Genomic DNA, 61,910 nt, shown 5'->3' on the forward strand with positions numbered 1-61,910 from the left:
ATGGCAACCACTGGCCACGTGTGGCCTCGGAGCCCCAAGTGTGAACAGAGATGTGCTGTAAGACTTAGTACCCAAAGTGTGTAAGTGATCTCATTTTATATATATATATATATTTTTTTTTAATTGATTGTGTGTTAAAATTGTAAACCAATAAAGGGAGTTCTATGGTAAATAACCTCACCAGGTGATCTGAGCGTAAATTCCTAACTCTGCCAGTCATGGTGTGTAGTCACACCCCAGGCCTACAGCTGCTTTACTGAGAGGCTTATCTTTGCCTTAAGCAAGCTGCGCCTGTTATTAACACACCTTTGAAATGCCCCCTTTCTGACCCCTCAAGACAGCAGGTGATCTCAACTACTCTGTAACCCCATTCCCAAATTGCTTCCTCCAACCTCCATGTAACCTTCCTCATATTCCTTCCTTGATTTCAAATGCCTGAAAGATGCCAAACTGTTAGTCTCTAGACCATCTGAGATCTTCCTCTCTGGAATATGTCATCAGTTTGGCTCACATACCAAAAAATGTCTCTACAAGTTTGAACGTTTCTCACATAGACAAAGTGATAATATTTTGGATAAATTGACTTAAATAAAAATATAACAAAAATTAAGTTCACCTGGTTTTTACTCTTTAAAATGTGGCTCCTAAAAAAATCTAAAGTTATGTAAATGGCTTGCTGTGATACTGCAGTTTATAGTAAGAAATATTTATATATATTTGGTCTTTGTCGACTGTTCCTGGCACATAGCTGCCGAAATCCTTATAGGTTTTTGTTTAAAAGCCACAGGAGCACCTTTTGTTACAATATTTACTTTTGTCCTCAGTTCCTGGAATAGCTCCAGAGCTATGCCGATAAAGTGCAAGTAGTGTCTTTTGTTATTTGTTTCAAGTCCCTCTCAACCACATCTGAGATGATGTTAAGGAGTAACTCTTAGAAAGCTTCTGATAGGAGCTGGTTACCATGGAACCAATGATGTGATTAGAGGGTTGGAACTTTCACCCTCTCCTCTCCACTCCCTCAGCCTCCTGGGAGTGGACAGGAGCTGGACATTGACTTGGTGACTAATGGCCAATAAATAATTTAATCAGTCATGCCTCAGAAATGAAGCCACCATAAAAATCCTTGAATCTCGGGGTTCCGAGAACTTCCGGGTTGGTGACTACTTGGAGGGGCAGGGAGGGTGGTGAACTTGGAGCTAGCAGGAAACTCCTCGCCCCTTCCCACGCAGCTCGCCCTATGCATCTGTTCCATTTGGTCATTCCTAAGAACCCGAGGAAGGGATCATGGGAATATGACTTATAACTGGTCAGTGTGGGGGAGGAAACAAAATTTTTCCCCCTACCACTTTAAGTTCCTCTGGCTGGACTAATAATCAAATTAACATGAGACAGATTTACAGGAGAAAATGACCACATTTATTACTTATATACATACGTGGGTTCCACGAGACTATGAGACCTCAGTGCCGTGGATGGAGACCAGGGCTCTTGGCAGTCACAAACAAAGAATTGGACTGACCACACAGATATTGTAAAGCAAAGCAAGTGAGAATTTTGTTAACAAAAGTACAGTTCCCAAGGCATAGGAGTGGGCCATCTCTGGCCAGGGAATGGCTCTCTTCTATTGAACAGTTATAGGCGTTATAGGGTTTTACTTAAACTTTCACACAATCCTTGCACAATTCCCCACAATCCTTGATTGCCCACTCAGGAAGGAACCCACCATGATAATTATTATCAGGTGTCACAAGGTGATTCTGGGAAATCAGGTTGCTGACAGCCACAGTGTCTCAGGATCTTCTATTCCATCTCCTGCTCGTCTGGACAGATGCGAGTTAAGGCTCATATGCCATCGTGAGCTGAGAGGGGTGAGGGTTGTGATTTGGGACCTCAATGTGCAGGAAGGCAATTCATGTGGAAATAGACAAATCAATGCTTAAGAGTTTTGGGGGAAGGGCAAAGATTCTTTCTGAGCCTTTGTGGCTTAAAAATAATGAGCTTAATTCTCAAATTTAAATGTCTCTTCCTCATTGAGGTCTTCCCTACTGCTCATTTTAAAACTGTTCTCCACAAACTTATACCTGACTCAGTCATAGAAGTCTTACTATATCCTTTGTCATTCCCACAAGGAATTGTCAATAGTTATTTCCTGTATCTCGTAGAATATAACCTGAGAGACAGACCTGCCTCCTTTCCCACTCTAGGCAAATAGTAATCCCCCTGCAAAACTAAGTTTAATCAGTATCCCAAAAGGCATATTTTTTGGTGGCAAACTTTGCTTGCCCTCATAGGCCAGCAGCCTGCATTTGTGACGAGTGTTGGAAGGGGGAGGGGCAGTCTCATGGGACTGAGCCCCTCGCATGTTGGCTCTCTCTATTGCTGTCTCCTGGTGGATAGTGTCCGAATTGAGTCACATTTGCAGGACACCCCTTTGGTGTCTGCTGAGAACTGGAGAATTGTTGAGGGTGGGGAAAATCCCACACATCTGGTGATCAGAAGTTTCATAAGTGGGGTATTGCGTGAAGTGTAAAGAGAAAGGATAGTTCTCCTGGACAGCGCTGCTCTGTAACCGTGGGACAGTCTCGCCACAAATACCTCAGGAAGCAAACCGGTCCCCACTGGATCTACCAGCTTATCAGTTCCTGGTGAGGCCGGTCAGAAGAACACCGCCCTGCCACACTGCCCTGAGTGAGCCAGCAGCCCGGTGTCCTGAGAGTCAGACTCTGGACCGTGAGGCACTGCTTTGGGGTGTGGCCAGGCCTCTGGGACGTGATTCACCCCAGGCCTGTCACATCAGGCTGCCTTGTATGCCTCCCTAAGGTCATGGTCAGTTCTGCGTTGGCAGGCACCAAATGCCACTTCCTTTCCCTTCTTTGGCAATCTTGCCCAAGACAGTTGGAGGCCTGGAGGTCCTCCTTCCTAAACATTTGTCATGTCTGTTCTCTTTGAGCTGTCACTGGACGACTACAGGAGCCACAGAATCAGCTCCCAGCCTTCTAATCTGGTCCTCTGCCCTGCACCCTGGGTCTCGTCTCCTCTTCAAGCTGTCAGGCCCTCCAGGACAAGATTGTCCCAATCTGGCCGAGGGCGTTACTGGGGAGGGGTGCAGAGCAGGGGGTGGTGTGCATTTGCAGACTTATCTCTTCGAAGTTACCTATTTCAAATATTTTGATAGACTTTTGCATGGTGGGCTAGAGTTGCATTTGTAATCAGAAAAAGATAAGTTAAAACATCCCTGACACACACACACACACACACACACACACACACACACCTCTTACAGATTGGGTTGGCCAAAAAGTTTGCTTAGTTTTTTTCTGTACAATGGCTCTAGTAGTGCTTAGTTGTCTTTAATGTCATTTGAGACAATTTTGTTAGATTGTATTGTGACAGCTGTCATACCAGTGTCACAGCCTTAAAAACTTCTCAAAATTGGCGAAATGTGGGGCAGCCATTTTAACATTGAAGATGGAAGAAAATACGCAACATTTTTGGCGCATTCTGCTGTATTATTTCAAGAAAGGCAAAAACGCAACTGAAACACAAGAAAAAGATTTGTGCCCTGGCTGGTATAGCTCAGTGGATTGAGTGCAGGCTGCGAATCAAAGGGTCACCAGTTTGATTCGTAGTCAGGGCACAGGCCTGGGTAGCAGGCCAGGTCCCCACTGGGGGCAACGTGAGAGGCAACCACACATTGATATTTCTCTCTCTCTTTCTCCCTCCTTCCCCTCTCTCTAAAAATAAATAAATGAAATCTTAAAAAAAAAAAAAAAAGATTTGTGCAGTGTATGGAGAAGGTGCTGTGGCTGATCCAATGTGTCAAAAGTGGTTTGTGAGGTTTCTTGGTACTATTTTGGCCAAATAATTCTCTGCTGTGGGGCCATCTGACGCATGGGAAGGTGTTCAGCCGCAGCCCTGGCCTCTACCATCTCTAGAAGCCACTAGCCAGAGACAGCCAACATATATAAAATATCCAAATCAATACAGTTATTAGTGAAAGTGAAAAATGTTTTTTATTTTGCAGAAAAAAACTAAACAGACTTTTTGGCCAACATATATATATTTATATTTATCTATCTATCTATATACATACACACACAGATCAGCTCAGAAGGGACACCCAAGAAACATTAGGAGTGATTGCTTTGGGGAGAACTGGGCAGATTGGTGATAGATGAGAAAGGGATTCAGATGTGTGCTGTTTGAATTTACCACGGGCTGACTTAAAAAACAAAACCTTAACTTTAGCAGGCATATGCAAAATCCCCAAATGACTCCAACTAAACAGTTGAAGTCCAACTCCTAGATCAAGTCTAAGTCCTCTAGGCCTGGGAAAATGGGCTTGGACAATCTGACCCCTCCTGCCCCACCCACACTGGCCAGCCTGCATTCTCCGACCCCACCCGTCCAGGCCTGGCTGGCTCGCCCTGAAGAGTCCCCGTCTGCCTAATGGAACCTCTTCCCTGTCCAAGGCCTGATTCAACAACATCTGCTGTCGGGCTTCAGTCTCGGCACTACTCAGATCTCGGCCCGGGCAGTTCCTTACTGGAGAGAGGCATTGTGGGATGTTTAGAAGCATCCCTGGCCTCTACTAACTAGTGCCCAGTGTGACAACCAAAAATGCCTCCGGACATTGCCAAATGTCCCTCTGGGAGGCAGAGTCACCTTTAGTTGAGAAGTATTACATTAACACAAGCCACTAGTTAGTCCGTCCTGCTCCCCAGAGTGGTTCTGACAGCCGCATGGCACGGGGGGTCCAGGGTGAACTGCATTTGGTTCTTCCTGCCACTGCTAACTACAGGGCACCTGGGGACAGGGGCCAGGTTGCTGCTGAAATCATACTCAAATCCCTGTCGCTACCACTTACCTGTGACATTAGGCCAATTTCTTGGCCTCTCTGAGCCTACATTTCTTCATCTATAAAAAGAAAATAACATCTCTACCCACAGAGCACTGTGTGCTGAGTGCCTGATAGACAGAATGGCCGGCCCACAGCAAGGGGCGGATTGAGGCTAGCTTTTGTTATAATAAATGCCCTGAGTCAGTCGGTGTGATGAGGAGTCTGTCCAGGGTACAGAGGGGCCGCCAGAAGTTTGGAAGTTCTCTCTTCTCCGATGTGCATGTTTGCAGGAAGGGTAGTCGGCGAAGGCTTCAGAGAGGAGGTGACCCCTGATGCAGAGGCTGACAGATAAAGAAGCGTGCCCCCTGCAGCCAGGACGTTGCCCGCACATCAGGGTTTACGGAACAGACAAATGACACCAAGATCACGGGCCTGGTTTGTGAAACACAGACCCCGAGTCTCCTCACAGCCTTTCTTGCCAGCCACGGGATCTTGAGCCCTCTCCCCGCAGACACGTACCCCCTGACACGCCCACGCTCACCCACCCAAGGATCTCCCACTCCGTGGTTTGAATGACTTTTAATACAAACTCTCCTGTTTCCGTCTGTCCCGCTTTCCAGAGACATCTGGGACGGGGTGATGCAGCCAGTGTGAGGACATATCACCCCCGTCCCCCCCAGCAAGGATCCAGTAGGGGATGACATCCATGCCTCTCCTGTCTTCCGGAGGCTGGCTGAGTCACCGTCTCCAGGGGACAATGTTTTGCTTGATGATGGGAGCCAGGAAAGGAGGGGCTTCAGCCGTCCCACGGTCAGGGTGGGAACTTGAACCTGACTCCGGTCTCTGTGTCTATCCTGAGGCCTGGGAGAAGCTCTGGGGCGTGGCTCCGGGCCCCTAGTCTCTCCAGGCAGCTGCATAAAGTCCGTTCTACTCAAGTGTCATGGATGGAAGAACCAGAGGTTGGGGCACCGGGTATTTCAGGAAGACAAGTGGAAAAGGATTTTCAGGAAGACAAGTGAGCTGGCACAACACAGGGAAAGTGAACCCGCAGCCTCTCCCGGGGCTGGGTCCAGAGCACCAGGCCAGCCCCAGCCAAGGAGGCGTCCTCGCCCCTGGCCTGCAGCCCAGTCTCTCCGACGATGGCTCCGGAAGCAACAGGAGGTCAGGAACCTGGAGGCTGGACCAGATTCCCTGGGACCCTGAGGCCCCAGAGGCTGCTGGGCAGTGGTTGTTGGCAGAGAGGAAAAGGCCCGAGGTGGCTGGACCTGGCCAATTAGGGGTCGACGAAGGACACGGAGATGTAGCGGGTGCCCTTGGTGGTGGGGAGCCCCTCGTGGTAGTGCGTGAGTCTCCCGGGATGCATGAGGGCCCAGCCCTTCCGTGGGGCCCGGATGGAGCAATTGTAGCGCAGGAACCGACAGCCCCCGCCCTGGGAGACAGGAAGTGTCAGTTCCCCAACAGGAAGTGTCAGCTCCCCATCAGGAAGCTAGGCCCTTCACCTGCCACCCCCATTCTCCCATCTGAGCCCCCCACAGCTAAGTAGCCCTCCGCACAGCCTGCCTGGTACACCTTGTGGAGTGACAGCCATCAGCTGCCTAAGGAAGTCACTCAGAGTGATCAAGAGTCAGGAAGCCCTGGGCAAATGTTCGGCCACAGCCTTTACTAACTTGTGACCAACTGAGCCTCGGTTTCCCTCCTGGAAAATGGGTGTTAAATTGCACGGGGTGGTGAGAATTCAGTAAGGTAATTCAAGTAAGAGCCTAGGGCCGGTTTCTCAGCCTCATCTCTGTGCACGTTTTGAGCCAGATAATTCCTTTTTCTTCATTGTGGTAAAATGCACACAACACAAACTCTCCGAACGTGACTACCTGTGAGTGGCAGCTCAGTGGTCTCAGTACATCACACCGTTTGTTACACAGGGTCACCCCTAAGGGCCGGACTGCTCTTTCCCGTGGGGGCTGTCTGGACGTCCCGGCCTCGACCCACTAAATGCCAGCAGCACCCCCAGAGTCATGACAATCCAAAATGTCTTCAGATATTCCCAGTGTCCCCTGGTATATTGTCAACTCTCAAAAAACATAGGTATTTTAATGGGTGTCCTTCACGGTGACTAACCCAGGACTGAGCCCAAAAAAAACTCCTTTAAAAGAGCAGCTTTCGAGAGACTTCCGCCAAGATGGAGGCATAGGTGGATAAGCCCTGCCTTCTCACACAACCAAGTTTAGAGACAACTAAATATTAGCAACAGAAAACACAGCCAGAACACAGAAAATTGAACTTTTCGGAAGTCTGTTAACAACAAATTCTTCAGCCTGACCAGTAAGGGGCGAAACCAGCAGCTGGTGGAGCAGGGTTGCACAGGAAAACTCGGTCAGACGGACTCAGGCGCGGAATCCAGGCGCAGGGTTGGACCTAGTGAGCGACCGAGCGAGCGACCGAGCGAGCAACCGCGGGGAAACAGCGAGGGAGCAGGGCTGCGGGTTGACTGTGGTCGCGCATTTGTGCGCGGATACACAAGCGAGGGAGTGGGCGATTGGACCGGGACCCAGCTGGTCCCCGTGGCAAGCAGCAAGAAAGGCGCTGCCATTTCCCTGCTCTGACCCCACCTCCACATACAGCGTCACAACCCAGCGACCTGGTAGTCCAAGGCTCCGCTCCTCACACTTAAAGGGCGAGAACAGACCAAAAATGGCTCAAGAAGATCTCAAAGCCCCAGAGCCTATAAATCTAAGTGATGAAGAAATAGCAAAACTCTCAGACGCACAGTTTAAAACACTGGTCATCAGGATCCTCACAGAACTGGTTGATTATAGCCACAAATTAGACAAATATATGAAGGCGAAACTAATTGAAATGAATGGAATTGCACAGGAAACCAATAGCAATGAAAAGGAAACTGGGACTCAAATCAATGGAGTGGACCAGAAGAAAGCAAATAATGGCCCAACAGAAAACAGTGAAGAAGCAAGAATTCAAAGAAATTAGGAGAGGCTTAGGAACCTTCAGGACATCTTTAAACACTCCAACATCCGAATTATAGGGGTACCAGAAGGGGGAAAGGCACAGCCACCAGTGGAAAACTTATTTGAACAAATAATAAAGGAGAATTTCCCCAATCTGGCAAAGGAAATAGACTGCCAGGAAATCCAGGAAGCTCAGAGAGTCCCAAAGAAGTTGGACCCAAGAAGAAACACACCAAGGCACATCATCATTACATTAGTCAAGATTAAAACGAAGGAGAGAATCCTAGAAGCAGCAAGAGCTAAGGGGACAGTCACCTACAAAGGAGTCCCCATCAGACTGTCAGCAGATTTCTCAAAAGAGACCTTACAGGCAAGAAGGGGCTGGAAAGAGGTATTCCAAGTTATGAAATCCAAAGACCTACAACCAAGATTGCTCTATCCAGCAAAACTTCCATTTAGAATGGAAGGACAGATAAAGTGCTTCTCAGATAAGATCAAATTCAAGGAGTTCATCATCACCAAGCCCTTATTATATGAAATGTTAAAGGGACTTATCTAAGAAAAAGAAGTTAAAGAAACCTGAAGAATGAAAGGACAACAAACTCACAGTTATTAACAACCACACCTGAAACAAAAGCAAACTAGAAGGACAGCTAGATCAGGAGTGGAAACATAGAAATGAAAATCTCAAGGAGGGTTAGCAACAGGGGAGTGGGAGGAGGAGAAGGGGGAGAAGGTACAGAAAATAAGTAGCATAGACAGTAGATAGAAAATAGATGGGGGGGCAAGAATAGCATGGGAAATATAGAATCTAAAGAACTTGAGACACATGGACATAAACTAAAGGGGGGGTAATGGTGGGGATGGGGGGTAGGGTGGAGGGGAATGAAGGGGGGAATAGAACAACTGTAACAGCATAATCAATAAAAAAATTTAAAAAAAGAGCAGCTTTCAAAGTGAATGAATGAATGGGTGGGTAGATGGATAGATGGATGGATGAATGAATGAATGGGTGGGTGGGTGGGTGGGTGCATGGATGGATGGATGGGTGGACGGATGGATGGATGCGTGGATGGATGGATAGATGGGTGGATGGGTGGGTGGATGGATGGGTGGTTGGATGGATGGATGGGTGGATGGATGGATGGGTAGATGGATGGGTAAATGGGTGGATGGGTAAATGGGTGGATGGATGGATGGATGGATGGATGGATGGATGGATGGATGGATGGGTAGATGGGTGGATGGGTGGACGGGTGAGTGGATGGATGGATGGATAGATGGATGGATGGATGGATAGATGGGTGGATGGGTGGACAGGTGAGTGGATGGATGGATGGGTAGATGGATGGATGGATGGATGGATGGGTAGATAGATGGATGGATGGATGGATGGATGGATGGATGGATGGATAGATGGGTGGATGGGTAGATGGATGGATGGATGGATGGATGGATGGATGGATGGATGGATGGATAGATGGGTGGATGGGTAGATGGGTGGATGGGTGGATGGATGGATGGATGGGTAGATGGGTGGATGGGTAGATGGGTGGATGGATGGATGGATGGATGGATGGATGGGTAGATGGATGGATAGATGGATGGATGGGTAGATGGATGGATGGATGGATGGATGGATGGATGGATGGATTGGTAGATGGATGGGTAGATGGGTGGATGGGTAGATGGATGTATGGGTGGATGGATGGATAAGTGGGTGGGTGGATGGATGGGTGGGTGGGTGGGTGGATGAGTGGGTAGACATGGCTCCACAGCTGATCACACCTAGAGGCCTCCCCTGGGGCCATGAGGCCCCCAGAACTGCTCCCACCTCCCTCTCATGTGGTCCTGGTTTCCCCAGATTTCCCCTCCAGCCCCCTGCCTGCGCCCCACAGTGAGGAACCCCGGGTTTAGTCATGCACAAAGCAGCCCCCTTCCACGGGCGTCACAGACCCCAACACACTGCTGCTACAGCTGCCCTTCCATGAGCACTCGCCGTGGGGGCACTCGAGCACCTACCCAGATGAGCTCACTTCGACCTCACTGCTCTGTGGGGAGCACTCTAAGTTTTCCCGCCTAAGGTATGAGGAAGCCGAGACGCCAAGAGATTGCCTGAGGCCCCAGAGCGAGGGGAGGCAGCACCAGGTGCAGGCCACAGGCTCCAGGCCCCCTGGGCCCTTGCTCTGTCGTGTCCACAGCCCTCTCCCTCCTGCTCCCCGGGCCAGGGGGCCCCTGCTCACCTCATAATCCACCCCGACCCTGTTCAGGGCGATGTTGATAGTGAAGGTGGACGCATCGTGGTGTGGCACCAGTGAGGGCTGCTCATCGGGCTTGTAGCGGACAACGAAGGCCAGGTCGAACTGGGCCTGTGCCGGGGAAGTGACACAGGGGACCGGCGTTAGAGGCAGCAAAGGCCAGGAAAGGCGGGGGTGTGCGGAAGGGTCCCCCATCCACTCCGAGGGAAGGTCGGCCCCCTAAGGGCAGGTCTGTCTAACGCTGGGTTCTCCAGTGCCTGGCACAGAAAAGATCCTCAATAAAAATGTCGGGGCGCGGGGATTAGCCTGGAGAGCATTATGCTAAGTGAAATAAGCCAGTCAGAGAAAGACAAGTACCACAGGGATTCACTCATATGTGGAATCTAATGGACAAACTAAGTAGCAAGGAAAGAGGGACAGACACAGAGAGCAGGCTGACAGCTCTGGGGGGTGGGGTAGGTTGGGGGTGGAGGGATCAAACAAAAAGGACCCATGGACAGGGACACCAGTGGGGTGATTGTGGGGGTGGGGTGGGGGGAGGTAAAAGAGGGTACAAAGAGGGCAAATGGTAATGGAACAAATACAATAAGCAATGGGAGGAAAGAAAGGACAGAAGGGAGAGAGGGAGAGAAGAGAGGGGAGGGAGGAAGGGAGGAGGAAGCAGGAAGGGTGGAATGAATGAATCTAGGCTGGTGGGCAGGGCGCAGGCACGCCCAAAGGCCCAACGCAGGCATCTGGACAAAACCACGGGAAGAGGGAGGTCGATGAGTGATGAGGGTATAAAGGCCAAAGCGGCCCCACCAGTGACGGGGCTGAAGGCCAGCCGCGGAAAGGAAAGGGCATGCTGGCCGGCTGACTGGGGGCTTGTCCATCTGGTGAGCTGGCACAGGAGTCACCGAGGTGGGGGTAAAGGACACAGAGGAAGGACTCAGATGGTCACTGGGGATGTTACAGGCTACAGGCAGAGTGGCCCCACCTCCCCTGGTCCCGACACCTGATGGGAGGAGACTTCGCACCTGCCAGCCTGGAGACCAAATATGGAGGCCTCTGCCCAAGCAGGGACTGCTCCTCTCCCCTCCCCAGACACTCTGCCCCCTACCCTGGTCCTGGCCGCCCCCAGGCCTGCCCACCCTGGTGTAGTAGCCGGGGTAGAGCTTCTCCGTCACGGGCGCGATGTATTCCACCAGGAACTTGTGCCACTCCCGCTCAAAGTTGATCTGGTTCATGTGGATGTCAATGGTGGGCACGTTTTCATAGCCACCCTGGATGCGGCTGTCCTGGAAGTGACCCAGGCAGGGTGGTCAGCAGACTTCTAAGATGGCCCCTGACTCCCAAAGCCTGTCTAATCCCATCCCTTTGACCTTGAACCTGATGGGATAAGGTCAGGTTATAAGGACAAAAGAGAAGGGGTTTTGCAGGCGTGATTAAGGTCACTAGTAAATTGACTTGGGTTTAATCCAAAGGGATCCTATCCCAGGAGAGCCCTTTAAAGGAGGATCTGGAAGGCAGAGAAGCTTCCTGCTGGCTGGAAGAAGCCAGTCAGCACGAGTGCTACCACTGCAAGGGATGAATTCTGCCGAGGGAGCCTGGCCCAGGACCAGAGTGACACATGAGCACCAGCCCCAGCCGACACCTAGATGGCAGCCCCGTGAGACCCTGGGCACGGGCCCCAGCTAACCCACACCCAGACTCCCGCCCCGCAGAACCCTGGGCAAAATAAATGGTGCTGTTTTAAGCCGTTTAAACTTGGTGGTGATTTGTTACACTGCATGGAAAACCAACACAGAGAGGGCCACAGGTCCCGGGCCAGCCTGGTGGCCGGGGCACAGGGATTAACCAGACCCCGGAACGCATGGGCTGCGCCCATTACCGGGTTCTGGAGGTTCGCACAGCCTCCACAGCACGTGGACGAGGCAGGCAACCAGAGCCACAGATCAGTCAGCCGCCAGGTCAAGGCCGGCCAGTCTCGGAGACACGCTGGCCCAGGGTTACCGAACTGCCCAAGGTGAGAGCAGGTCTGGGGGCCCTCCTTCAGCAGAATGCCACTTGGTCTGCTGTCTGAGAAGCCCTTCCTAATTCTTCCTGGTCCACACCCACTCATTCCTCCCCCGTCCCACACCAGGTCTGGGGGGGACTCACTCCCTCTAATAACAAACCGGGAACTGGAAGCCTAGCGCCTCAAGATTAAGGCAACTCAAGACACCCAGTGGCCCTGGCAGCTGGGGACCAGCACCCCATCGTTTTTCTCAAGACCCCTACTCCTAAGTGCCTGCAGGCACCCCCACCAGCACCCCCATCAACAGAGTCCCAGAGAGGTTGGCTAGCGTGCCAGGAGAAGAGTCCAGAGGGCAGGCACAGATGGAGGGGTGCCTCCTGCCCTGCGCCTAGGAGCCCCACCTTGTTGTCCCCCAAAGACCACTGGCCGTAGTGCTCCATCTCCTCCACCAGCTCGTCACAGGCCGCCTCCGTGAAGATGGGGAACCAGTAGACGTCCGGACATGGCTGGGGAGGGCAGGGCTCCGTCACAGGGGTCCAGGGTGTTACCGCCTCAGCCTCCCCCGATCCCATGGCCCTCTGCAGCGCAGAGCTGGCCAAGGTCGCAGAGCTGCCAGTGTGGGCACCGAGGCAGCAAAGGCCCGCCAGCTTGGGGGAAGTAGAGGAACACCCCCTTCTCACTCCTGGCCCACTGGCCGTGGTCCACAGTTGAGACCACATTTGGGGTGTTATCCTTCCCCTTTCTGCCTGGGTCCCCAGCTGGCAAGTGGCAGCAGGAAGAAGGGTTACCCCGCCCCCGCTGCCCGTTCCCTTGGCCGGGCACTGCCAGAGCAATGAAACGTGCCTCCCTCCTCCCCCAGCGCAGCCTGTTCGTTCCCCTGTCCTCCACCCCCCACCGCCCCCCACAGGTATAAATCCCATAGCTCTCTTCTGGGGTGCCGCCCAGTCCTCACCATCTCCACCAGCTTCCCCGCCAGCACCTTGGTGTAGTTCTCATGGATGTACTTCTCCTTCCAGTCCTGTGGGGAGGGGCAGCGGGCTGGCGTCCTGGGGCCTGGCCTGGGCCAGCAGACTCGCCCCTCACCCAGCCCCACGGGATGCTCCAAGAGGGCGTTCCTCCCCCCAGGCCGCACATGTTGGAAGAGAACATGTGCCTGCCTGCGGGAGCCGTGCTGCGCCTGTGCCCACTGGGTGTGTGTGTGTCGTGCGAGAGCACAGGTGTGCCCACAGCAGCTGGCGTTGCATGTGTATGACACATGTGCCTGTGTGTGCAGGTCTCTGTGAAGGTGTAGGCATGTGCCCACGTCAACCACGAGCTCACAATGTCCAGGAACACTGTCACAACTTTCTCCTCCTCTGAGCATCACAACACCCTCAGGGCCAAGGCAGGCAGGGACAATACACCCATTTTAGAGCTCAGATTACTGAGGCCCCAAAGGCTGGGTGGCTCAACTAAGTCACAGCTGATGGGCCTCTGACTCTTCATTCCTTGTCCACTAGATGGCGCTGCCTCTCAAACTGCCCTTTTCTCCCCACCCTAGCCCGACAGATCCCCTGTGGTGGAGGGAGGCAGGTGGCCCACAGGGTCCCAGCATGGTCAGGCTCTGAGAGGGAGTGACTCAGGCTACACCCATGGGGTCGCTTCTGCTCCTGCCCCTTGCCACCCACCCAGGGCCTCACCTCAGGGTTGTTGAACACCTCCCAGAGGTCATTGTGGAGGTGAGTGGTCTGGTAGTTGTCCAAGGACAGCAGGTGGCCGAAGGTGTGCCGGTTGCTTAGGAACATGAACACATCCTGGAGAGAGGAGATGGGGATGAAGGAGACCCGACCCTCCCCTGCACTCCCCAGGGTGGGCCTGCCTGCAGCTCCCTCCGCCCCCCAGCTTCGAGTTCATAAGATCTGGAGCCCAGTACGAGAGTAAGGGTCGCCCCATGTCCCCAACACCTGGCCCAGCCCTGACCCTGGGGATGCAATCAGGGAAGGCTTCCTGGAGGACGGAACAGGAATGAAAGAGTGAATGTGCACAAGAAGAGGGTGGAGTTCTGATCCTGAAGTTTGGGGCGCAGGGGTAAACATCAACAAGCTGTCACATTAAAAAAATAGCTACAGCCTTGACTCCCAGACTCAATTGGTTAGAGCATAGTCCTGATACAATAAGGTTGTGGGTTCCATCCCCAGTCAGGGCACATACAAAAATCAACCAATGAATGCATCAAGAAGTGGAACAAAAAACTGATCTCTCTCTGTCTCTCTCTCTCTCTCTCTCCCTTCTTCTCCTTTCATCCCTCTCTAAAATCAATTTAAAAAAATTTTAATAGCCACAAAAAAAAATACTGGGTGGGACACAAGAATAGGGTGAGGGTGTCTCCTGGGCACGTTACTTGGAGCACGTTTAGGCAGAAAGTTTCATTTTCTTTAGGCGCTGCCAAAAATGTATGTAAAACAGGTGGTATGAAACCGGGTCTGCCAAAACGACCCCACGGACCCCGAGGTCCAGCCCACGTGCCAGTGCCCCAGGTGCCCCCACCTTGGAGCAGCCCTGCTGGAGCCTCAGGAGCTCCAGGGCCTACGGTGACGAGGCGGCCCACCTCCCCGTCCACAGGGCCTCCTCCGATGGCCCGCCCAAGGCTGACCTGCTGCCGGACATTGGCGCAGAAGGCCATGTCAGGGTCCAGCTTGCTGTGGTGGAACAGGTCTGTCTGCTGCAGCTCGGCCCGCAGGGCACTGCCCTTGATCAGGTAGATGTTTGAGATGTAGGGCACGTTCCAGATGCCACTGAGGGAGAGAGAAAAAGACCAAAGGGGCCGTAGGCCGGTGGTGAGGGTCATAGACTAAGGGTAAGGGACCAAGGGAAGGGCCCAGGAGAATTGTCGGGAAGTCCCTCTCTGTGTCTGACTGCAGTCTTCCTTGCTTCAGGTACAACAGGAATTTGAGAGCAATAAGGGGATGGCGGCGCTGCAAGGCCAAGAAGAAGACAGATGAGGGTGCCCCCCCCCCAGTCCCACAGGTACTCACACGCGCCGCCCCTGAACAATGTCCACATAGTCCTCTGAGCGAGCGTAGTAGCCGTCTGCACTCAGTGCCCCCCAGAAGTTCGACCACAGCCTCCCATGGCGGGTCATCAAGGGGGCAATGACATTCCTAAGAAAGGGAACATCTCAGAGGGGTCCCTCTGCCCACTGGGAATTTGGGACAGAAGGGTGGGGAGGGTGTTTCAACCAGCAAGCACCTCCCTGGGGTAGGGCCTGGAGTGGGGTTTGGCCTGTCTGTACCTGCTCCCTCCCACGGGAACAGAGGGTGGGAGGGGGTGGCTTAGGGCTTGTCGCAGGGAGGGGGAACATCCTGGACCAAGATGAGGTTGCCAGGCTGGAGCAAGCCCAGTAGGTGAGGCCAAGGCAGGGGAGGAGGCGAAAGGCAGGGGAAGGCGCCCAGCCTGGGCCCAGGTCTATCACAAGTAGTGCTGGGCCAGGATTCCTGCTGGGCCCACCTGCCCACCTGCTGCAGCCCACCCACAGCCTCACTTGTTCTGCTCAATCAGCAGTCGCAGGATTTTGGGCTCGGTCAAGGCCACAGCAGCATCCACGCTGAAGTAGTAGGTGCAGCCACGGTCCTGTCGGCATAAGTCCCTATGGGCAGGGGGATGCGGGGTCAGTGGGTTGGGGCTCCAGTGCCAGCCTCCCACCCAGGATCGTGGAACTACACTGTCCACCCCCACCCACACGTGGTCATCAGGTACCAGCCAAGGGCCTTTAGAGAGGTCAGGCCGGCCCTGGTGTAGGTTGGGACCAGCTGCCTCAAAAGTTCCTCCCAATTACGAGACCCAAACCCTGATGCAGATCCCAGACTCTCAAGATGCAGGCCCAGAGTTTAACAACTGGTATCAAGTGCCCTGAGAACCCGGTACTGGGGGCAGCACGGCCCACAGACAGGATCCTGCACTGCCCAGGGCCAGGGGCAAACTGGCTCTGCTTCCTGGAGCGCAGTTTGGTAACTTGTACCAAAGCCTTAAATTTTTCTGTTCTTTTTGTTCATCTGCTCCAGGCCTCAGGAACCTACGGGCTGTGGTCCAAAGCGAGCCCCTGCCTAGTTTCGTGGCTCAGGAGCTAAGAGTGTTTTTTACATTTGGAACCGGTTGGGGAAAAGAATCCAAATAAGTTGCATGAAAATCATATGAAGTCAAACTTCAGTGTCCATAAATAAAACGTGGTTGGAAGCCAGCCCCGCTCGCTGACACCCCACCAGCAGAGCCAAGAGGCTGCAGCTGGGCCTGCGAAGCCCATTCACACAGATTCACTATCTAGTCCTTTATGGGAAGTCTGTCGGCCTTGGATCTGGATGGCCTAATCCTCCCATAGTCAACACAAACGACTTGTTTGTTTGTTTGTTTGAATAATAAAGGGGGAGGGGTACATGGGGGATAAATGGTAACGGGAAAATATAATAAAGATTTTAAATTAAAAAGATAATAAAAGCTAAAAATGAGAGACTGTTTCTCTAGCTGTCAGCATCTATTGACTTCCAGCCCTGCATTCCTCTCTCTCTCTCTGATTTGCTTCCCAAACTCTAGGGGCGCTGCTCAGGGGGGAGACTATTTCCCATCTGACAGACGGCAACAGAGGCCCAGAGGGGGCAGACTGCACAGTCCCCTGAACTCCTGTCCCCAGTCCGGTGCTCTGACCCCATCCACCGACAGCAGAGGTAACCACGTGTCCCAAGCCCCCAACTCACGCGCCCATGTTCCTGGCGTCCGCATTCGCCACCCGCACCTCGGGGCCCACCAGTTTCACAGACTGGTACTCGCCACTGTGCTCCGCCAGGAACTGCTCCACCTGAGTCTTGTGGTGTTGTTCCTGGGGCAGGGGAAGCTGGAGTGAAGATGAGGACCCAGGTCCCACCCAGGGACCGCAGCACCTTCTGCTACTGCAGGCTGGTCGGCTTCATTCCCTGGCCACCTGCTTCCCTGAACGCCACACCTCTGCCCGTGCCAGCCCTCCTGCCCGGAGTGCCCTTCCCTGGCCATCCTCTGGCCATCCTCCCCTGACCAGGCCAGGCCCACAGTCCTCTTATGAGCCTCTGTCACCAGGAGGGCACCCTCAACCCACAGACCCCACTTCCTGAGTCACTGATTCTGCCAGCATGGGGTGGCCACAGGGATCTGCTTTGTTACAAAACACTCCAAGTGACGTTCGGACCTTGCTTTGAAAAACAAAGCCCAGATCTGGGGCCCCTCCCATGGTAAGCAGAGAGAGCAGGATCTTCAGAACCAAACCCAGGATTTAGAATGAAGCCCCCCCTGACCCTGCTACAATAGCTGTGTGGCCTTGGACAAGTCACTTCACCTGTCTTGGCTTAAATTTCCTCTTTTGTAAAAAGGGACGGCGAGCCCTGACTGGTGTGGCTCAGTCAGTTGGGTGTTGTCCTCCAAAGCAAAATCTCGTGGGTTCGATTCCCTGTCAGGGCACATGCCTGGGTTGCAAGTTTGGTCCCCAGTCAAGTTGCATGCGACAGGCAACCAACCAATTGATGTTTCTCTCCATCTCCATCTCCCTCCCTTCCCCTTGCCCTAAATATAAATAAATAAAATTATTTTTCTAAAAAAAGGGAAGGGCGATCATGCCTTCCTCATAGGGTTCTTGTCAGAGGTCGACAAGACAGACGGAGCACATAGTAGGTCCTCACATACTGCCTGTGACACTTCTCTTTTTCCACCCAAAGTCACAAGTCATAGGTGTGCTGCTCGGTGTCCCCAGGGAAGCTGGGAGCCTCCCAAGGGCAGCGCCTGCATCCTTCGCCCGCATGTGGTACCACTGGATCGGTGTCTGGGACACGGGCAGAGAGCTGAGCCCGCTGTGGGGCCCCAGGTCCCTGAGGGTGGGGTTGCAAACTGTCAGGGCTGAGAGGTCTCAGAACAGGGTGACCCTAGATGGGGCAGCTGAGAAGCCTTTAAGGAAGACAAGGAGCCTTGAGAGCAGGCAGGACTTGAAGAGTGTATTGGGGCTTCCAGTTAGGGACACTGGGAGAAGCGAAGACTGAGAGGTGGGACCTTGTCTGGTGAAGAACAGGCAGGAAAGCAGGGGACCGGCAATTCTGATTCCACGCCTGCTCCGCACAACGCAGCAGGCCTCCGGCCCCTCCCGATCCCCCAGAAGATGGTCAGGGAGTGAAAACCAACTTGACTGTCATCAGATCAAATTAGGAAGGACTGACTGGGACCGGGAGGGAGGCAGTGGTAATGACAACAGCTACGTGCACCTACTACGTGCTGCCGATGCACCAGGCACTCTTCCAAGTGCTTCACATGTCAACTCAGCTAACCCCTGCAGGAATTCCGTGTGGTCGCCACGATTATTATCCCTGTCTAATAAATGAGAAAACTAAAGCCCAGAGAGGTTGAATAATAGCCCAAGGTCACACAGCCACTATAAGCAATGGTGTTGGGATTCAAACTGGGCCAGCCTGACTCCAGAGCCAACCCAGTAATTCAGGAATATAGCCCATTGCCCACTTCCACTTGGCCTAGATAAGCCTGCTTCAGTCAGTTCCTCAGAGGTCTCAGGCCACCTTGTGGACCCAAGACACACGGCAACCCCACCAAGCACCTGCCACTCACATGGTTGTGAATGAAAAGCCGCATCCGCCTCCGGGGGTAGTGGAGACGCAGGAGCCGCTGGAAGAACAGGGACAGGAACGGCGTGGGCTGTTCGATGAACACGCCGACCAGGACTACGGGAAGAGCTTCATCCTGCACGGGAAGGCGGCAGCAGAGTCCAGCAACGTCCACCCACTGTGCCGTCACTGAGCCCCTAGGGTGGCCCATGGGACCCAGGGCCACAGGCATGGGGACCTAGCAGGAGAGGGGCCTGGCCAGGGAGCTCCAAGCAGGACGTGCAGGTGGGCAGAGGCAGGGGCTGGCAGGGAGGCAGGAGGGTGCTTCTGCTGGGGACCGGAAGCAGCGTGAGCCCTGACTCGGAGCAAGGACGCTGATGGCAAGCTGTTGGGAGAGCCTGGCCAGCGTGGGGTTTAAAGTGGGCCATTAATGAGGAATAACTTCATGGGATGGGGAAGGGGGTCCCAGGACATCCTGAACAGTCAGGCACAGAAAGCTGGAACTCAGGCATCCAGGGGTTAGCTGGAGCCAAGTGTAGTCTGAGAAGACTTCCAGGAGGAGGTGTCTGGGGGAGGCAGAGGATGGAACCCCAGACAGGGAGGTGATTCCTTTACCTTCCACCAAGGACGAGAGTCTCTTCCAGAATCACCCATTGCCCCCCCCAACCTCTGACAGCCGTACCCCAATGCCCTTGAGGCTCCGCAGGCCCTCGTCACACACGACACAGCCCGTCTCAAAGGTCCAGAAGCGCGGAATGTAGTTGCCCAGGTAGTTCAGCTGCAGCTGTGGGGACGATGGGGCTGAGAGGAGCCGGGCCATCCCGCCCACCCGCAACCACTGGGGCACCCTCCGGGGCCCCTGGCGGGCCTGTGGGGGCAGGACTGTGACTCTACTTTGGGTGGGCCTTGGAGAGCATGTTCATTCCCCCAGAGGTCACCAGGGCTGAGGGGACAGAGGGCGGGCTTGCTGCTGGCCCTCTTTCACCCTTGGATCAGCCGAGAGCTGGCACAATGCAGATTCCCAGGCCCTGCTCCTCTGAGATTCCCACGGAGCAGCTTCAGGCGGGGTCAGGGAATCTGCCTTTTTAACACACTCCCCTGCCTCTCCCTTCCATGTGGTTCTGATTTGGGTGGTTGAGGACCTCACTCAGAGGAATGTGGTGTGAAGCAGGGGCCAGTCGCCCAAGGGCCAGTTCCCCAGGGGCCGGTCTGTAGCTCCAGGAGCTTGAGGACCGGTCTGTCCTGTTAATGACTCAGGAGGCCTCATCCTCTGGGTCAAACATTCACTAAATGACAGAGTGAGGATGACCTGGGGCAGCCAAGCCTAGGCTGGGTGGGGACAGTGGCCTCCTTCGTGTCCTGTGGTCCAGCAGATGGACAGGGCATTACCGACCACCACAGTGGGAAAGAAGGCTCCAGGCTGAACTCGTATTCAAGGTCAGTGCCCTGGCCCCAAGGAGAAGCTGACCCCTTCCCACTCTCCCCAGGGCTGGGGCCCCTCCCTACCTTGGTGGGCCCATTGCCATGAATCAGGACCGGGAGCGTGTCGTAGACCAGGTTCCGAGCTCGAACGTGGCCCATTTCAAACTTTAGCACAACCTCATCTGGGGGCGAGAAATCACAGTGCCATATAGGGTCAGACATGGGAGCCAAGCTCTGGGGCTCGCAAGCTGGGCTTGAATCCCAGCTCTCCTCCAGTGAGCAGGGTATGCCTCGGGCTGGTCACTTCCCCTCTTCCAACCTCAGTGTCCTCATCTGTGAAATGGGGGTAACAGTGGGAGGGCTCCACGTCCGTCAGGCAGCCGCCTAGCACCACGCCTGACAGGGTGAGCACAGAATCCACAGTGACCCTTATCCCAGCTCCAGACCCAGCCTGGAGGAGCCCTACCGCCAGGGTCTGGGCAGTGACGCTCTGACGGGCCTGCAGAGCAGCACTGAGTATGTGCCAGCTGCACAGGAGGGCCTGGGAGGGACGGGGGACAGATCCTGTCCTGGCAGAGACAGCCCCTAAGCCCCATGCGAGGACCCTGTTGGTCTGCACTAAGACAGGAAGCCAGCTTGTTTGACAAGTATAAAACACAGCTCAGCCTTTTCCAGGGCCTGAGGGGAGAGGGAGGGCTCTGTGGTGGGCGATCATGTGAGGGGAGCCCCTCTGGGCAAGCTCCTGGCCCGCCCAAGGGTGATCTGGATCCAGATTTTTTTTAAATTTATTTATTTTTAGAGAGAGGAGAAGGGAGGGAGAGAAACATCAGTGTGTGGTTGCCTCTTGCCTGCCCCTCATTGGGGACCTGGCCTGCAACCCAAGCTTGTGCCCTGACTGGGAATCAAACCAGCGACCCTTTGGTTTGCAGGCCGGGGCTCAGTTCCTTGAGCCACACCAGCCAGGGCTGGATCCAGTTTCTTAACTTGGGTTCATGGACTCCGAGAAACCTTAGCCGAAGGGTGTGATGTTCCCACACTCTCCTGAGAGAGGAGCCACAGCTTTCCTCAGATTCTCAGAGGGACCCATGTATTCCACGTAGAAAACCCCAATCAGTGACCTGGCCCAACTTCTCTTTACTAAAGATGGGGAAACTGAGGCCTGAGGTTTAAGTGCATGTGTCTTGCCTGAAGTCACCAGCAAGCTAGTGGCAAAGCAACATCATCACCAACCACAGACTTGGGCTCAGTCCGAGGGCGTGAGTGGGTTTCAAGGAGCAACCAGCCTCCACTTCCCAACTCCCCGCCCTACCTAGGAAGCCTTCAGCTGGGAGGAGGGAAGGAGAAAAGCAGGCTCACTGTAAGGACCGGGGATCTGGGGCAGGACCAGTGCCCGCTTGTGCACTGCCCAGCTCCCACCAGGCTGAGAGGCCGCCCCGCTGCCCGGGTGTTGAGAGGGCTCTGTGAGCTGATCTCATGACTCTACTTTCTCCACCCGCAGAGACAAACAGCTCTGCCCCAGGATACCGAGGTGGTTTCTGGGGGCCTGGGGACCGGGCGGGTGGCAGGTGACCCCCTAACACAACAGACAGAGAGGAACCAAGGTTTCTTCCCCTTTGGGCTCAGGCCCTGCCTAGAATCCTCAGCTCCTTCTCACCAGCCCTCTCTCCATCCCCTGCTGTGGGGGCGGCTCACCCAAGGCTCCATCCAGGTTCTGGAAGATGCGGCAGCGGTGGTCCAGGGTGATATTGATCCGCTCCTGCAGGAAAGAAGGCAGCAGGCTGCAGCAGGGACGGGCCACGATGAGCAGTCTACTCTCCCCACTCTGCCCCTTCCTCTCCCCACGTCTGCTTTGCCCGGTCACATCAGGTTACCTGGAAGCCCTGGGAAGGCCAGCCAGTGGCCAAGACCCTGGGATCCAGTGGCCTAATGAGTCCATTTCCAGAGAAGCAGGGGCTCTCAGAACAGGAAGGAATACAAGGAAACAACTGGTCCCACTGCAGCCACCACCACAATAACAACACACACTCGATCGGCACCACACTGTGTGCCAATCACTACTCTAGGTGTTGTATATACATTAATTTAATCCGCACACCCCCCCCCAGGAGAAAATTCCATCTGCATTGCATTGTGCAGATTTCTAAAACAAAGCACAGAGAGGTTGGGTAACTTGTCCAAGATCACACAGCTAGGAAGTAGCTAAGTTGGCATTTGAACCCAGGTAGCCTGGCCCTGAAGTCCCTGTTCACGGGAACAGTGCTGCCCGCTCCACTCAACCAGGCAGAGCAAGGGGCACTCTAGGCTCCGCCCTCATGCCCTGCAGAGCGGCTCCACTTGTACTGTTTAGTCCCTGCGCTTCTGCAGTGATGTCACTGGAGGCAAAAGAGGAGGAAGGACTGAGTTAACAAAGACAAAATTCATAGTTTCCACTGCACAGGCCTAGCTGCTTCAATTTGTCATTTTGTGGATGATAAAAACTGAGGCCCAGGGGACTTCCACCAAGATGGAGGAGTAGGTGGAAACACTGTGCCTTCTCGCACAACCAATTTTAAAGACAACAAAATTTTAATAACAAGAAACTCAGCCAAAACACAAAAAATTGAACTATACGGAAGTCCAACAACAACAAACCGTTCAGCCAGAGTCAGCGGCGGAGTGGGTCGGGCAGGAAAACGGCCAGACCCACCCAGATTTTCAGGCGGCGGTTGGCGGATCCCAGGTGTGGGGTTGCGACAGGCAGACCCAGTGAGGGCGCAAGGCGGCTGGCTGACCACAGTCACACATTCATGTGCAGATAAACCAGGCAAAGGAGTGAGCAGTGAAACAGACCTCGCAGGCCCCAGTGGCAGGAAGCAGCAGAGGGGACCGCTATTGACCCTCTCTGACCCCGCCCCCACATACAGCACCACAAACCAGCGACCTGGGTAGCCCCGCCCTGGTGAACACTTAAGGCTCTGCTCCTCATACTTAACGGGTGCAAACAGACCAAAATATTATGGCTCAAGAAGAACTCAAAGCCCCAGAGCCAATAATTCTAAGTGACCAAGAAATAGCCAACCTATCAGATGCACAGTTCAAAACACTGTTGATCAGGATGCTCACAGAATTGGTTGATTTTAGTCACAAATTAGAGGAACATATAAAGACTAACCTAATTGAAATGAATGGAAATACACAGGAAACCAATAGTGATGGAAAGGAAACTGGGACTCAAATCAAAGAAGTGGACTAGAAGGAGGAAAAAAATGACCAAACAGAAAAATATGAAGAAACAAGAATTCAAAAAAATGAGGAGAGGCTTAGGAACCTTCAGGACATCTTTAAACGCTCCAACATCCGAAATATAGGGGTACTAGAAGGGGAAGAGGAACAGCCACAAGTGGAAAACTTATTTGAACAAATAATAAAGGAGAACTTCTCCAATCTGGCAAAGGAAATAGACTTCCAGGAAATCCAGGAAGCTCAGAGAGTCCCAAAGAAGTTGGACCCAAGAAGGAACACACCAAGGCACATCATCATTACATTAGCCAAGATTAAAATGAAGGAGAGAATCCTAGAAGCAGCAAGAGCTAAGGGGACAGTCACCTACAAAGGAGTGCCCATCAAACTGTCAGTGGATTTCTTTTTTTTTAAATTTTTAAAAATATATTTTAATAATTATGCCATTACAGTTGTTCTATTTCCTCCTTCATTCCCCTCCACCCTGCACACCCCCTCCTCCACCATCCCCCCTTTAGTTTATGACATTAGTGTAGTCTCAAGTTCTTTAGATTCTATATTTCCCATACTATTCTTGCCCTCCCCCCTATTTTCTACCTACCGTCTATGCTACTTATTTTCTGTACCTTCTCCCCCCTTCTCCTTCTCCCACTCCCCTGTTGCTAACCCTCCATGAGATCTTCATTTCTATGTTTCCACTCCTGATCTAGCTGTCCTCTTAGTTTGCTTTTGTTTTAGGTGTGGTTGTTAATAACTGTGAGTTTGCTGTCCTTTCACTGTTCATCTTTTTTATCTTCTTTTTCTTAGATAAGTCCCTTTAACATTTCATATAATAAGGGCTTGGTGATGATGAACTCCTCAAATTTGATCTTATCTGAGAAACACTTTATCTGCCCTTCCATTCTAAATGAAAAGTTTTGCTGGATAGATCTTGGTTGTAGGTCTTTGGACTTAATGACTTGGAATATTTCTTTCCAGCCCCTTCTTGCCTGTAAGGTGTCTTTTGAGAAATCCACTGACAGTCTGATGGGCACTCCTTTGTAGGTGACTGTCCCCTTATCTCTTGCTGCTTCTAGGATTCTCTCCTTCATTTTAATCTTGGCTAATGTAATGATGATGTGCCTTGGTGTGTTTCTTCTTGGGTCCAACTTCTTTGGGACTCTCTGAGCTTCCTGGATTTCCTGGAAGTCTATTTCCTTTGCCAGATTGGAGAAGTTCTCCTTTATTATTTGTTCAAATAAGTTTTCCACTTGTGGCTGTTCCTCTTCCCCTTCTAATACCCCTATATTTCGGATGTTGGAGCGTTTAAAGATGTCCTGAAGGTTCCTAAGCCTCTCCTCATTTTTTTTGAATTCTTGTTTCTTCATATTTTCTGTTTGGTCATTTTTTTCCTCCTTCTAGTCCACTTCTTTGATTTGAGTCCCAGTTTCCTTTCCATCACTATTGGTTCCCTTCATTTCAATTAGGTTAGCCTTTATATGTTCCTCTAATTTGTGACTAAAATCAACCAATTCTGTGATCATCCTGATCAACAGTGTTTTGAACTGTGCATATGAAAGTTTGGCTATTTCTTCATTGCTTAGATTTATTGGCTCTGGGGTTCTGAGTTGTTCTTGAGCCATGTTTTGATCTGTTCGTGCCTGTTACGTATGAGGAGTGGAGCCTTAGTTGTTCACCAGGGCGGGGCCACCCAGGTCGCTGGTTTGTGAGGCTGTATGTGGGGGGCGGGGTCAGAGAGGGACAATGGCGGTTCCATCTGCCGCTTCCTGCCACTGGGGCCTTCGAGGTCTGTCTTTGCTCACTCCTTTGCCTGGTTTATCTGCACACTAATGTGTGACTGCGATCAGCCCTCAGTGGGTCCACCCGCTTCTCCACACCTGGGATCCACCCACGGCTGCAGGCACACCTGGGTTGCGCGATGGTGGATCTTTCCTGCCCGACCCCACTCTGCTGGTGGCTCTGCCCCTCTTACCGGTTTGGCTGAAGGGTTCGTTGTTGTCAGACTTCCATGTAGTTCAACTTTCTGTGGTTTGGCTGTGTTTTTGTTGCTAAAACTTTGTTGTTTTTAAACTTAGTTGTACGAGAAGGCGCAGTGCTTCCACCTACGCCTCCGTCTTGGTGGAAGTACTGTCAGCTGATTTCTCAAAAGACACCTTACAGGCAAGAAGGGAGTGGAAAGAAGTATTCCAAGTCATGAAATCCAAAGATCTACATCCAAGATTGCTCTATCCAGCAAAGCTTTCATTTAGAATGGAAGGGCAGATAAAGTGCTTCTCAGATAAGATCAAATTCAAGGAGTTCATCATCACCAAGCCCTTATTATATGAAATGTTAAAGGGACTTATCTAAGAAAAAGAAGATAAAAAATATGAACAATGAAAGGACAGCAAACTCACAGTTATTAACAACCACACCTAAAACAAAAGCAAACTAAGAGAACAACTAGATCAGGAGCGGAACCATAGAAATGAAGATTTCATGGAGGGTTAGCAACAGGGGAGTGGGAGAAGGAGAAGGGGGGAGAAGGTACAGAGAATAAGTAGCATAGACAGTAGGTAGAAAACAGACAGGGGGGAGGGCAAGAATAGTATGGGAAATATAGAATTTAAAGAACTTGAAACATGTGGTCATAAAGTAAAGGAGGGAATGGTGGGGGAGGGGTGTGCGGGGTGGAGGGGGATGAAGGTGGGCAAATAGAACAACTATAATGGCATAATCAATTTTAAAAAAGACTTTAAAAAAAACTGAGGCCCAGAGAGGGAAAGGGACTTACCCTAGGTCACACAGCACAGCATAGATGGGGACTTGGGGGGTGGGGCAAGCAAGGCAGAATCCCGGAATCCTGACCCTGCAGAGTTTCCCGTCTCCCAGGAGGATACTGGCCGGATCTGGGGCTGCCCTGGCCTGGTTCTGCTCCCCCCACTCCCCTTGGTGACCCCAGCTTCCAGACAGGCTTACCAAGCTCTCATCAGCCCCCCAGGAACCACCCGGGCAGAGTGGGGAAGGGGTGGCTCAGTCTGTCATTCCTTCCATCACCATCACCACTACCTGACAGGAGGTTGCCAATTCCTGTTTCCCTCCTTGAGGGTCCATGAGGGCAGAGACCCTGACTGTCTTGTTCACTGCCGCATCCCTGCCCTGCACCTGTCGGTGTGTCTGCTAGATAAATCAGTGAATCGACGAATGGGTAACTGGGGAGGTCAAGGCCAACCCAGGGGTTCAGGCCCTGGAGGGGCTACTCCCAGTGCAGCCTGGCCCATGGGACCCAGGATTCCCCAGCCCCACCCACTGACTTACCCTCTTCTCCGGGTCCAAGAAGATCTTGGTGTAAAAGAGCTGGTCACTGTCACTGTCCTGGCCCTCCCACTCGGCCACCAGCTTGCTGAGGTTGGGGGCGTAACCGATGAAGCCTGGGGGTTGCATGGGGACACACAGAAATAGACACTTCCAGCCTCTGAGCTTGGGGCCTCATCCCAGCCTCCCCTCTCCTCCATCTGCTCCTTCACCCACAAGCTCTGCTTCCTCTCAGAAGTCCTCCTAGATTGAGGAGAGGTGATGACCCTAGGCTGGAATCAGCCTGCCAGTTAGTGTCATTTGGTGACAAGCTCCCCCTGAGCCCAGAGAGACAGAAGGATCTCTGGTGGCCACTAAACTGCACCAGCTCAGGTGCTGAGCACCACACAGGTGGTGAATGAATGGATTAGGCCAGAAGCTCCCAGAGGGCAGAGCTGGTGGGCGCAGGCTAGAGCCTTTTTTCTACAGTTACCTGGGAAACTTGGCCCAGAGAAGGGCAGAGGCTGGGCCAAGGTCACACAGCACATGGGGGCTTAGAGGGAAAAACCCACCCAGGTCCCTGGCTGTGGGGCAGACAGATGAGAGAAATGGGAGAAGGTGGGCAGCCGGGGAGGGCCCTGCCCCAGGGGACACCAGTACCCCAGGACCAGGGCCAGGCCATTTGGACAGTGCTAACTCTCTTGGCTAGGGGAGAAAAGGGGCTGCCAGCGGTGAATCACCTTTCCATGGCTGGACAGAGAAATCCAGAATAAAATACAGATTTTTATTCTCTGTGCCGAGGAAAGGCATTGAGTAATGAGCATGGATTTGCCTCTGCCTGCTGGGTGGGAAATGGATTGGAAGGGAGTGAGGGGGAGGCTGGCAGAGCAGTCTGGAGACTACTACTGATGGCCAGGAGCCCCGTGAGGCAGTAGCGGTGGGCGTGGGCCTCACAAGGCAGATTTAAGAGATCTTCTGAGGCACGAGTGTTGGGACGCAGCAAAGGACTGAGCTGGCGAGGGGCAGGGAGGAATCGGGGTAACTCCAGGTTTCGCCTTGTGCAGAACGACAGTGGGTGGAGAGAGGTGCAAGTTTAAGGGTTAAAGAATCAGGAATTCTGCTCAGGTCATCCTGCATTTAGGACCTGAGAGATGTCCCCGTGGACAGCAAGCAAGTGAGGAGCCTCATGAAGGCTGTGGGCAGAGCTCTCAGGGGCCACCCAGCCCCCCATGAGTGGAGCCCTCCAGAGCCCACCCAGCCCTGCCATGCTCCTCACCTCCAGAGCCCAGGAACCTCTTGCCATCATCGGACACCATAGGGTACTTGGCCTCCAGCCTGCGGTCTGGGTAGATGAGCTCCTGGGCGGAGAAGACCACCTGGCTCCTAGCCTGCCGGAATTTCTTCAGGAGCTCCCGGGGCCCCGATGCAAACACCACGTCGTAGCTGCAGCCAGAGCCAGAAGTCGAGGTGTGCTGAGTGGCCCAGCAGACCTGGATAGAGGCATCCACAAGCCCCCTCCTCCCACAGTCTGGGAAATGAACCTGCTCTGCTGTCCCTGACCCTGCCTTCCATATTTCCACCCTGACCCCGGATAGAGAAATGGTCCCCACAACCTGTGCCTTTCTCACACTCAGGGCATGGCTTCTCACACGTGGGCAGGTCCCCCACCCACCTTTTCACCAAAAGTGGGAATAGGCTACACCAGAGGGTCTTTCCTGGGGTGCATGGACCCCTACAGCTGTAGGCAACCTTAGCTAGAGTGATGCCCCCTCATCCTAGATGTCCTGGGAAGACCTCAATTTAAAATATTTTTCTATCTCTCTGCTGAAGGACCCTGCACAGGAAGCCCCCAGCCACTGACCTGTCTGTGAAGAGAATGACCAGGTTCTCCTTGTCTGCATGCTTCTCCAGAGCTTTCTTAAGCAGCCGAACCTTTAGCCCTCCACCAGCAGATGTCTCCTTCTCTCTAGGCCAGTCTTCCCCCAGGCCCAGTGCCTGCAGAGATTGGCTCCTTAAAGATGGTCATGTGACCCTGCCTGGCCAATCCAAGTGACCCATCACTCCCCACCCCCATAGCCAAAGTTTAAGCATGACATATTCCTGGAACTATTCTGTTACAATTAAAAGCAGAGCCTATCAGAGTCTTCCCTGGGATTATTCTGTTAAAATTAAGGAATGCGTATCTTTTCTGCTGGAAAGCAGAAAAGCTAGGGAATAAGCATGTAGCTGGTGGTCATCTTGCCCATACTTAGAGGGTGCGTATCTATAAATGAAAACAAACATGGCCTAGAGACGAAGAGACAACGACTTCACCACGCATGAACCCCTGGATCAAGCTATGCCTGAAGCAATCCCCTGCTTCAAATCTCATTCATGTGAGCTAACACACTTCCTTTCTGGCTTAATGCCTGCCCCTAGATTGCGAGTTGTGTAGGCAGTGATGCGGTTTTGTCTTGTCCATCATTCCTGGTACCCGACACAAGGAGGCACTCAGCACACAGCTAAATGGAAGAACGTCTCTCTGTGGGCTCAGCACCACGGGCCACACACAGAGGACACACACCTGTGACACCGATGGGCTGGGCATTAATTAGCCTGTGTTTTTCCAGAGTGGTGTTTGTACAGGTGAGGTCTCCACACTGTGGTTGTCCCCAGATCACCTGGGGGGAGTTGCAGGAATGCCGATGCCCTCTCAGCTAGCCACTCCCCACCAGGTGAGCCTGTGAGCACTAACACTGTGCACCACCACACACCTCTCCAGTCTCACCTCCCCACGCTCTCCATCTCCAGCCCCTCCTGGGCTCGACTTGTGTTCTTCCCTCTCTTGCTTTGCCTAACTCATCTCCATCTCTCAAGCTTCCAGAAGCTTCCCTCTGGCCCCAAGTCAGTTGCGGGGGGGGGGGGGGGTGGACACCCAGCTCCTGGGCTGTCTCTCCACCATTCAGTTGTCTCTGCCTCCCCTGGAGAGCCTGTTACCTGGATCTTGTAGTTGAAGAACTGGGCTGACCGCTTGAAGCGTCGGAACCCCTCTGTCTCCTTCGTGGCCACCGTGAGGACTAAGAGATTGTCTAGGGACAGAGAAGGGGGTGGTGGGTGGAAATGGATGAGGAGGACAGGTGAGCAGGAGCGGGGTCACGGCTCTTGTCAAATCCCACAGAACATGCCGCCATGTCCACTATAGACAAGAGCTCAGGGTGCAGGTAGAACGGGAAGTGGCTAAGATCACTCAGTCGGTTAGTGACAGAGCTGGGATGTCACCTTGGTCTCCCAATTCTCTTGCAGGGCTCCACTGACCTGGTAACTGACTAATGGGACAGAAAGCATACAGAGCAGAGGTGTCACATCTTGAATTGTGGGACTAGGTCTTTCTGGCATTAAGGGGCTCTTGGGCAGGCACAGGGGCGGAGGGAAGGACTCACCCTGAATGCTGAATGCCAGGAGGACCCCCCTGGCCCACCTGAGACATTAGCCCAGAGACAGCCATCACCATCCACAGCTGCACCCAGGGCAGACAGTGCTAATCAATCCCAACAGACTTTCTTGCTGAGCCTCACCCAGCCTTGGAGTCGCCCAACACCGTGAGAACCAAGGAGAGACGGGCCCAGAGTGGAAACCGACCTGGAATCCTGAGCAAGGACCAGAGTAGCTGTATTACCTTTTTAACAAGGGACCTCTCCCGGGGTCTGTAGTGCGGCTTCACCTCTACAGAGGAACCTATTGGACGGAACTCCTAGAAAGCATTTCAGGCATTCCCTAGGGAAGCCTCTCCCAGACCACACACTGAGGTCACACTCTCTAAGTAGCAAAGGCTCTGTAGCTGGCCTGCCTGGTCAGAATACTAGCTCTGCTCCTTACCAGCTCTATGACGTTGGGCAAGTCCCCAACCTTTCTAGCTTCAGTTTCTCCCTTGTAAAAAAGGGATAATAGCAGTGCCCCCTCCCCCCTGCAAGGGCTGCTGGACTACTTCCATGAGATCAGGCCTGTAAAATCCTTGTTGGGATGCTGGCACAGGCTAAGAGCTATTATTGGTAACAATTAATTAGAAGCAAATGCCTTGCTCTGGCATTCAAGGCCCTTGCTGATCAGCCCCATAATGGACTCATTCTCTGCACTGAGTGGGTCCTTCCTCCAGCCAGGGCTCCCTCTGTCTGCCCCTTCTCTAACCTTCCTCCAGGTCCCAGGAACAGTGACAGTGGTATACCTCTTCCCTGCCACCACCTCTGTGGTCTTCTCAGACTTCTCCTGGCCTCTCTCCTGCCCTGAGGGGCAGGACCCCACTTCGCAGCACTCATCCCTGTTCCTCTGGGTGAGCCTGGGGCCCAGGACTGAACGCCTTTCCGGGTGAACAGCCCCACCAGGTGGTGTGGCCGGGACAGCACAGGCAGGTTGAGCACCACCCCACTCCCACCCTAGGAAGTCAGGAGGAACTGCAGCCAAAAGAACAAAGGGGTCCAGCCTGGCGAAGCGGCTGACGGGAGGAGGGACAGGCAGCGGCCTGCGAGCAGGGGGCGGGCCCAAGCGGCCCAGCAGGGATTGGCAGGAATCCGCTGGGGGCGGGCCCAGGGACCCCGGGCAGGAGGGTGCGGGATTCACTGGGCAGGTGTGCAGAGGGGAGGCCTCACCACCTGACCCTGGGGTCCAGAAGAGGGGGGCGCTTCTCACCTTTGGGGAAAGGCTCCCCCTAACTCCTGCCAGGTTGGTTAAGTGCCCCTGTCCCCACCTGGTGACAAGAGCCGGAGCCACCAGCTCTGAAGCCCTCTTGTCTGAGGCCCTCTTGTCGTCCACAGGGGCTAATGGGGACAGGAAGAGTGTCACATTTCATGGATGGAAAAAGCCAGCCTGTGTGTCTGTGTGAGGTTCTGGATCCTCCATTAGATCAGGGGCTCTCCCGAGGTCAGGCAGTGAGGGAGGGAAGGGAGCATGGGAGGTGTGTCTTCAGGCTCTTTCAGGTTTCTACTTCCAGATAATAATATCCATGACGGCTAACCTTTACTGAACACTTTCTGCTCTCCCGACTCCCTTACACTTATTAACTCCACCCCCGCCTTTACAAGGAGGAGCCCAGAGGTGGGCGGGGCCCTGGCGCTCAGAAAGCCAGCCCTCCACAGAGACTCCCTGTGGGTCACCCCCGACCCAGCCTGCAGAGAGTTGAAAAAGACCTTACCACTTGACGGGAGCTGGGGCCAGGGCCCACGTGAGGCCTGACCCCCAGGGCCTCAACCCGCCTGACCTACTCCCTGCCCAAAGTCCAACTGTGGTTTCCTCGGTGAACCATCCTAATCCAAGGAGAGCAGAGATAAGCAGGACAGCAGACGGAGCAGCAACAGACAGATCACTGGGCAAATAACGTCCTCTCTGCACCTGTCCCCTCCCTGGGGAACGAGGGCAATAACTACTGTAACGTGCCTTCCTCCAGGGGCTCCTGTGAGGGATAACGAGCTAATGTCCATAAAGTATTCAGCGCAGCACCTGGCAGAGACGATCTACCCATTCTTGTCACAGGAGGCTCCCCTCAGAAAGGGGACTGTGTGAGGGCAGGGACCACCCTGGGCTCAGGGGTGGGGAGGTGCCCTTCCTGGGAGAGAGAATGATGTGGAGAGGCTGAGCCAGGGGGTTGAGAAGGCTGAGAACTCAAGCTGGGTTCACTGCGCTCCAGCTGACATCCCTGTGTCCCAAACGGTGCCAGCCCAGACCAGGGCTGGATGGTAGGCACGTGGCCTTGACTCTCAAGGCATGACACACCCAGTCTGCTCTCTGGAGAGACGGGGATGAATGAAGCTCCTCCCCCAGCTTCCTTTCTCACCAGGCCTTGACCGGAAGCCATAAACTGGGTCAGGCAGAATGGGCGGCCACGAGGACCCCTGTGCTCGGGAGCCAGCCTTGCCTCTCCAGACTTAGCAGCCTTGGGTCTCAGACTCTCCCCTCCCGGCTCATCCACGTCCAGCTGGGCCTGCCTGACTCCAGGGACAGTCCCGTCTCCTGCAGTGTTAACAGCATGACCCGGAGCCCCCACCCAAGCCCAGCCGACATCCCTGGAGCCTCGGATCTCAGCAGCTCCAGGCTCCGGTCCTTCCCTCTCCACACAAAGGCCTGCAGGGAACGTCGTGCGCCCTGGGAGGGAGCTAGGAGCCTCTGCCGAAGGGAGAAAGGGCCAGTGGGTGTCTGGATGCTCCCTGCCCCTAACTCTACTGTGTTGAAGGCCTTTTCTGTCTCCCACATTGGTCTCGGGGTTCCCCCAGAACAGGGTAGTATCTCCTCCCTCAGGTACAAGCCTCTCTGGAAATAAAAGGTTGTGTCTCCCCCATCACGTGGGCATCCACTGGGGTGAGGAGCTCTGCATCCCCTCAGATTGGGAGCCCCCTAAGAGTGACAACTGCCCTCTTCCTCTCCATGTGCTGAATCCATGTTTGGATGAGGGTGCACAACAGTATCTCCCCCCAGCACTGCATGGCGAATGCCCTGCCCCACCCCAGAGGGACACCCAGTGCGGTCCCCACGCCTGCCCCAGGGGAACCCTCCTCTGCAGCCACCCCGGCCCAGCCATCTGCGCTGGACTGGGTGTCCCAGACACCAGGGACAAGCTGGAGTCGCTGGCACTGCTGGGGCACCCTTTGCCTGACACCAATCAGTGGGCAGCTTGGACAACACCTGCAGGAAACACTGCCGCCCCGCTCTGTCCTCGTGGCCGGCAGGCTGCGGGGCTCACCTCAGCTGGGTCTGCAGGAGCTGCGCAGGCTCTCCCAGGCAGTGTCTCCAGACCACGGCCCCTCCCCCACCCAGAGGAAAGGTTCAGAGAACGGGCAGGGGTGTCTGAGTTCCAGTTAGTGACTTGACTTTCAATCAGCTGTGGCAACCCGAGACCAGGTGTTTAACCTTCTGGAGCCTCAGTCTCCCCATCTGCAAAGTGGGCTAATGATCCCTTATCAAAACAGTCTGAAGGGAGCAAGGGAAGCACAGAACCTCAACTTGGGAGCTGCTGGAAGTTAGCTCCATGCCTGGGGACCCGCTGTCCCTTCTTCATCAATGAATGCTTACCAGCTACTAGGTGTCCTACCTGGATGATCTCAGCGACACCCTGAATCCTGCACACTCTGTATGGGCTGCCTGTCTCTACTTTGCCCCTTCCATCACCTGCTGAGGGTATGGTCAGGGCTGAGGGTCAAGGCACCTAAATCCTTGTCACTGGTTTGGTCCCCTCCCTGACTTGCCTCTCCAGGCTTTGTTGTGGGGGACTGGAATTTCTGTCATGGGATGACGGTACGGGGTGGAGGGAGGTCTGGTAAACAGCGGAGGCCCAGGGAAAATAAAGGCTATTCCAGGGTTCCTGGCTCCCGGCCAGTGAGAGGGCCCAGGCCACAGGCCCTTTGCACATGCTACCAGCCCAGTTCTGTGCTCAGCACCTCCCTCACTGGATTTTTTAAAATATTTTATTTACTTTTAAAGATTTTATTTATTTAATTTTAGAGAGAGAGGGAGGGAGCAAGAAAGAAACATCAAAGTGTGAGAGAAACATTGAATGGCTGCCTCTTGCAGGCCCCCAACTGGGAACCTAGCCCATGCAACCCAAGCATGTGCCCTGACCAAGAATTGAACCGGTGACCTTTGATTCCTAGGCTGGTGCTCAACCCTCAGAGCCACACCATCCAGGAAAGCTGGCAGCTCTGGGCCAGAAAATGCCTTTAAGGGCAAACAGCTCTGCAGTGCGACCCACTCCTTCCACACCCCACGGCAATTCAGCTCTCCCATCCCCATGATCTGTTGGCTGGAGGTGGTCTCTGGAACCAGAAGCACCTGGGCGTTAAACCCTGGTTCCAAGGCCCGCGAGCTGTGTGACCAGGGGCAAGTGAATCCACTGTGGAGCCTCAGTTTGCCTATTGGGAAAATGAGGATCACAGGAGGACAGACACCTGAGGGCTGCCATCAGGTTTAACTGATGCCTGGCCCGTAAATGCTCCCCAAGTGGTAGCCACTGTCATTATTATCAGTGCTATTATTTGTCCCTCTGGGTGCTGAACAGACTTGGGCTGTCTCTTTCCTCCTAGATGTGGTAACCACAACCTCCTAGAGGGGAAGTGATTTGTCCAAGTCATCAGCAAATCAGTGGACAAGTGGCCGGAACCCAGACACCCCCAGAAGCCCAGGCCTCCTGTAGAGACAGGTCCTTACCGAGGCAACCCTGAAATCAGCCCTCCCACCCCGGATTCAACCGCTTGTCCCCTGGGCCGCGCTCTCACCCTCCGGCTTGGCGTCCTCCTTCGCTTTGGCCAGAAGCAACCAGCCCAGAGGGACCAGGAGCAGCAGGGGCCTCATCGCCAGGGTCTGGGGACGTCCGGCCGGCCCCGCAGCACTAGCAGGATAGAAACTTCGCGACGAGGCCGTCGGTCCCGCTGCCACGCACTGGACCCGCCCCGGGGGCGGTGTCGCGCCGCCCCGCACCCCTCCCTGCCGCCCGCCCCGGGGGAAGGATTTTCCTGCAGACTTGCCAGAACAGAGGCCTCTTTAGTTGGAGCAGTTCCTCTGGCGCGTCCCCGCGGCTCCCGGGTCCTGCCGCCGACCTGACCTCCTCGCTCCCTTCCCAAGGGGGCTGCACTACGACCGGGAAAAGGAGGGAGAACGGGGCGAGGCAACGATTTCTCTACCCCAGATTCTGCGCCAAGGCTTGATGGTATCAATAACTGTGAGCCCCAGTTTCGTCGCCTGAAGTGGGGATTACAATGGCATCTGTTCATCGGGTCTTGCACAGGTTAAGGAGTGTTACCTGTAGCTCACTTAGAGCAAGCAGCGCGGCGATAAGCCATCAGTGAGACTCGGCTCTTAGGATTTCCTTAGTCCTCTGGTAAACCCGTGGGCGTGTGGGTCTGAGCCCTGAGTTGGTGGCGGGGGCTGCGGGGAATGTGTTCAGAGGCATCCACGGCCCTGCCGAGATTCTGCTGGCAGCTGGAACCCTGGAGAAAGCTTATCACCACCCCGCAAAAAAGGAATCAAGCAATGTGCCTTTTTGTCCCTGGGAGGCAGCGCTGATGAATGAATGGTTGGGAGGAAGGGAGGGAGGAGGGAATTATTTAGGCCCCTTCACAGATGGGGTCTTCTCAAAGCCCAGCAAACCACTCGGGGTCTCTAGAACAAGGGTTCCTGGCGCAGATGTCTGCCAGGAGCTTCCATCTCTCGGAAGAGTCACTCAGATCCAGGGGCCTCTTCGAAGCAGACTGGCCTCCAGAGGAGCGCGTGGTAGACAGGGCACCCCTTTAGGGGAACAGAGCGCGTAGAGGAGAGGAATGTCATTGTCAATAGCCACACAAAGCAGGCCACAGGTAGGCGCTGGGATTAGAGAAATCAATGGTACCCGAGACGGCTCCCCCAAGGGAAACCCACTTCTGAGATGACACATAGTGGAAGAAGCTATGTGTACATCGGACCCCTCAGTAAAAATATGCTTTTATAAAGACAATGTTAAAACGACAGCCAAATGTTTACAGTGATTACACACACACACACACACACACACACACAAAATTATATTATTGCCAGGTAGGGGTTTTTTCATTGTTTTTATGATTTTTTTTTACAATAAGTATATATACTGTTTGTCCAAACCAATGCATGTTACTTTTAGAAGATAGTTCCAATCTCTGAGAACCAGAGAAAACATCTCATGGTACTGAGATTTACTCGTACAGATGGTGCAAGCGAGGCCCAGAGGGACCCAGCAACAAGCCCGAGGTGCAAGGCAAGTAAAGGGAAGAGGCTTGCCTGTGATCCACGGCTTCTACCACCCAACTGGGACCCAGGGTCGGGAGTTTCTGCAGCTGGGGACAAGACTTGGTGCCCAGGTCCACCGGATGTTTTTGAATTCAGAGGATGCACACTAAAATTCCAAACCCTTTGAGGAGGAAATGGAGGGATGAGCAGAGAGGAGGAGAATGCGCACATGTCGGGCAGGCTGTTTTCAAAGCTCCGTCGCCTTCCTTGCTCACGACAGCCTTCCAACGAGACGGGGTTGCCCCCAGTTGTGGAACTGCAGCTCGGAGAAGTGAGTGAATCAACCTGCTCGGAGGCACACGGCTGATGTGGGAGCCCAGTAAGGGAGGCAGCTGTGGAACCTGGCTCCAGCCTCCTGTTTTCTGGGGCCCAAGGAGAACCTCAGTGCTGGTGTTCTGTGGACCGAAAAAACACCTTGGGCAGTGGAGTTCCAATGACCCAAGTCCCCAGAGCGGGGACCAATGTGGAAGGCTGCTGGCCTCCGCTGGAGAAAGGGCTCACCTTGGGGAAGTCTGCCCCCACCACACCCTCGGTGTCTGTTTCTCTCTCCCTTCATCAAACTGCTGGAACCTGAACCCCGTCCAAGCTTCATCCAAAAAGACAGCCTGTCTCTTTAACCAGGGGCGGCTGCTGCCCAGATGTTACTCCTGGTACGTGCAGCACACGTTCTGCACACTTAAAGGTGCAGGACCCCACTTTCCTGGGAAAGTACAGAAAGGATTACTGGCCTGGAGGGCAGTTCCACGGGATCTTTTCAGAGGACAGTCACACTGTATGCTGCCACACAGGCTGGCAGCTGGCCCTCAGTCCCCTCCCTCTTCACACCCATCAACTAATCCCACTGGCACCAGCCCCTTTAATAGTAATAATAATAATAATAATAATAATAATAATAATAGAAATGGAATTTCCAGCTGTTTCCCTAAGGACAAAAAGATGCAAATGTAAATTATATGCTACAAGTTCTGCGAAAGAAAAAATATACACTGTATGTCTATATGTCTGTGTACGTGTAAGCGAACAGAGTGTCTGGAAGAATCCAAAGAACTGGTGGCAGGGCTCTCAGTGGGGGCCCCAGGAGGGAGGAAGACGATTGTTACTCTTCACCATTTTGCACATGTTGAATTTCGTATCATGTATCCTGTTTCCCAGTAAAAACAAATCAAATAATGAATAGTTATTTTGAGCCAGGCACTATGGTAAATGTCTCCTGTATTTGTCCGATTTAAGCCTCAGAGCAACCTTTCTCTGTCTCAAGATCCCCATGTTACAGCTGGAGTAACTGAGGCCCAGGGAAGTTAGTTGACTTGCTAGCAAGGGGTGAGGCCAAGACTCAAAACTCAGACAGCCTGATGCCGAGGTCCTTACTCGTGACCCACTGGCTGTCTTGTGGCTATGTTGCTGACCCTTGGCTTCAAGTCCCTCCACCCTGGGGTGTTTGAGAATGGCCAGGGGGTTCCCTGAAAATCAACCTTCCCTTTGACTGGAAATCTGTTTATAGAAATTGCTCCCCCCAAAAAACTCACAAGTGGGCCAAGACATATGCCTATGACATGGATGTTTGTAATGGTGAAAATAACAATACGGGTTTACAGTTAAAATTACTTACTATGTGCCATGCACCTTGCTTGCTTTATCCGCAGAAACATGAGAGGCAGGGTCTGCGGTCATTGGCATTTCACAGGTGGGATCACCAGGGTCTGGCCTGTTTTCACTTCACTGTGTTCTCGAACATACGCTTCTGCCTGCTTCAGGAGGAGGCTGGGTGGCTCTCTTAACAGCGGCGCATGGATTCCTGTGCGGCCACAAACATATTCTGTGGGTTTTGTGATCTCCCAGTGGTAGCTAAGAACTTTGTGTTTGTGGGTTGATAAAAACCTTGGGGGGGGGGGGGGGGGGAGGGAGAAGAGAAGGTACTGTAGGATCACCCGGACAGACACCTTTCCACACGGCGGCACAGGCCCACAGACTCATCAGACGCACGTATGTGCTCACAGCCCACAAGAAGCCACTCGAATGCCGGTTTAACTTCCAACAACTGGGGAGCACTGTTGGGCTTTGGAATGCCCAACAACCACCCCATTGTCCGCCCCTGTGCTCATACTGATTTTTTTTGCAAAATGTCTCGTTTGCATTGATGACTCACAATTTTAGGGCATTTTCAAAGTCTGAGACTATATAGTGCCTTATGTTATTTAATAAGTTATAACTCAGAGTCGACACGAAGACGACTTGTGGCGGCAGAGAAATGGCCGGTGGTGGGCTGGGTTTGCGTCTGGTATGCGGCACATGCGGCCAGACAGTCGGGAAGAGTTGTCAACAGGGTATTTGCTAGGAAGTCTAGTTTAGAGCGGTTACTCCTTTGCTCTTTTCTTTTTTTTCTTTCCTTTTTGTACTGTTCTGTTTGCAATGAGGATCATTTTTGCAGAAAATTTATTATTATTATTATTATTTAAATCTTAGGACTGTTGAATCCATTAGTGGCAAGCTGGGCCCAACACAAGCTCGGTTTGGCTGACTCGGTGTTTCTGACAAGTGAGTTGGGTGCACCTCTTGCTCCTCCTCTCCGCGCCAACCCTCCCTCGCTCTTTCCTTGAACTTCACTCCATCTGCCCGGGAAGGCGCGGTCCAACCCCACTCCTGGCTCCCGTCCCTTTCCCGCTGTGGCTCCGCCTATTTTCTCTGGCCCGCCCCTCTCTCCTCCCCCTCTTTTCCATATGTCGCAAAAGACTCGGCGGCCCTTGACGGCCGGCGTCGTTCGACAGTCCCCGAAGAAGGAGGAGGAAGAGACAGTGGCGCCTACTGCGGCGGCTGCGACGCGGTCCGTAGTGGGTGCGGCGGTCCCGGTTGGACAGTGAGGCGCGGGCGGCCGGGCCGGTAGGCTGGGCGGCGGGCCCAGCGGCCGCCCCCACGCCGCGCCCGGCGGCCCGATGTGGCTGCAGCAACGGCTTAAGGGGCTGCCGGGACTGCTGTCGAGCAGCTGGGCCCGCCGCCTTCTCTGCCTGCTTGGCATCCTGCTGCTGCTTCTGTGGTTCGGGGGCTCCGGGGCGCGGCGAGCGGCGGGTGGCCTGCACCTGCTGTCCTGGGCCCGAGGCGAGGCGGGCGCCGCCGAGCCCTCTGCCTGCCTGGAGGCGGCCACCCGTGCCTGGCGCGGCCTGCGGGAGCGCGGCGAGGCTGTGCCGCTGGGTCCTGGGGTGCCAGCCCTGGTGGCCAACGGCTTCCTGGCCCTGGACGTGACTGCCAACCGGCTGTGGGTGACCCCTGGGGAGCGGGAGCCCGCCGTGGCGCCAGACTTCGTGCCCTTTGTGCAGCTGCGCCCGCTCAACGTGCTTTCTGAGGCTGGCGAGTCAGTGCTCCTGCTGCGTGAAGGGCTGCTGCGCCGGGTGCGCTGCTTGCAGCTCGGGACCCCAGGTTCCGGCGCTGCAGCGGCCGCCCCCGGGCCAGGCTTAGCCTCTGGCCTTGTCACGGGATCCGGCCGCGACTGTGTGCTGCTGCAGGAGGACTTTCTGGCCCACCGGGGCCGACCCCACGTCTATCTGCAGCGCATCCAGCTCAACAACCCCACGGAACGCGTGGCCGCGTTGCAGACTCTGGGACCCACAGCTGCTCCGGTCCCCAAGACCTACACCAGTACCCTGGAGAAAGTTGGAGACCATCAGTTCCTCCTCTATTCGGGCCTGTCCCCGCCTTTTCCCACCGGGCTGGTGCACCTGGTGGTGGTGGCCGCCAAGAAACTAGTGGACCGGCTCCAAGTGGCTCCCAAGACGCAGCTGGATGAGACGATACTGTGGGTGGTGCATGTCTCAGGCCCTGTCAACCCCCAGGTGCTCAAAAGCAAAGCAGCCAAGGAGCTCAAGGCGCTCCAGGACATGGCACGGAAGGAAATGCTGGAGCTCCTAGAGATGCCCGCAGCTGAGCTGCTTCAGGGCCACCAGCGCCTCTGGGCCCAGCTCTTCAGCCCAGGTGAGGCCTGGCAAATGCCTGGTTCAAAGTCCACACCTTGCAGCAGGGTGAACATGGTCCATCCTGGAGATGTCCCTCCAGAGCCTGCTAAGGTGACAGTGAAAGGGAGCGGAGGGGTGGTTAAGTCTTGGGCATGGCGTCTGACCTGGGGCTGATCCCGGCTGCCCCATTATTTAGTGCCTTTGTGACCTGGGCCCGCAGCCTAATCCGCCTGGTCTTGTTTTCAGTAATAACAGAGGCACCTACCTTGGAGGGCGTGTATGAGGTCCTAATGAAAGAATGCGGGTAATGGGTTGGTCTCGTTATTATTTGTTCTTGTAGGTGAGGCCTGACTTGAGCGGAGTGGTTTAGAGGGTCGGTTTGTAAAGGGGAAACAAACAGAGAGGCCTGGTCAGCCCCCACATTCTTTTCTCGGTTCCCTGTAGTCTGGCTGGTGACAAGCATGGGCTCACGACACCCCTGGAGGCTGAGATGTGCCTTAGTCACTGTGGCTGCTGTTTTTCCACAAGGAGCTAGTGGGGCCTCTCAGCAGGCGGGATGTTCTGTCAAATGAAAACTGTCCCCCTTGACTGTTCAGAGAAGAAAGTCCTGTTCTAGATGCAAGAGAGATTTTGGTTTCTGGGGGTGTAGTCTGCATCCCTACATGTAACTGCTCAGGGGTCTTTCATTCATTCAAGTGTTCATTGAGTGCTTTTGCCAGGGTCTGTTCTCCCGTGGAGAAGACGGAGTGAACAGAACAAAGTCCCTGCCTCCGTGGTGCTTGCTGGAATTCTGGGTGGGAGGAAGATGAATATTAAATTCGAATAGATGAGTAAGCTAGCTTTCTAGAAGAAAAGGTACTATGGAGAAAGTGAATCTGTGATTGAGGGTGACTGAGAGGGGCTGGAAAGGGTAGGGGTGGGCCTCTGTTTGGCTCCAGTTGTCACCAGGCCACTTGGAGGAGGAAACACGCAGCAGGCCAGAGCCCCTGAGGCAGGAGAGGTTTGGTGGAGTCCTGAGTCCTGAGTAAGGGGAGGGTCTTGGGAGGTGAGTTCAGACACGGGAGGCCAGACATCGGAGGCTCGAGCTGGCCCGATCCTACTGGGTCTTGTAGGCCTTAGTGAGTTGGTGGGGAATTCTGTTGTAAGTGGGATGGGCAGCAGGGCAGAGACAACATGTGGTACATGCTTCTAAAGGTTCCCCAGGCTGCTCTGTGCAGAGTATAGCTCTACGGGGGCAAAAGTGAAGTGTGGAGCCCGGGTGAGAGAGGCTGGGGCTGGGACCAGAGTTGTGACTGAGGAGACGGAAGTGGGTGGATTCTGATACCATTGCAGGCGGAGCTGCCAGGACTTGCCAAGGACTGGCTGTGGGGAGTGAGAACTTGTGGGGGACTCCTGATCTGGGGGAAGGGCATGAGAGGGTATGGACACCGGAAAGAATTCAACCATGTCAGGCTCAAAATGCCCGTCAGACGGTCAGAGGGAGACACCGAGTGGGCGGCCCGCTGGCTGAGTCTAGAGGTCGTACAGATTGGGGAGACCCTGGGCTCAGATGCTGCAGGATTGGGGGGAGAGAGATGATAGAGGGGAGAGGCCTGGGACTGGCCAGGGTGCTGGTGACAGTGTTCTGGGGTGGGACTTCCACTTGGCTGCAGACTGTGTTCTTTCAGGACCCGGCAAGAGGCCTTTTAACAAGATTTTAGGTTTCAGGCTCACAGGGCTCAAGCTGGTCAGGTGAGGAAGCCAGGCAGGATGACTCTCACTCCAGGGGAACTGGAACTGCCACTTTCTTACCTGGGGACCAAAACTTTGTGCCTCTGCTGCTCTTGATCTCTGTTTCGTAACCTCAGCCTCCCGTCAGGCCATCCCCGCTTAACGCGTGACCTTGTGGTGTTACAGGTGTGGAAATGAAGAAGATCACAGATGCCCACACTCCGTCTGGCCTGACCGTGAACCTGACCCTGTATTACATGATGTCCTGCTCCCCAGCCCCACTGCTCAGCCCCAACCTGAGCCACCGGGAGCGAGAGCAGATGGAGTCGACACTCAACTACGAAGATCACTGCTTCAGCGGCCACGCCACCATGCACGCCGAGAACCTCTGGCCCGGCCAGCTGTCCTCCGTCCAGCAGATCCTGCAGCTCTCCGACCTGTGGAGGCTGACCCTGCAGAAGCGCGGCTGCAAGGGGCTGGTGAAGGCGGGCGCCCCAGGCATCCTGCAGGGCATGGTGCTCAGCTTCGGGGGGCTGCAGTTCACCGAGAACCACCTGCAGTTCCAGGCCGACCCCGACGTGCTGCACAACAGCTACGCCTTGCACGGCATCCGCTACAAGAACGACCACATCAACCTGGCCGTGCTGGCGGACACCGAGGGCAAGCCATACCTGCACGTGTCCGTGGAGGCCCGCGGCCCGCCGGTCAAGATCTACGCCTGTGAAGCAGGCTGCCTGGACGAGCCCGTGGAGCTCAGCTCCACGCCCCAGGGCCACACCTTCTCGGTCATGGTGACGCAGCCCATCACGCCGCTGCTCTACATCTCCACCGACCTCACGCACCTGCAGGACCTGCGGCACACGCTGCACCTCAAGGCCATCCTGGCCCACGACGAGCACATGGCCCAGCAGGACCCCGGGCTGCCCTTCCTCTTCTGGTTCAGCGTGGCCTCCCTCATCACCCTCTTCCACCTTTTCCTCTTCAAGCTCATCTACAACGAGTACTGTGGGCCTGGGGCCAAGCCCCTCTTCAGGAGTAAGGTATAGAGCCCCTGTTCCCAGCACCTGAGGCCCCGGCCTCCTGTTCGGTCCTGCTCCAGGGCGGGCTGAAGCCGGGGTCGCCATAGGGGTCCTTCTAAGCCAGTTCCCTCAGCCCTCAACACAGAGAGAGGAGCGAGTGGGTTTTGAAAGGACATTAAAAAGTGACTTGAAAGGAGACCATAGGAAAGGACAGCTGTGGATAGATGAGCTCGCTGGCCTCCCAGGGGTGTAGGCAGTTGTCCCCCCGTCCCCACCCCAAGTGAATCTCAGCATCTGTAAATAACTGCAGCAAAGTCCTAGGTTAACCTGAAGCCTCCTTCTAAAGTGCTGGTGGACGCCCCCCCAACCCCTGAGGGCCTGTTCACTGCGTTGAGGGGGCGGCCCCTCCCTGTGGGCTGGCCCAGGGGGTGGTCTCGTCTGTGCAGGACAGGGTCACTCCCTTTGTTTTTGCTCAGACACCTTTGCCCCCAGGAGCCTCAGTTTTGACCCCAGACCCATCCGGAATGCGTCTCAGGACAGCAGGACTGGTGCCTCAGAGGACGCCACCTCTGCCCCTCCAGCCAGTTGCCTGGGCTTTTTCACCGCCAGGATGTCTGGGAGAAAGACCAGGAGGGGGCCCGTTGTTGGCTGTCAGGAGAAAGGCTAGACAGGGAGCTGAGCTTGTCTTCTGGCTGCCGTGGAGTAGAGGCATGTGGCGCTCTGGTCTGTGTTCCCAAGTGGTCGAAGAGCCAGGGGCCAGCGCAGAAGTGCCTCATCACTTTCCTGGAGGGCTTTGTGGCCAGAACTTGGAGAAAGAAGTACCATGCGACCTGAAGGAGTGGGAGGCAGGTCTGAGCTCCTGGAAGGACAAATTGAAAATCAGATCAAAAAGAAACCTGCAGACACCGTCTGCAGAGCCGTCTGGGCCGGCTGCAATAGAATAGCCGCGTGGGCGGCAGCCGCCCTGTTTAGCCCGAGGCTGCTTCTCCCTGCTGGTTGGTGGGTTCTCTGCTCTTACTGTGGCATATGCCCGTCCACCGCTCTTCCCCACACGCTCGGGGACGAGCCACACTGCCCTCATACGGTACTGCCCCATGTCCCTCAGCTTACTCGTGTAGAGCTGGTCTCGCCAGAGCAGAGCCCGGCCACCACTCTGCACCAGACCACTAACTCCGTGGTAAGGGGTAGCTCCAGCCTGTCACTGGGCTGGGAGCTGCCTGCCTGTGCAGATCGGAGCCTGGGCAGGAGCCACCATGGCTGTCCCCGTGGCCAGCTTCCCTTAGTGCTCCCGTAGCTGTCCACAGGGTTGGCGGCGAGCAGTAACGGCTTGTTTTGTTGATTGAACAGGAAGACCCCAGTGTCTGAGTGAGCTGGCAGTCCTGCTTGCAGCCACCGACTGCACAAGACGCCCAACACTGACCGTCCTGCTGCTACGAACAAGGGATCCTTTGCAAGCACCCACCCTTTCGTGCCTTGTTGGGGACACCAGTGACGCAGAGGCGCGTGTGGATGTTCAGGAGTTTACATAGGGGAGGGGAGGGGAAGGGCCAGTAGATTTTTTGTAAGCTTTCGACTCAATAAAATGAACCTATATGGAAAATACTTGAAATTGAACTCACTCCTTCCATTTTTCCCCTTTCCTCTGGCCCAGGTACTAGACCTCTTGAAAAGACTCTTGTCTGGGAAAAATTGTGGGTTTTTTCTCCTAATTTAATGTGTTCCTTCTCAACTGAAGTTTTAATTTATTGTGGAGATTTTGCTGGACGGCCTTGGCATCCACTTCAGACAGTGAATCTTGGCGGTGATTTCTGATCTCGCTGCCCGGGGTAGCGTCTGGGGGCCGTGCTCATGGCCTGCATGTATGGCGTGGGTCTCGGGTCATCCTCAGGTTTGCACATTGTCTCTTTCTTATGAGCCTGTGGAGGTCTGTGATTTTGTATTTCTGAGCTTCAGGGGAAGTGTTTTAACTTTCTAGTGATTGATGATTGTTGGGTTTTAAAATACCAAAGCTTTCTTTTCTGTTTTTAAATAAATCTCTTTCAAACTTCATGAGCTGTTTGTGTGTGGTTGAAACCTTTGGAGCTACCCTCCCTCCCTCCCTCCCTCCCTCACCAGACTTTCGGGGGGGTGTCTGAAGCAGAAGGGCCAGCAGCCCAGCCCCCAACAGGAAATCTTTTCCCACGTTTCCACCCGTCAGGGGAGTCCACTCAGATGTGAAGGCGGCCTCTGGTCTGCTCCCCCGGGGGAGGGGGCAGTCCAGCTCAGTGGGCTGCTGGAGCAGCACCATCCTGGTCCTTTCCCTGCTACTGTGCCCCCTCCCACTACCTGCCCTCAATAGCCTAGATTGGCCTGCCCTGGGTTTTGCTGTCGGGGCAGCAGGGAAAAACCCTGGGTGGATTTCTGCCACTTGTTCCCTAAAACTAAGATTTGACCCTTGCCTTTATGGGGAGGAGAATGGAGCTGCCCCCCACACCCAGCTGGGAGCCAGGGCATGGCAGTCCACCTGGGGAGGCTGTCCTTTTAAGCAGCCTGACTCACCGGAAAGCCAGGTTTCTCTGCCAAGGAGCTGAGCGTCTGGCCCACAGCAGATGGCTCGGAGAGAAATAAACACAGGTCAGGCTTGGCTACCAGCTGTCCTGGTTTCCTAGTGGCTTCAGCCCCACGCACCTTCCACTCCTGCTCTGGATAGTGCAGAGCTCAGAAATACCTCTCCCCCCTCCCCCGCCCCTCCTAGCCTGGGTCATTGGCTGGCTTGCGCATTTCGGGAAGCAGAAACTTCATGGGGTGCGGTTGGGTGTGGCTGGCGGTATGATATGCCCTCTAGTCCCCTCTAGTGATCGCATTACACAGGAAGCTGTTTGATACAAGAGCCACACTTCGCCACCCCACTCCCTCTGTTTAACCTGGAACCCACACGTTCTAGGCTCCCAAACATGGAAAAATGAACCCACATACCTGGTTCCCAAAAGATTCCTCCTGTATAACCAAAATTTTAATAAGCTACTATTTGTGGATTATATATAGCTCCCATTTGAGCGCTCACTGTACCAGTATGTGTCAGGTATTTTACATGAACTTGGCATTCTGTGGGGAGGATGTTGCTGAGGGTTAAGATACCAGTTTGAGAGATGAGGAAATGACCTCGGACTGAGTGATTTGCCCAGGACGGCTCAGCCTCTGAGTGCCAGGCTGGCAGGCAGATGGGGCTGGCCGTGGGCCCGGCCTCCCTCTGAGCCCTGACACTCCCTCTTTCTCCCCACCCTGCTCCTGTGCTGGATTCCGAGAGGTGGACTGGGTTAAGGCGTCCTCACCCCCTCCAGCATGGCATCAGCAGCTCGCCGTGAAAGTGACTTGGTTCCTCCATTCAGCCCCCCTTGCAGAGAGCAGATGCTGGCAGGCCTCCATGCGGACCCTGAGTGGGTCCACCTCACACAGTCCACTCATGCACTGAGAGGCGCCGTGTTCTCAGCCTCTTGGGCGGGATGCACAGAGAGTCTTTATCAAGTTGTTTTTTCAGAGGTGGACGCCTGGTATGGAAATTTGGGTTGCATACTACCCAGCTAGGGGACAAGTGCTCCCCTGGGGTCCCTTGGGTGGACGATTCTGAGGCACATTCTATACATGGCTCCTGGCAGGATTGGGCCCCTACTGCCCACGCTGGTGAAGAATTTGAGAAGCTACCCTCCTCACCCCATCTTCCTCCCTCCGTGTGACCCTCCCCTGGGTTCCCACTCCTGTCCCTGGGCATTTCTTCTCAAACAAGCAGCAGGCACACAAGCTCCGGTCTCAGACTAAGGCACTGACCACGAAGCCCACCGCTCTCTGGAGGGCTTTTCCAAGAGGCGTGGGATTCTCCTGCAGACATTACTGCAGACTCAATATTTGTGTCCTCTCCACGCCCCACAAATCCATATGCCGAAACCCTAATTCCAATGTGATGGTATTTGGAGGTGGGGCCTTTGGGAGGTGATTAGGTCACGAGTGTGGAGCCCTCGTGTGTAGGATTAGTGGGGACACCAGGAGAAGATAGCAGCCTGCAAACCAGAAAAGGTTCTTCCCAGAACCTGGCTGTGCAGGCACCCTGATCTCAGACCTCCAGCCTCCCAGACTGGAAGGGATCCACAGGTTCACAGGACCTTACCTAGAGAAGAAACCAGAGAGCTTTCTAATCTTGCCGCGGCACTGCCCTATAAATGGAAAGGTTGCAGGTTTGATTCCGGGTCAGAACACATGCCAGGGTGGCCCACCAGGTAGGTCCCCAGTTGGGGGCATGTGAGAGGCAGCTCAAACACATCAGTGATTCTCTCCCTGTCTCTCTGCTCCCTTCCCTTCTCTCTAAGAAAACAAATCTAAATAGTAATAATAATAATAATAAAATTATTATTTTATTATTATTATTATTAAAACCCCCTGTTTAGATAAAAAGCCAGCCCTCAGAGCCCAAAGCACTGGCCACAGGCATTTAATTCCGACTGACCAGAGCTGGTCCGGTGAGGAGCAGCTTGCCTGGGGGAAGGAAAGTATAATTAATACTGTCCCACCATGTGAATAGTGTCTGGGACCGGAAGAGCAGGCTGGCCTGTGGGTAACTGCCTGACAACAGCTGGCCATAGGGAGGCGCATGGGAGGCTGAGAAATGAAGCCCCAGGAAGGAACCTCCGGACAGATCCCCTCCCTCCCTTTTATACTGGCGCAGATACTGCTAATTTTCTTTCTCAGTATTCTCATACCGGCAGAAAGCCTCATGGCTGTCTAGAAGGAAGACTACACTTCCCAGACTGCCTTGCAGCTAGGCGTGCTCAGGAAACAGTTCTGGCCAATACGATTAGTTAAAAATTTCACTTCCCTGTTGAAGTTCTTCAACACTATTATAATCATCATCATCATATGCCTTTCTCATTCCTAATTTTAACAAATGAGCTAGTTCTAAGGCTAGATTACCTCATCAAAAAGGTAAAAAAGACCTAATAATACTTACTAAAGTATTACAAAAAATTTTCAAATTTTAAGCTTATTTAAAATAAACAGTTAAAACTTACTATAAATGCAACACTTAACACAAAGGTATTGAAACTTGCCTCCTATTTACCTCCTTGAGGAATGTTTTAAGAGTCACTTCCAAACAAAAACTTATTTAGGCATGCGCAAAAGCCAGGCCAAGTGGGTGTTACATACCCAACAAATGCCTAAGCTACGACCCACTCAAGACTTTGGAGTAGGTTTGGTGGGAAAAAGAAGTAAGGAAGTACTTGTTCAACTTCTTATTCTCTACTGCTACCATAACTCACATTAAAGACTGTCACTTAAGGTGCAAAGAACATGAGTAACAGTATGCCAAAGCACTCAAAACCTCTCCACATTTAACCATCACTCAGATAAACTTAGTCTGTCTTTTAAACTCAAACTATTAGCCTTGTAAACACAAGGCCTCAAAAAATTAGGTAAAAACTCAGAATTGTTCCTCTCCACGGAAATCTTTAGTAAAAGGCGAAAGATTTATGCGATCTGAAGAGAAACCAGAGTATACCACAGCAACCTGGCCCACATTGCTCGGGTAACTGTTACCCCTAACTCTATAATGGTGATTAATTACCTGAAAGAACTAGTCACGTCTTCCTCTTCCCCAGACAATTCTGTGAGAGAATTCTCATTTTGGGAGGAAACACAGTTCAAAGAAAAAAGGATAATCTAGTCATTTTTTAGGACAGAAATTGTTTTATGTGCAGTGCATTCTGGGTATGCAAATGAATCTTCACCACCAAGCCCCGGTTTCCAGAAATACCTTAAATAGATCGTTTGTTTCGATGCTGGGACTGAGACTACCACCAGGGGGCAGAGTGGAAGACAGATTTAAGGAATAGGAGTATAAACCTGAGCTTTGTCCAACCACAAAGAACCTGACTCTTTAACGCTGGCACTGCAAGTAAATTTCTTTTGGACTTAAAGCAATGAAATAAATGAAATTATAAAATAAAATAAAACTTGAACATAATTACCCTCAGAGACTATCACTAACATTTCATCCTCGAGGAGCGCTCTGTGTGATGGGGGTGCCAAGTGTGTGTGGTCAGCACTGATCACAGAATGTTTGCCAACATCTGGGCAGAGCGTTAAAGAATCCACAGCAGATTCTTTATGAATCTGGCCGGGTGGCCAGGGCACTCCGGCAGGGGCACCAAGCTAAGAGCTTGGATTTCCCCAGCAGGAAATGGGGAAGCGTGGAAGAGTTTTAAAAGACAGTAGCATAATCAGATCAGCGTTTTTAAGACAGTGGGCTCAACATGGGTGGTCGCTGGACCCACTGATCAGTATCATCTGGGTACTCGGCCTAGACATGCAGTTCCTGTGTCCCACCCACTCTAGACCTACTGAATCTGAAACTGGGAGTGGGGTCCAGATGCTGGGTTTTAACAAGTCCTTCAGGGGATTGCCTCACAGGCCAGCTGGAGAACCACCGTTGGACAACCATTCCGGCTACTGCGGCAACTGTAGGAAACAGGAAGGTGTGGAGAGGCGATTTAGGAGGCCAAGCATTATATGGAGAGACATACGTGGTGGCCTGGATGGTGGGGCAAGGCCTGGGAAAGAGTGGGAAGTGAGAAGAGAAAACGGCCAGGTAGAGCCTTAGAGGATGGTGGCATAAAGGGGGGTGGGCTGGGTGTCGCGGGGAGAGCCCGCGAAGGACATTTGCAAGATGCCAGGGAGGCAGGAGACCAACCAGGAGTGTGGGCTGCACAGCAGTCAAGGGTGGAAGAAAGCAGTCAGTTGTGTTAAATGTCCATGAGAGGTCAAGTAAGAGGGAGATTGCAAAGGCCATGGGATGTCACAGCACAAAAGCCGGTGACCCTGGCCAGAGGTGTTCGGGGAGTGGGGGTGTTTGAAGCCCAACTTCCAGGATTTGAGGAGGGAGGGAGTGTGGGGGGGGGGGGAGAGGGTGGCTCAAGGGGTGTGAGGTTAAAGGAAGCCTTTTCTTTCTTTGATATCAGGACAGTGACTCTGATGGGAGAGGGTGAAGATCCAGGAGGGAGGAAATAAGCAGTAGTGGGGGGCGGGATGGGAAGGGAGCTGTAGCTGACTTCCGCCTCGAGAGAGGGCCCCAACTCCATGGTAGAGTGAGGAATGGAGGGAACCGTGTATACAATATTGCTAATGCATTTAACGCCACTGAGTTATATACTTAAAAATGGTTAAAATGTCAAGTTTTATGTCGTACACCTTTTACTGCAATAAAAAACCCGAGCTTTACTGTAACCACAAGAGAACAGTGAAGCTGTTCATTGTAAACAATCATTTCCCACTGAGCTTCACCTTGAGAAAGAAGCTTGATCACTTTCACTGTTGGCTCATTGACATCAAGTGGTACCATGTTAAATTAATTTTCGCACTAGACATTTTCTAAATGACCTAAGAAATTAAACGATGGCTCACAAATCTTGAGACGAATTTGCACGTCACAATCTTCAATATGCGTGTTAAGTCGGTAAAACAACCCTATAGTAAAACAGGGTTCTCATTTTTCTTTTTCCCTCCACTTCCTCACTTCTCTCATTCATTACTGCTAAAAAATTTCATCACAAAGTATTTCTAACTCCGCAGAAAAGCATAACAAACAAATAAATGTACATCCAGCATTTAAGGGATGTCAACGTTTCTCCAAATGTTCCTTAGGTCTGGCTTTGACATCAAAAGCAAAACCAACATAAACAGAAGACAGGTGGGGCTCCAGCAAACTGAAACGCTTCTGCACAGAAAGAAAACCATCGGCAAAATATAAAGGCAACCTATGGAGTGGGAGGATATGTCTGTGAAGCATATATCTGATAAGGAGTTAATATCCAAAATATATTAAAACCTCACACAACTCAATATCAAAAAAACAAACATTCCTATTAAAAAAAAAATGGACAGAGAACCTGAATAGACACTTTTCCAAAGAAGATATACAAATGTTCACCGGGTACATGAAAGGGCGGTTGACATCACAAACCATCCGGGAAGTGGAAATCAAAATGATGAGGAGGTACCACCTTACATCCATTCTGTCCATCCATCCATCCATCCATCCATCCATCCATCCATCCATCCATCCATCCATCCCTGTGAGGTCAGGCTCCTTTGAACCGTCCAGCTGCCACTTTCTAAGGTTCCAGCAGGAGAAATACCCTCACCTGTTTACAAGCTCAAGTACAGGAGCTCATCTTCTGAGAGGCAGCCTGGCCCCTCTCCCTGGTCTTTGTCACAACTCACCCTAGTCTCCCCAGGGGGGCCAGGGACCACAGAGATGCAGGGTTCACGGGAGATGCTGTTTACCGTATCCCCAGCAGGTGGCGACAAAGGCTCTCTTCACCTGAGTGACACTGACTGCCGAGTTTTGAAAAGGAACAGGCCAGGGCCATCAGGCCAGGCAGGGGAACTCCCACAAGAGACCTTGGTCCTTGTGTGAGCATTTCCAGGCTGCGAAGGAGGGCCTGTCCGGCTCTTGTCTGGGATCAGCTGCATAGTGGTCAGAACTAACCTCCCTCTCTTCCCAGAGAGTTATTCCCCAGGCTGGAAAGGGCATAGACCTTGCACTTACTTACACAGGCCTCAGTTCAAATCCCATCTCTGCCTGTGGAAGGCTGTGTGACTGCAGGCAAGTTGCTTCCTGTCTCTGAGCCTCAGTTTACTCACCAGTAAAATGGGGTAATGATGCCGAATGTTCAGGCCGCAACCAGGGTGAAGTGTGTCCTCACGGAAAAGCACCAATCGGAACAACTGCTCTGTGCATGGGGTTGGTTCCTTCCCCACCCGCAGGCCTCATTGGTGGCCCTGTCGGCAGTCTGAGCCCAGTGAGGGGCTGTGTTTCTTTCTCCCTGAGCAAGGCCGGAATTGAGCTCCTGGTAAGACAGAACTGAAGGTGGGGTGAGCAGGGTCCCCGCTAACAGCCACACTAGAATCTGCCCCGCTTTGGGGGCACTTGGGCACATCGCCCCAATTTTCTAATACCCACTGCTTCTTTCACAGCAGGGCTGGAGGGAAAACTCTACTTTATTTTTTAAAAGTGATTGCTTTTCTAGAAAAAGCCGGTCCAAGCAAACGTCCTCATGCTTATATGGGACTTTGGAACATAAAAGATCGGCCTGGCTGGGTAGCTCAGTTGGTTAGAGCGTCATCCCAATACGCCAGGGTAGCAGGCGTGATCTCTAGTGAGGACACATACAAGAAGAAAGCAATGAGCCCTGGCTGGTGTGGCTCATTGGACTGAGTGCTGGCCTGTTCATCAAAGGGTTGCCAGTTCGATCCCCAGTCAAGGCATACGCCCAAGCTGCAGGCCAGGACCCCGGTAGGAGGTGCACAAGAGGCAACCACACATTGATGTTTCCTCTCCCTCTCTTTCTCCCTCCCTTCCCCTCTCTCTAAAAATAAATAAATAAAATCTTTTTTAAAAAAGAATAAAACAATGAATCCATAGCTGGGTAGAACAACAAAGCAACATTTCTATCTCCCTTCCTCTCTTTAAAATTAAATATATATATTCATACATAAATAATCAAGGCTTTTAAAAAGAAGCAAAACTTAATCCTGGGGGGAGGGTTTTAATTTAGCGCCCATGGAAAAGCCAGGTCTGACTCCAGTGGCAAGCTCGGGGGTGCTCGGGGCGTGTGTTTCTGAGCAGGGGCCATGGAATGTCAGGGGCTGGTTGGAGCCTCCAGTGGGAAGAGAGAGGGAGCGACAGGACCCCAGACAGGGACCACGCCCAGGAAGCAGCAGGTAAGTGGGGGAAGGGGTGGGCAGCAGAGCCAGGAACCCAGAGTCGGGGAAGCTGCCGGACAGGTGTTTCCAAAGTGTGTTTGCATCCTGGGTGATCAGAGGCTGAGCCTCCCATTTCGGTGCATTGGGCTGGGGCAGGGAAGGACCGTCTTGGTCCCAAGGGCTTCTCTTGGGTCTCCTTTAGGGCACTGTAGTGCTGGCTGGTCTCAAAGGCAGGGTCCACAGCAAACCAGTTTGCTTCGGCCCTATGGGATGGAGGAGCCCAGTGGGGGGCACCTGGGTGGCCCTTCCCACATGGGACACCTCAGAACTCAGGTCTGCAGGACCTCAAGAGGCCAAACAGGGTGGGAGGACCCTTGTCCTCGGAGGGTGAGGAGCCACAGCAGGTGAGACACAGGAAGGCATGGATGGGGAGGTAGCCTCGGAGCTCCTGGGACTGACCTGGAATCTGCCCGTCACCCACACCTGCCCATCACCTGACCCTCCTTCTCCTTTTCTGCACTCTACCCAAGCAGACCCTGGGGAAGGTGGGGCTGTCCTTGGAGCTGCAAAATCTTGGTGTCACATGCCCCGTCGGCACCTCAGCAACCTTATCTTCTCCTTCAGCTTTTCTCAGGTGCTGAGAGCAGAGACCTGGGTGCTCAGGGGCAGCTCCTGGTCAAAGGTGCACAGTGCCCTCCCCGATGCAGGCCGCCACATCCCCCCCGCCCCCCCCCGGCCTCACAGCCTTGACACAGCCGAGGGGAAAGAACACCCCTCTTTGGAATCCAGGAGAACCGAGTTTAAATCCAAGCCCTACCACTGCTGCGTGACACTGCAAGGCACTTCACTGCTGGGCCTCAGTTTTCTTAATCTGTCAGATGGGCACAGCAGGCCTGCCCCATCTGCTCACAGGGTTGGGGTGCCAGTTACGGGAGACAATGTGCTTTGTAAATAAGAAAAGCATACATACGCTCACCGCGAACGCTGCCTCCCAGGCCCTCTCCAGAGCTGGATACCACCCGCAGACACGTGTTGCTAGAAACTCTAGCAGCCAAAAAAATTTTTTTTTCATTTTTGGCCAAGATTTAAACATTGGATTTTTACAGAAAATTTTGAATTTACTCCTGCATCTGACAACACTGGTACATCCCCCCAAACAGCAGTCAGGTCCCCATAGCCCTCTGCATGCCCAGGGATGTCCCCAACACTTAGGTCAAAGGTCAGGTGCTATTTGTCACATGGCTTACTTCCCTCCGTACACTAGCCATCAGGCCGCTCTAGGATCTGAGTTTGTAACCCATGCGTTACATGCATTGGAAGTACAGTATTGTCACTGTCCCTCTGGTCATCTCAAGGCTCGGGGCCCCTTCTGGGGGAGTGACAGCCCTCCCTCCTTCCTGCTGCTCCCTTCTGCCCTGTGTGTGCCCCCACCCGCCCCCGGCAGCAAGCACTGGCTCTGGAGGTGGGGTCCTTTAAGAAAGCTGCTGGCCCCGCCCCTGCAGGAGAGAGGCCCTCCGTCCACTCCGACCACTATTGCACTTCCCTGTCCTGACAGACAAGGGCTGCTTGGGCGAAGCCCCGAGGCTGGAGACACGTGGGGGTCCTGACTCAGAGGGTCGCCCTGCTGCACAGCGCCATCTCTGTCCTCCCCCCACCCCGCTCAGTCTCTGACGAGTCTGGTTGAATGATCAGACTCCCAGGTTTCAGGGCAGGAGACCCCCAGGAGCCCGGCCTCAGACAAGGCCCCTGAGGGGAGCACGCGCCCCCCACGGCGCCTCCAGAGAGCCCTTGGGTGTGGGGTCTGGGCTCTGACTGAAGCAGAAGGGGGCCAGGAAAGCCCACGCTGGCTTTTCTCCTTTGTGATGTGTCCCCTCCCCAGCAGGACAGGGGGTCCTCATGGGCAGTGTCCCCAGGGAGCCTGCTAAGTCCTGATTCCTGGACATCAACCCCTCAGCCTGCTGGTGGCCCCTTTAGAAAGCTTGCAGGCTGCTGAGTACCTGGGCCTGCGAGGGGAGGGGCTGCTGGCAGGGCCATTCCCGGCCCCGATGCAGGCACCTGGCTTTTCCCAGGACACCTTCCTCATCTAGGTGTGAACCCACGCCTGGCTCTCTCAGCTCGGGCGGCTGCAGCCTCCCTCCAAAAATGCCACCTGGATCTTAGAACTTTGGGGCTGGCGTCTCCATCCCCCACTACTGTGCTGCGTGACTGCAGGTTAGCAGGCCGGTCCGTCTGGCCTGCTCACTTCCGAAGCCTAGAACAATCTGGGGAGAGGACTTTGGGGGAGGGGCTGGGACAAAGGTCGTGGAGAGAGGGCTGTTGTGAGGATAGAAGTGTGATGATAGAGGCTGGGGGCCAGGGGTCCTGAGTTCAAATCCCAGTTTCACCCCTTGGCGGCCTCACCGCCTTGGGGACAATAACAGAGGGTCGAATGGAAGCAAACCCAAGAAGCAACTGGCAATGCAGTGAGTGCTCAGAAAAGGCTGAGCAACTGTTCTTACTGACACAGAAATGGTGCAGACCCTGCAAAATGGAGAACAGAGGCCTCCTGGTACAGGTGGAGACAGGGTTTCCAGGAGGGTGGGGACCTGAGTGCGTGCCACCCCTGAGCAAGGCAGGCTGACAGGGAGGAGGCAGGGGTAAGATCCGGCTGGTGTTGCTGCTGTGGGACCCCCGGCAGGGTGGGCGCTGCGAGCTGCCCCCTCCCGAGGCGAGTCTGCTCATGCGGAACATGCAGCAGGGACACGGGTCCTGCCACCCAAACCCATACAAGGCCTCGGGCCTGTGCTCACAGCTCAGACCACGGGACGTGGGGGCTTCACCTTCTCCAAGGAGGCGCAGGGACGAGAGGGCAAACAGGGAGCTATTTCGAGAAGGTGTCGAGGGCCGGGGCACTAAAATTAGACCCTTGGTTCCTAAAAAGACATTGGCGCCAACCAAGGCCCTGGAGAGGGGCTCTTCAGCGTGGAATGCAACCCCAGGAAGGGCTCCCGCGGGCCTGGGCAATGAGGTCAGCCTGCAGGTCCAATGGGACTGCCCGCTGGCCAGTGGTCACGGTCACGTCTCCCCCAGCTGCCCGCCTGCAGAATTTGGAGCTGGTTCCAACCGCTTCCCGTCTGCGCCAAGTGCGCAGGGAAGGTGAGCGGCCACAGCCGCCCATTCTTGGCGCTGCCTGACTCCCCGTCTGCTGCGTTTTTCCTTTTTTGACCGTCTCTTTGCCTCTGCGCTTGCTGCTGCAATCTGGGGGTGCGCATGTGTATTGGGGGGTGGCTCCCGAGCAGCAGCCACCTTGAAGCCTGGAGCTCCTGTCGTGAGGCCAGGTGTCTCGGCCCAGCCGGGCCGAGGCCTCCCTGACCCGGCTCTGCAGCCTGGGCCCTGGACACCCTCACAGACCAGAGGGAGAAGCAGGTGGGCTGGGGTCAGCTCTCAGGCAACCTGCTGGGGGTTGGGAAGTACAAGTGGGAGAAAGCCACATGGGAATGATGTGCAGGTCTTCCCCAAAGCTTGGCACACACGGGCCCCTCTGGGCCCCCAGACCATCTTCCTGGGAGCCCTTCAGATGCAAGGACTGAGGGACTCAGAGCCTGTGGGGGCTCAGAGTCTGGCCTGAGGTTCTCCCACCCTGGAGCCTCCTGGAGCCGGCTTGGAAGACATGTGAAACATTCAGAAAAGAGGTGTGCAGATGCTAAACCACATCCACCTTGACTTTCAGTGGATCTCTCGGAAGGGAAAGAGAGAGAGAGAAATGATGCAAGACAAAAACATCAATTGGTTGCCTCCGGTATACACCCTGACCAGGGATTGAACCTACAACCTAGGTATGACCGGGAATCGAACCAGCAAATTTTTGGTGTACAGACGATGCCCCACCGGGCCAGGGCCCCCTTGCCTGGTTTTCAATGCTGCCCATTTCATGCCCAGACCACCCTGGTTTGGACTTTATGTTACACGGGTATGCTATTAAGTCAACATATGTTCATACAGGATCATTTCTAAGACTAGTTAGTAGTTTCAGTGATTTAGTAATTGAATAGCTTAATAATTTAAGTCAAAGAGTGCAGGACACTGGGTGCCTCTTACTACCAGGCAGACGTGTGTCGGGTGTGGGTGCCAGAGGCGCTGTGAGGGCCGACCAGGGCCCGCTGGGAGGAAGGCAGGGCCCCGGGGGTAGGGCTCCCTGGGGGTGCAACCCATTCAAAAGTGAGACTCCCTTCTTATTATTATGAGCATGCGTTACTTTTTTGCAAAAAGCAAAATGAAAGAAAACAAAAGGCCAGTCATCCACCCCCCCCCCCCCAACCGTCGCCTGCACTCCCAGGATTTTTGTGGTATATCTTAGGGCTTCCTCCTTTGTTACTTTTTTGCTACTTATTGCTGGGTCTTGGTGGGAAACCGTGAGAGCTGGCCTTTGTAATTAACAACACAACAAAACAAAATATAACAAAAAATATATTGGTCTTTCCCTCCTTCTGCTAGGACAGGGACACTTTGGGGTCCCCTGTGGCCAACAGAGCGTCAGCTCAGGGCCAGGGTTAGCAGATGTTGGCCAAGGCCCGGGGAGTGGAGAGCAGGCAGGCCAGCCTGCCTCTCCGAAGCAGCAGGCCTGCAGATTCGCTCAGGGGCGCCCGTCCTTGGCAGCCCTCCCATCTTTTCCGGGAATTTTTTTAGGTCTCCTACCAGCAAGCAAACGTGGTGCGTCTTGGAACAGATTCCGGTGAATTGGTAGCAGTCGCCATGGGCGTGGCCAGCGCTGCCTGCGGGGGGCGGGGCACAGGCCGGCCTGCGTGACGGCAGCGCTCAACGCACTGGAACGGCTAGAGCATCCGTGGAATGCGGCTGCTGACAACTCTTCAAGCTCTGAGTGTGACCGCCCTTGTGACTTCCTCAGGGACCCGTGGAGGAGAGTGTGCGAGTGGGCCGCTGCCCCCTGCCCTGCGTCTCCAAGGTCCCCAGGGGGCCAGTCCTGTGAACAGGCCTGGGTGCTGAACAACATCGGACGGAGGGCACCCGGAGATGAAATCTAATGGGAATTGATAAGAGTCCCAGCAACCGTGACAGTCGTCTTAACAGCTGGTTTTTGAGGGTTACCAGGGGCCAGGAAGTGTGCAGAGCAGGTAACAGGCACTGTCTCTCTCAGCCGTCATTGAGAGCCCTGCGGGGTAGACACCGTTGCTGTGCCCACTTTAGAGACCAGGAAACCGGAGGCTGGAGGACCCTGAGTGAGTCTCCCAAGACCTGGCAGCTGGTCCGGGGAGGAGCCAAGGCCTGGTTGGGACTTCCTAACACCTCATCTCCTCCTTCCCACCAACCATGAGGCCCAGACTAATTATTCCTTAAGGAAAAAAAAAAAAAAGCCACCCCACAGGCTGGGGTGGTGTTTGCTGCGGATACTGACCAGATGCAGTGCTGAGCAGCATCATTTCAGGTGTTACGAGCAGCGACCGAACGACGCTTCTGGACGCCGAAGTCCACTTCCAGGGACCTGCTGGGTGCAGGGTGGCTGCCGGAACCCGGTCAGAGGCTGTCCAGAGTCGGACTGGTCCGAGCCTCGCTCAGAGCCCACCCCTAGCGGCTGTGGGACTGGGTGGGTCTGCTGGGGCTATGGGACAAAGGACCCCCGCCAGGCAGCTTCAAAAGCAGACACTTCTTGCCTCACAGTCCTGGGGGCTAGACTTCCAAGATCACGGTGTCAGCCGGGTTGGTTCCTTCTGGACCAAGAGGGGGAACCCGGTGTGTCTCTCCCAGCTTCTGGCGGTTTCCTGGCCACCTCTGGAGTCCTCAGCTCGTAGAAGCGTTACCCTGACCTGCCTTCCTGTTCGAATCTGCACATGTCTCTCTGTCCAAATTCCATTTTTATGAGGTCGCCAGTCCTATTGGATTAGGACTCACCCTAATGACCTCACTTAAATTCGGTGACCTCTGTCAGGGCCCTGTCTCCCAATAAGCAAATTCTGAGGTTCTGGGGTTTGGGGCGGCTTCCACATGACCACAACAGTGCCCTTGGGTAAGTCAGTTCGCAGCTCTGGGCCTCGGCTTTCTTGTCTGTAAAATGGGGTTGGGATTAATCCCTCCCGTCCCGAGCTGCTGTGCAGAGACACAGGGAGAAAAGCACTTGGCACCGCGCCCAGCTCGTATATGTGGTCAGCATTCAGGAACACAGCTGCCATTTCCTGTGACTCTCCCAGGACGAGAGGCTGGGGGTCAGGAGGCACTTGTATTTGGGATCTGTGGGCAGGGCAGGGCCTAGCTGGGCTGCTGGGACCCAGCCTGGGGAGAAGTTGGGGAGTCTGGCCTTTCCCAGTTGGTGGCCCTGGAGGGTGGCTCTGGTCTAGGGCCCAGGCTCCATGCTGGTACTTAGCCTTGACTTCCACACTCCTGGGTGAGGCATTCAAGGCCCTGTTTCCGGGCTTGCTGCTGTGCCCTCTAGCTCCGAGTCCCTCACTCTGGGCAACGCTGACATACCGGGCCAGGTAATTCAGTGTCGTGGGGTGTCCTGGGCACTGCAGGATGTTTAACAATATCCACGCTCACCATCCCTGACCCCTACCCACCAGCAGCAGGTAGTGCCCCCTCCCTAATCATGACAACCAGTGATGCCTTGGACATTGCCAAGTATCTTCCAGGGGTCAAGATCACCCCTTTGGCCCAGCTGGCTGCCTCAGGCAGGGTCAGGATGCTATGAGCCTCATGCTGGAGCAGAAACCCACCTGGACACATCTGGAAACAGGAGCCTGAACAGCATGTGGACAGAAAATCTCCACCCCAGGGGGCAGCTCCCTCCACATCCTGAATGAACTGTCCTCAATCCTGCTGCTTCAAGCCTGGCTCCCCGGGGTCACCTCAAGGTGACGGTGGCCAGGCCATGACATGGCGGCCAGGGCGTGGCTGTAAACAGTCGGCAGGAAGCGCAGACCAGGGGCGGGCTCCGGGTGGCCTGGCCGGGAGCAGGTGTGGACACGGCGCTGACAGGCCCCAGTTATCAGGACCAGAGGCCCAGGCTCCAGACCAGCAGGTCTCGGGGCTTTATCAGCGGACGGTCCTGCTGGCCGAGGGCGCTGACAGCCAGGAGCTGCGCGGGGCGCAGCTTCTGTTCAGGGCCTCCGGTTCCCACCGAAGGGCGGGAGGGGCACCTCGTGGGACCGATGGGGAGAGGAGGGAATGGCGGGAATGGCGGGGAGAAGGAGACAGAGGAAGACTCGCTGAGAGGCTTGCTTTCTTTCTGCTTCTCTTTCCTTCACAGATTAAAAAATGTGTTTACAGTTTCCAAGCTGCCGCCTGCTTCCTGCAACAAGTCAGGTGATTTGAAAAGGGAGTGGGGAGTGTTGAGATGCATCCGAGGGAGAAAGGCGGGGGTGAGCGAGAGGGGGGCTTGGCGGGGACTCTTGAGGAACAAGATCCGAACTCCTTCCCGTCCACTGCTGCCCTGGCCTGGCTGGCAGCTCCCTGCAGAACAAATTACCCAAAACTTGCTGCCTTAAGACAACGGAGCTATCCCTGTTCTGGAGGCTGGAAGCCCAAACTCACTATCGCTGGGCTAAAGCCAAGGCGGGTGTGTCTGTGTCTGGGTGGGGTGTGGAGGGGGTGGAGGGGGCGCGCTCCCTGGGGAGAATCCTGTGTCTCCCAGTGCCCCGTGGCTGCCCCACTCCAATCTCTGTCTGAGTTGGGCAAGGCGGCTTCTCAGGTGTGCGTGTGTCAGCTTGACCTCTGGCCCCCCCCTTATGAGGACACCTGTGATGCCCTCGAGGATCCGCCTGGATCTCTCATCTCTGGATCCTTCACTTGGTCACATCTGCAAAGTCCGTTTGTGCCTAAGAGGCAGGTGTTGTTAACACAGACGAGGCAAGGACGGCGCCAGTAGCTTCCCAGAGGTCCACAGCGAGCACCAAGTGACCAATGGCTGCACACGTCACCTGCAGGGAACCCAAATTCTGCCACCCTGTAGCTGCCCTTTAGGGCTACTGGCTGGCAGCTGTTGAAGAAATAAAAGCTTCGGAAAGAAACTTTGACCCTCGCCTCTCTCCTGCCCAAGAGATTCGGACAGAGATACCTGCTTCAGAAAGATCCTAGCAGGCTGCCTTCGGCTAATTGGAATTCAGAGGGTGATACCAGGGCTTCAGGCCGGGGCCTGCTGGGGAGATCCTCCCGTGTCCCGCTGTTTCCGAGTCACTTAGCAAGCGTTTCTGCTGGACATGTTCCACTCTTCCTGAACCACCTGCCAGTCATGCATTCTCAGGTCTGAAATCTAAGATCCCTTTCCTCCTGTGTCCAAAAATGGCTTATCCACCCAGTGTCACACTCACTGTCTCCGACATTGTCATGCCGGTGTGAATTCCCCATGTGTGGGTATTAAAACTTTGATTTTTTTTGTCCTGTTAATCTGTCTCGGTTAATCTATTAGCTCAGTTTAGAAGAATTTAGAAAGTGGGAGGAAAAGTATTACTATGTTTTTTTAGCCTCTATGTATTCCCACACTTACTGGCTTAAAACATTTCACTCTCCCTGGTGGTTTCCAGGGGTCAGGAGTTTGGGAAGGATCTGAGGGTGCTGGCTGGGGTCTCTCATGCCACTGTGGTCAGACAGTGCCTGGAGCTGGAATGGGGGGTGAGGGGCTGGGGGGCTGGCCAGGCAGTTGGCTCTGCATAGGTCCTCAGGGCATGTCTGTTTCGGTGAGTTGGGCTTCCTCACGGCATGGCTGGCGGCCACAGGGCCGTGGGACCGCGCACCTGGCAGCTCAGGGCTCTCATGCACATGGTCTGGTGAGCAAGGCAGAAGCTACTTCACCTTCTGACCCAGCCTGGGAGCTAACGAAGCATTACCACAGTCTTTGAGTCTGGAGCCTGGACCCACTCTTGGATGGGAAGAGAGCCAAGCACCCATTCGGGGAAGAACATGTTGAGTGGGAGATTTGATCTGCCACAGCTGGGGAGGGGCGGGACTGGAATCAGAACACGGGAGGGCTGAAGCCGGGACCCCGGGCTCTGCCTCACTGTGGAGTGTTGCCCCACTGAGGACACCGGAGCCCAGACCACTGACCCTTTGCAAATACAAGATGGCTGTGTTCTCTGCTGTGGCAGAAGCACCACAAGCCAGGGGCAGGGAGGCCGAAACAATAGAAGTGTGTTCACTCCTAGTTCCGGAAGCTGGAAGGCTGAGGTCAAGGTGTCGGCAGCACG

General features: G+C 54.1%; 2 protein-coding genes and 1 non-coding gene across 3 annotated transcripts; 1 reads left to right on the forward strand and 2 right to left on the reverse strand.

Annotated features, from left to right (window-relative positions):
* Positions 1–5,404: 5,404 nt before the first annotated feature.
* Positions 5,405–34,976, reverse strand: PLOD1 (procollagen-lysine,2-oxoglutarate 5-dioxygenase 1). Its single transcript, XM_053660283.1, has 19 exons — positions 34,811–34,976; positions 29,553–29,644; positions 28,438–28,571; positions 27,853–28,019; positions 26,601–26,713; positions 21,777–21,840; positions 20,169–20,266; positions 19,345–19,446; positions 18,667–18,798; positions 16,785–16,906; positions 15,578–15,682; positions 15,072–15,197; positions 14,690–14,831; positions 13,737–13,850; positions 13,010–13,075; positions 12,459–12,563; positions 11,192–11,338; positions 10,047–10,172; positions 5,405–6,269 (listed from the first exon to the last, which is right to left on the reverse strand). Exons 1-19 carry the CDS (start codon positions 34,884–34,886, stop codon positions 6,114–6,116), a joined length of 2,187 nt encoding a protein of 728 aa, XP_053516258.1. The 5' UTR covers positions 34,887–34,976; the 3' UTR covers positions 5,405–6,113.
* Positions 34,977–39,068: 4,092 nt separating this feature from the next.
* Positions 39,069–45,057, forward strand: KIAA2013 (KIAA2013 ortholog). The gene is made up of 3 exons (XM_037165673.2): positions 39,069–40,298; positions 42,176–43,029; positions 44,356–45,057. Exons 1-3 carry the CDS (start codon positions 39,266–39,268, stop codon positions 44,371–44,373), a joined length of 1,905 nt encoding a protein of 634 aa, XP_037021568.2. The 5' UTR covers positions 39,069–39,265; the 3' UTR covers positions 44,374–45,057.
* A 3,360-nt stretch (positions 45,058–48,417) lies between these two features.
* On the reverse strand, positions 48,418–48,533 carry LOC119064161 (U5 spliceosomal RNA). The gene has a single exon (XR_005085327.2). It is a non-coding gene; the product is annotated as a U5 spliceosomal RNA (small nuclear RNA).
* Between the last annotated feature and the right edge of the window lie 13,377 nt (positions 48,534–61,910).

Source organism: Artibeus jamaicensis, unplaced genomic scaffold, assembly GCF_021234435.1.
Source record: "Artibeus jamaicensis isolate MK-2021 breed Jamaican fruit bat unplaced genomic scaffold, CSHL_Jam_final scaffold_847, whole genome shotgun sequence".
NCBI classification, from domain to species: Eukaryota; Metazoa; Chordata; class Mammalia; order Chiroptera; family Phyllostomidae; genus Artibeus; species Artibeus jamaicensis.

Coding starts and splice junctions, on each gene's coding strand:
- KIAA2013 (XM_037165673.2), top strand. CDS start 39,266: ATGTGGCTGCAGCAACGGCTTAAGGGGCTGCCGGGACTGCTGTCGAGC. Junction 40,299..42,175: donor GGCCCAGCTCTTCAGCCCAG/GTGAGGCCTGGC, acceptor GTGGTGTTACAG/GTGTGGAAATGAAGAAGATC.
- PLOD1 (XM_053660283.1), bottom strand. CDS start 34,886: ATGAGGCCCCTGCTGCTCCTGGTCCCTCTGGGCTGGTTGCTTCTGGCC. Junction 26,714..27,852: donor GAGGTTCCTGGGCTCTGGAG/GTGAGGAGCATG, acceptor TGCAACCCCCAG/GCTTCATCGGTTACGCCCCC. Junction 10,173..11,191: donor ACCCCGGCTACTACACCAGG/GTGGGCAGGCCT, acceptor TCCCCGGCACAG/GCCCAGTTCGACCTGGCCTT.